The sequence below is a fragment of the Cibotium barometz genome, chromosome 46 (assembly GCF_041138505.1).
Source record: "Cibotium barometz isolate CiBa-2024 chromosome 46, ASM4113850v1, whole genome shotgun sequence".
Taxonomy (NCBI): Eukaryota; Viridiplantae; Streptophyta; class Polypodiopsida; order Cyatheales; family Cibotiaceae; genus Cibotium; species Cibotium barometz.
Window position 1 is genome coordinate 21812337 of NC_141091.1, and position 72089 is coordinate 21884425.

The 72089-nt window shown below is 44.8% G+C and overlaps 1 protein-coding gene across 1 annotated transcript; it reads right to left on the reverse strand.

Annotated features, from left to right (window-relative positions):
- Positions 1-4727: 4727 nt before the first annotated feature.
- LOC147611992 (Vps51/Vps67 family (components of vesicular transport) protein) lies at positions 4728-36693 on the reverse strand. Its single transcript, XM_086783846.1, has 6 exons — positions 33942-36693; positions 33591-33785; positions 33132-33445; positions 32870-33052; positions 5836-5995; positions 4728-5739 (listed from the first exon to the last, which is right to left on the reverse strand). Exons 1-6 carry the CDS (start codon positions 36363-36365, stop codon positions 5554-5556), a joined length of 3462 nt encoding a protein of 1153 aa, XP_086639972.1. The 5' UTR covers positions 36366-36693; the 3' UTR covers positions 4728-5553.
- Between the last annotated feature and the right edge of the window lie 35396 nt (positions 36694-72089).

The window sequence follows — 72089 nt, forward strand, 5'->3', positions numbered from 1 at the left end:
TGTGAACCTGGTTCAAGCTTGATCTCATGATCAACTTTTTGAGAAGATGGCATCCATGTGAGCTACCATACTTCTTAAGCCACACTGGTTCAAAACCTTTTGGTTCCACCTTAGATTTATTGAGTTGTACTGTATAAATAATAACCCCCTTTCAAACCCCTTTAATAAGTCAAGAGGCTTTAACCACATGGAAGGGAGATTTACCTTAGATTCCTTGACACCTTGCACTTTATTCAAGGAAAGTGATAAGTCCAAGCTTGTAATTGATGTTTCCAATATTCCTTTTGATCCAATCCATACCTAGAATTCTGTCAAAAGCACCTAGGGAAATGGCTTTTAAATCTTGTAAGGTTGCATGATTGTCAAGAGAAAAAGGAACCTCACTAGTTTTTCCAAGTTAGAAATTTCCACATGCCCACTAGTTATTTGAACCTTTAAGAGTTTACTGGTTTTCTTTGATTTAATATCAAGCATTTTGATCTTTACCTTGGATTCCCTTACCTTGCACTCTATTCAAGGAAAGTGAATGGCCAAGCATGCAATGGATATTAACATCATTCCTTTTGAACCAATCCATACCTAGAATGCCGTCACAAGTAATATCAAATCTTGTGAGGTTGGGTGACTGTTAAGAGAAAAAGGAACCTCACTGGTTTTCCAAGTTAGAAATTTCCACACGTCCACTAGTTATTTGAACCTTCAAGAGTGTACTAGTTCTCTTTGATTTAATATTAAGGATTTCTAGCTTTACCTTGGATTCCCTGACCTTTAATCAAGGAAGGTGAAAGGACAAGCTTGCAATGGATATCCACATCATTTCTTTTAAGCCAATCCATACCTACTAGAATGCCATCACCTAGGGAAATGAATTTAAAATCTTGCTAGGCTCAGTGGGACTGTCAAGAGAAAAAGTAATCTCGCTGGTTCCAACTTAGATTTCTATATGCCCACTAGTTATTTGAACATTCAGGAGTTTGTTGGTTCTCTTTAATTTAATACCAAGCATTTAGAGACACTTAAGGGAGATCAAGGAATGAGAGCTGCCTAAATCAATGAGAAGGTGGAAACCTTTACCCCTAAAAGTAATCTCATTGGTTTTCCAAGTTAGATTTCCGCAAGCTCACTAGTTATTTGAACCTTTAGGAGTTTACTGGTTCTCCTTAATTTAATACCAAGCATTTCAAAACACTTAAGAGGAGATAAAGGAATGAGAGCTACCTGAATCAAATTTTTCTCCACCATATCTAAATCCCTAACTAGAATTTTAATTATGCATTTACTATATTGGTCATCCGAAAGCTGTGTCCATCACTTCCAGAGGTGAACATGGAACATCTCTAAGATTCGTTGGGTGCATCGAAAATGACGAATGTCTTCTTATTGGTAACCCATTTATCTCATTGTAGAGATCTTCAACATAAGTGTTGCCTGGTCTCTTGGTCATAGTTACCTAGAATTGCATTAAGAGAAATTCAATCTCTCATTCCTCCATAGAGAAATCTTGGTCGTGTCAAGACTTGGCTCTGATACCACTTGTCGGCTGCTACCCACATGCCCTAGGGTCTAGGAAGGCCTCTTGGCATGCCTTGGCGAGTCTTGGAGTTTCATTTTTGAGCCTAAGAGGGTAATCGAAACTCAAAACCTTGTGGAAACCGGTTCAAAACTTTTTTTCCATTATAAAGAAACTCTAAGAGGGTAATCGAAACTCAAAAACCTTGTGGAAACCGGTTCAAAACTTTTTTTCCATTATAAAGAAACTCTAAGTTGAAAACATGGCTTATACAGATACTTCAACAACTTGAGATCAAAGCTACATGATATATTTATACATCATATCAATCAATATCAAGTTCTAATTCCAAGCTTTTAAAAACTTAGTATGATATATTTATACATCATGTCAATCAATATCAACTTCTAATTCCAAGCTTTTAAAAACTATCATATCAACAAGGAAAAGCATTCCCACCTGATGACCCGACCTAGGCCAATAGAGAGTGGTCACCTATGCTAAGTCGACTAGTTTGCTTCGACTGGTCTCACCATCCAGAGTGGTTTATACATTGGACTCCCTTCTCTTAACCCAACGGGTGAGAACAACACCACCAGGCTCATCTAGTTTTCCGATCAGATATGATTATTCATTTCATCCTAAATTGTGTTCACATCAATTCTTAATATCAATTGGGATTTAATTGATGAAATTATAACTATGAGTTATCCATTTCATTGGGTGTCAACCCTCAATTGTGTTTACATCAATTCATTTATTCCGTTCATTGGGTGTCAGTCCTCAATTGTGTTTACATCAATTCTTGATATCAATTAGGATTTAATTAAAAAACTATTACAAGATTTCAACAATATAAGATTGCAATGACATTATTTTGAAGATTAAATTGAAATTACTCACACATATGCTTTTTTTCCAAAATGGGAGGAAAATAGGCATACCGACTTTTAGTAACAATTATCCTTTCTAGATATACATTAAAACTTTACAATAAACCTTTAGCCTTATTTGTTTTAGAGAAAAAATTAACACTTAATGTATACATGCACCTTTAATTTAGGTTAATTACTAACATTATTTTACCCACACACTATTCTTTAGATGTAGAAAAGAAACTTCTATTTTTTCTACTCACAACACACCCTTCTTTGCAATATCTTTTCATGACATAACTCTCATGAGATCTCTCTGTCTCTCTTAGACACATAAATTACAAGGCAAGGAAAACATAGTCGAGACAAGGAAAAAATAGTCGAGATGAGTATGCCCAAATGTAGCTCTCTCTCTCTCACTCTCTCAGACATAAAAAGTGAATCCAAAGTCAAGTATGGAAGGATAAACTTATTTCCTAACTGTTGTTGAGAGAGAGAGACAGAGAGACAGAGACACGATGTAACTCCCAAAGTGTGTGGAAAGCACACTGAGGATAGGTATATATAGGTGAGACCTAGGGTTAAGTTAGGCTAGCTCCAACATCCCCACTCGAACAAAGGTATCTAGCTGTGGATGAAAATAACCCTTGGGGAGTAACAAGGGAAAAACCCACACCCCCAATATATACCCACCATTTTATTGTTATATTTGAAATGTTACAAAGTATAATTGTCATAAAGACCCTTCACAGCTCACAGGTGATAGTGCTATGGGAATACAAAGTACAATGGTCATAAAGACCCTTTGCAACGGATAGAGCTATGGAAAAGTAGAAAGATTACAATCAAAAAGACCCTTCACAATCGATAGAATTACAATGTATCTGCAGGTTGGCAAATGACTGATCCTTGAAGTGCATATAATAACTATCCATTCTTTGCCCGAAAGGATCCATATTATACCTCCAGCCAATGAGCATCCTTCAAGGTTGATTTCAAGGCAAAAGTGTTTACTGCCAAGTAAGCACCACGGTACCTGCCAATGAATTGTGTGATGCACATAGCACACTCTCCTCAGAAACGGTTCGTGACGCCGCTCTTGAGACAACATATACACATACAGGATGCTTGCATGCACATAGAACATAGAGATGCAAGAACATGTGTGCACATAGATAAAACAAAGCCGGCATATACAGAAGCCCAAAATAAGCACTATAAAGTAATCATAATCGCCAATAAAGTAAGACATAGGCAGGAAATAAAACTGCCCATGAGAGAAGCCAATAAAGACTGTAGCTGTCACAGAAGCTAATCAACAAAAAACCATGAGATAATACAAGATATGAACTGCTAAGAAAAGCCACTATAATTTAATACGAGTGGAAAATTAAAACAGATACATGCTACACCCAAAGCATTAAAATAAAGCACAATGAAATTTTCTGTTAATTATTACATTTTTCCTCACCTATAAGATTAAAGTCTATGGCGGATTTCTTTTCTACTCTCTCCTCCTCAGTTTGGTAGCCAAGTCATGCTTGGTATGTGTGACAACAAACACGAGGCATGCAACCAACACATACAAGCTCTTTCTCTACAAGCTTTTGTCCCTGCAAGCAGCCAACACATACAAATTCATATTTTTCTCTCTGTGCACTTTCATTGAAAAAGGCAACAAACAATTTTCTCGTCCTTTTTCTCAAACCCAATCCTTGAAAAAGGAGATAAAAAGCAAGTCATTCCAAGTACCACATAATAATGGAAGCCTATGTTCTAAAACTTTTTTTTCACTTCGTAAGAGATTAATTTTTTCCAAAAGTCTACAACAAGACTTACCGAACAAAGGTTCAGTAAATAAAACAAGAATTTTTATATAAAAAAACTGGTGCATAGATTAAGAGGGGTGCTCCTGCGAGGTTTGAATCCATGTGAGGATCTTTTCACTGGCTTGTATGTGCACATAGGATATGTGGTATATGACACATGACATAATTGTCTTGCACTGATCTAGTTATACATTATGAATGGTGGAATTCTTGTGTATTATTACAAGTCGTGTTGTGTGTATTAATGGTGGAGCATTTTGGGAGAGTGCATGGGGAGTGATGCTACTTATACACCTTCCCCAGTGCCCACAAACCATGTATGCATCTCCACCACCCTCGTGCATATCCAAGCACTATGGCTTCAAAAGAGCATAGAAGAGGCTCAAAAAGAATCAAAACTTAAGAAGAAGAAAACTAAAAAGAGCATAAAAGTATAGATTTCTTTCTATATTTGCTTCAAAAAAACAAGAGGGTACTAGCTTCCTTGGATGGATGTAAAGTATCAGTAAACGATAGCAAAAATATGTTTGCTTACATGTATATTAATCATAAAACTAAAGAGTCCTAGAATGCACCTAGTGGTTTAACATTGCTTCTCACACAAGAGACTATCAAAGTGTTTCTTGATGAACAATTGGCACTACCTTCAAAAGCAGATGCATCAGTGGTGAAGTGATGGTAAGAAATCTGCAATGTTTTTCTGAGCTCAACAAAACACATGGAATGATTAAGCATGGTATGGAGAATAATGGATTACTGTACAACCTGCGTTGAACACCACTAAGCTCAGGTTGGGAAGTGATTGCTTTGCTTTTTGATCATGGCTCTTGCTTACTACTTGGGTCTGCCTATGTACATCAACTCGCTGTTAAAGAAATGGATTTGCAACTGTAGTTTACTTGGAAAAATATGTGAGGCATTAAACATACAGCATTGCTTCATGAGCCACATTATTCGTGTGCAGTAACATCTTTGCTCTCAAGCTGTTAACCACAGACTATTCTCTGCGTCTCCTAACAGTAGTTCACTTGGAAAAATATTTGAGGCATTAGACATACAGCATTGCTTCATGAGCCGCATTATTTGTGTGCAGTAACATCTTTGCTCTCAAGCTGTTAACCACAGACCATTCTCTGCACCTCCTAGCAGCACCTTCCTTTTATTCAATCTACTTCCACCAATGACAGATTTTTGATTCCGCTCAAGACCATGATTCTCCATGGCAGCATAAATAGCATCAACATTACTTTGACCTGCCATGTAGCCAGTAGAGCCCACTGCATGTAAACTGTTCCCAGCATTTGTCTGAATGCCCCCAATCGTGATGCCAAGGAAGTGTTCAATAGTACGTTTCTGACTTGGTAGCTCCAGCAGTGAGTGATGAAAATAAACCTGCTGCCTGTGAAGGTAAAATTTCTCCAAATGTCGAGAACGCAGCAGCCGATCGATCTTTAAATCGGCTTACTTGACTGTCAGTCAGCATAGAACCCAGCTTCAAGGTTCCTTCCCCAAACCTGCTACCAACCTGAGAAAGAGCAAACCACGAATCAGAAAGTAAAGCCAAGAATAACCCTCCTTTTCACACACAGATTTGGTTCAGCCACATTAAAGCCACAGTTACCTGATTTATAAGAGATTTTAACGAAGGCCTTGCACCAACCAACGATGCAAAGCTTGAATCATCTTCCATCATCATTTTGGAAGCATGCTCACTTGAGATCATGCTTTTCAACTTTGCCCCATTCTCATCATGCGCAGTCTTCTTTGTCAAAGATGGAGTACTGCAAGGAAAGAAAACCAAAGCATTACTACACTCAATGTATTGTGGTAATGTTTTACACAACACAACCTGGATCTACATTTAACCCCACATCACCAACACAACCCATTCACTTTACTTCAAACCTTTATATAGCAGCCTGCAGGCATGCCACCAATGACCCTACCAATCAACAACGCTTACAATCTACAGCCAAAATATTCAGATCCTGCTCAACACACCCAATAATCGCTTCAAATGGAAAGAAAATTTTTATAGTATAGTTCAGGCACTACAGCATTCTCCAAGCAAGAGCTTCATATGGATATCTATGAGAAAGAGCTCTTGGCTATAATTCATGCCTCGGAGAAGCAGATGAGAATGGCAAACTTTCTTTCCATGTTTCATTTTCAGATTGTCCATACTCCGGGAAAAAAAAATGTGGTGGCAGATGCATTATCCAAGAGGCCTTATGTGGCTGCAGTTTCAGTGGCCTCTCATGGAGACTTATCTGCTATGCGAGATTTGTATCATTTGGATGCTGATTTTTGCCATATATGGACTGATTTGATGGCTGGTCACTCACATGCCTCTTATGTGATCAAAGAGGGTTATCTTATGAAGGATAACTGCTTATGTGTGGTGAAGGATATGCGTCCAAAGGTTATGGACGAATGTCACGCTCCACCTTTTTTTTTTTTCCGAGAAAAGATCCTTTCATTAGTTATGTAAAAAACGCCCGAAGGGCTACAAAAGAGATCTCTCCTGCTCCTAACAGAGAGAAGAGCAGTGAATACATCATGGCAGCCCGGGAGACTCTCCCTAGGTGCTGCAAAATACAAGCATCAGTCTAAAGGACTGAGCAGCTAAATCATACAATGGGGGGGGGAAAGAGCCAAACAGGTGGCCTGTAGTGCCAACGGGGGGATCCCGTGTGTAGGGTGTAGAACGGGCCGCAGCGCCAAGTGGTATGAAAGGCCTGGTGCCGTAAGATCGCCTCATCCGAGTCTCCCCGGATGCGGTCGTACTGTCCTCGCAGGGTGTGGATCAACTCCTGCCAAATCCCCCGAACAGTCTCTGCTGGTGGCTCTAATCTCCCCTCAAAGGCCGTAAAGCACCGGGCCCTCCAGGTGAACCAGATGGTGAGGCTGCTGAGGAGCTCCCATCGTAAATCCCTCTCCTGTGTCCAGCTGGCGGACGAGAAATCCGGTGCCGGAACCAGGCGAGGCTGGCCCCTAATAAATCTGATGGCCTGACTGCCCTGCTCCATCTCATAGCCCATAGCAGGCCCTGACGAAGTCGACCAAGCAACGGCACCCCACGTAAACATACCCTCTGGAGAGAGGGGGGCCAGAATACGCAGCATCCGCAGCCAAATCTGCTGTGCCTGAGGGCAGTCCCAAAGGCAGTGTCTCTGTGTCTCCATAGGGTGGCCGCATCGGACGCAGGCCGCCGGAAGACCGCTGTAAACAAGCCAAGTGCCAACTGCTGAGCCCCTGTGGGCGACCAGCCACTGAAAAACCGAGATCCTGCGGGCCTGTCGACTAGCCCAGAGCCGAGCCCAGAAATCCTCCAGGAACTCCTGTGATAGTCCCTGCAATCGCCAATGCCCCGCTGCCGCTGGAGAAACCGTCCTCCTCGCCGTCAAAATATGCCGTCCCAGCCGAACAGTATACTGGAAAAATGTGATCTCTGTGGCCTCAAGGGATGCATAAGGATCATGCCACTCGTACTCTCCGGGGTCCCACTGTAGCCGGGCCAAGGGGCGCGCTGCATATGCCCATATGCGCCAATCCGGGAGCACGTCAGCAGGGTCGGGGTCAATATGCCACTTCCGAGAAGCGGCAGCCACTACCCGAATCCTCTGAAAGGTGCACTCTGCAACCAAAGGCGACTCCACCTCCACTCTCTGGAGTCTGCCCTCATCCTGAATCTCATAATAGAGGCATCTGCCATCCTCAGTGCTAGCTCTGACAGCAATCAGGATCTCCAACTGCGTAAAGGCTCCCATCCACCGTGGGGCCACTGGCTCGAGAGGTGTGAACCACTCCTCTGAAAGTGCCTCCTGAATATCATCCCTCATAATCAACCCCCCTCTGAAGTGACTCAGCCTCTCCACCTGGGTCTCCTCTGGTAGACTGCAGAAAGCCTGCCAGTCTCCAAAACTATGAGCTGGGCCTGCCGCTAAAGGTCCCCAGGCTAGACGAGGCCGAGAACCCAGCATATGACCCTGCTCTGTACGAACCGCTGGGCTCCAGATGAGCGGCTGCCTGGCCCGCTCCTCAACACAAGAAGGAGGCCGCTGAGAGAGCCCCGGTCTCAGCAGCTCCCAAGCTCTCAGGATACTCAAAGCAAATCTGTCCTCCCATCCTCTACTGAGGCCTGTCCTCCTCATCTCTATGAAGATCCAGCGAATCTCTGGTGCCCAAGTACCCCCTGCAGGAGGCGCCCGGGCCTGCAGTCGCTGCAAGAGGAGCTCTTTCCAAGGCTCCGCGCCTGGAAGCAACCCCCGAACAATAAGCTTCCCCAATAAGGCTCTACTCTGATCGACTGGATCTATAATGCCCAAACCGCCCTGAGCCAGCGGAAGTGTAATAACTGCCCATGCAACCTTTGCCCGAGCTGGCTGACCGTCCCGCCCAGACCACAGAAAGTTCCTGATCAGCCTCTGTACCTGGCTGATGCAAGAGCTCGAGAAAATCCAGCAAGACGTAATGTACCACATAGTCGCTAACAGCACCTGATTTGCCACCACCACCCTCCCAGCCAAGGATAGTCGAGCTGTACTCCAATACAATAGCTTCTTCCGAATGCTCAGAAGAAGCGGGGCAATCTGCTGCTCTGGTGACAAGTCGAGGCCAATCTGGCATCCCAAATACCGCACTGCTGTGCCGGGAGGAATCCATCTAAAACCGGGGTCCGGACTCCATGCCGGAGTGGGAGCACTACTGATCCAAAAGGCCACTGTCTTGCGCCAATTGATCAATGCTCCCGAAGCTGCACTAAAAACCTGGAGCGACTGCTCAGCCCGAATAAGATTGGCCTCTTGGCCATGCAAAAATAAGCCCGTGTCGTCTGCAAACTCAGCATCAAGCAAATCCTCCCCCCGGACTGGGAGCTGAAGTCCTCTCAAACCAACCTCCTCTGCCGTCAAATACATACTCATAGCCTCCGCAAAGAAGAGAAAAAGGAAAGGGGCGAGAGGACACCCCTGACGGACTGATCTGGTCAGCTCAAAACTCGGCCCCCGACCTCCTGCAATCAGCACCTGGCTGCGAGCTGTGGAATACAAAGCTGCCACCCCTCTGATCCATCCTGGCTCAAAGCCCAGGCGTAGCATAGTGCCCTCTAAGAATCCCCAATCAACTCTATCGTATGCCTTCTCAAAATCGAGAAGCATCACGACCAAGTCCTCGCCAAGAAACCTAGCTCGGGCCGTCGCCTCCCAGAAAGTAAAGATGTTGTCAAGGATACTGCGCTCCTTGACAAATCCTGTCTGAGTAGCATGAATCAACTCCCCCAGGAAGGGCTGGATCCTCAAACTCAAGGCCTTTGCCAAGACCTTGTAGACAGTATTGAGGATCGTAATAGGCCTCCAATGCCGAATATCATCTGATACTCCCTCGCCCTTGGGGATAAGATAGATCAAGCCCTCTGAAAAGCTCTGCGGCATCACCCCAGTGTCCAAAACATGCTGAAAGCCCCTGCGGAGGCCTGGCCCCAAAAGGTCCCAATAGCGCATAAAAAAGGCCGGCGTCAGTCCGTCCTCCCCTGGGCAACTATGTCGCGGTAGGACCCTCAAGGCCTCGGCAAGCTCAATCTCTGACAGAGGCGCACCTAGAACTGTGCGCATATGGTCTGTGACCCTCCTCTGCACATGGGCCCACACAGTCTGTCTGCATACATCTCGATCCTCAGTGGCTGGCTCCGCTGAAAGCAAGTCACTATAAAAAGCAGTGGCAATGGCTCTGATCTCCCCGAGCTCAGTAGCTATCGATCCATCCGGTCTACCAAGCTGGCGAACCCCTGCTCGCGCATGACGGGGTCCAGTGATCTCAAAAAACTCCCCAGTCACTCTATCACCAAGCTGCGTCCACTGAGAGGCCTGACGACGATAGTAAAACTCATGTCTCTGCTCCTCTGCCTCTCTAACCTCCTGGCGTGCCTGGCTCAGCTGGGACGCCACCCACTCACATGCTGGCTGCTGCTCCTGAAGGCGCTGTAGCGAAGCAAGGCTGCGTCTCAGTCGTTGCTCCCGCTCGCGAATCTCTCCCAGTCGTGTCAAAGCTGCAGCGTGCAGAAAAGAGCTAAGATCAATGAGTCCCTGGGCACACTGGCCCGCTGCATCCTGGTCAGAGCACTGACTATCATGCCAGATCCTCTCAATGTCCTCAGCGAGACTGGGGTCTGCAAGTACCCGCTCTGGGATCCTCAACTGCAAGCTGGGCTCCCGTGTCCCCTCCTCCAAAGTCAATATAACTGGCGCATGATCTGAAAATGAGGTGCCAGCAAGAATGCCGACGGAGCCCCCTCGCTCCCCCAACCAATCGCCCACATAAAAGCGATCAATCCGAGATAGATTAGTCCCTCCCTGCCGGCGATCCGACCGAGAGAAACTAAGACTGTCCTGAGACCGGGAGAAAGCCCCATGCTGCCATGCATCAGTGATCCTCAGTGACATGCAAAACCGGTCCCAAGCTGCAAGCTCCGTGCCGTGCACTGTAACATGACTGCCTCCCACCCTATCTGCCGGGTCCTCAAGCATGTTGAAGTCTCCCCCAACACACCAATGTGCGGCCTCTGGCAATGCATCTGTAACCTGAGTCCAGAACTCTGCTCTGGCACTAGCATGATTGGGCGCATAGATGTTGAGCACACCCAATAGCTCATCATGCATCCTCAGAATGACATACTGTGCTCTACCAGGCACAATGATCCCTCGATCCACAATGGCCTGCCGCCATGCATCTGCAATAACCATGCATACTCCTCCCTATCCACCCAAAGGACCAAACCCTGCAGACCAGAAAGTGTCCCATCTACCAGGCATCACCGAACCATATCTCCGGATCCTGCTCTCACCCAAGTGGTGCTCCTGCATCATCAGAATGTCAATGCTGCCACCAACCAGGCATCTCTGTAGCTCCTGCCTCAAGCAGCCTCGATAGCGTATAAAGTGTGCTCCGCCAAGGCCCTGTACATTCCATGAGATGATCCTCATGGATGTCCTACTGAGGTGGATGCTGTCTCAGCCGTGCGGCGAGCCTTCGCAAGCGGCTTGGATGGAGAGTAGTCCCCATCCGAACGGCTGCGAGTCTGCCCACCCGGTGAACTGCAAGAATCCCGGATCAGGCGCCAGTGGCTGTGACCCATGGCGACTGCCTCCTGCTCTGACATAGTAACCTCGTGTATACTCACATATCCTGGGTCGCGTGCCAAATCTGCAACTATGCGCACGACCAAATGCCGAATCCCGGATGTATCCACACTCCCGGGATCCAAGAAAAAATGAGCCAACTCCCAAAGTCGGCCTATCACATCTGTAACCTCCAAATCGCTCATGTGATGCGAAAACTCAACTGCCTGAGTCTTCAACGTGCTGAGAGCGAGCTCTAGAGTCCACTCCCGGTCACAAGGTCCACATAGAGGGAACGAGAAGGCCACCGCTGAGTCTAGTGCCTCCTCCCCGCGGGCCGGAGGTATCACTACATGCACTCGGATGGGTGCTGGCTCATGAGGGCCCTCTGCTCCAAAAAGCCGTGTAAAGGTATAATCAAACGCCTCCGAGCGCTGTCGAATGCCGAGGCGACTCAGCCGACTGCGGATAGATGAAATCCGTGAGGCCCTAATCGGCATGGGTCTCCTCTGTGATGCTCGAGCGAGGTTTGTGCTCAGCGCTCTCCGGACTGCAGGTGAGCGCCAGGGAACTGCCAGGGTCTCCCGGGAAGGTGAGGCGGGCGGAGGGGGAGGAGGGGGAGGCGAGGGAGGTGGAGAGGGAGCCGCTGCCGAAACCGGAGCGGGGGCGGGCGGAGGCGAAGGTGGAAGCGAGGCGGTGGGAGGGGACGGGGGTGGGGGAGGTGAAGGAGGGGGAGCTGGCATCTCCTGGTCCTCGGTCGCTGCAGGGGTCTCCTCCTGAAGGGGAGCAAAGCTGTTCCTCACTGGAACCCAGTGAGACTGAGACTGTGGCTGCTGATGCAGCGGTCTCTGTGCGTGCTGCTGTGGCTGTCTCCCTCGGCGGCGCCCCTGTCCAGGCTGCCACTCCGAGGTCTCTGTGGCCTGAGCAGGTGTCCCTGAGGCAGCCTGCCGAGCCGAATCTGTGGGCGGGCCATCAGTAGCCTGCTGCTGTGGTGCGGGTCGAGGTCTCCTGCGAGGGCAGGCCTTGGCCAAATGACCGACCTGCCTGCAAATGAAGCACTGGTTCGGGAGCCCCGAAAACTCCACTCTCTGATCTATCCACCCCCCCCCTATCCTAGGTAGCTGAATGACCTTAGGAAGGGAGGAGATGTCAGACACCAACACTCTGACCGAAGGTAGCCCAGCTGCTCTGGCCACCACTGAAGCAGCTGAGGGGCCCGTCTCTAGTACCGAGCCCACCAATGCTCCGAGCCTGGAGAGGAGCGGAAGATACTCCCGGCGGAGACCAGGGAAACAGACTGTAATATGGAAGAGGCGCTCTCCCTGCTCCGCCGCTGCTGGGTCAAATCCATGCTGCCAAGGTCTGAAGAAAGCCCGAGCACCCCTGATGTCCAGAGGACTCATGGCAAGGACCTTGGCAACGCTCTGGGCGGCCTCGAATTCGATCTGATAATGGCCCCGGCCCAGGAGCTGTACATCTAGGATCTTGCCCACATCTGCAAGAAGGCGAGCCTGAAGAAGATCCCTGATCTCCCCTCTGCTGGGGCGAGTGCCGACTATACGGCAGATGGTGGAATGAGCCTGGAGGCGTTCCACCTCTGCGGTGAGGCTCGCTTCCTCTTCCGGCGAAAGAGAAAGCCTGATGGGGATGTCCTCGGGGGCGGGCGAGGGGGCTGCGGATGAGTCCCTCTAAGGCGAGGCGGGAGGAGTCTCCTCAGAGTCTGAAGCTCAGGCGAAGGCGAGGCGAATGCGGGAAACCTGCAAGAAACGGGCTGCACACGAAGAGGCGGGAGACCGGAAGAAAATGAAGAAAAACAAGAACCCCCTGGGGGTGAGAAACAGCACGAACGAGGAGGGAGGGGGGGGGGGGGGGAAGAAGGAGAAGCCCTGAGGGGGGGGGCGGCAATGAAAAAAGGCGAAAGGGAGGGGAGGCGAGGCGATGCTGAGGGGAGGCGGGTGCGAACAGGCGGAGAGGGGGGGAGGCGGCGAACAGGCGAAGAGGGGGCGGCTAGGAGGGGGGGACGAAATGGCGAAGAGGGGGGAGGCGAAGCAGCGAGACAGGAGGGAGGGGGGGGCGCAGCGGCGAGAAGAAGGCAGGCGGGGGATTGGAGGGGCGAATAGGCGGAGAGGAGGGAGGGCGAACAGGCGAGAGAGAGAGGGGGGACAGGCGGGCGCGTGCAGAGCAGGGTGGAGGCGGGGCTTCAGCGAGCTCGTTTTCTGTCACGCTCCACCTTATGCTGGTCATAGAGGTATCATGCCTACTACACGCATGATTGAGAGATATTTCTTTTGGCCAAGCATGCGTAAAGACATTGAGGCATATGTATGTGCTTGTATTACTTGCCAAAAAGTGAAATTTGACAGGCAAAAGCCTCCAGGTTTACTTCAGCCATTACCTATTCCCTCGCAACCATGGGAAAGTATTACTATGGATTGCTTTACCTAGTCATTGGAAGATTCACAATGCATTTCATGTGAGTCTTTTCCGGAAATATGTCGGGCCAGATCCTGACGAGCCTGTCACAAAAGATCCGCCAGAGATTGATGAGCCTTAGGAGATCCTCCAGCCAAAACAGATTGTCTTTCACAAGGACAGAAAGCTACCTGCAGGAAAGCTTTCCCGGCGATACCTCGTGAAATTCAAGAACTATTTGCCCATTGATGCAGTGGGTAAATAAGGATTATTTTGTTGAATACCCACAGCTGTTGCAGGCATATCTTGAGGCTTTTCAGTTGAGGACAACTCTTTAGAAGCCCGGGGAGATGTCACCAATTGGCTGACCATTTGGTCCATCTCCAGATTTGTGTCTCGTTCACTTGAGGCCAGGCCGGTGTCTCGGGTGAAGGGACCAGTATTTTTTTTGCATAACATGGACGAGAGCCAGACTGGTGCCACCCGTGTATGACCTGGACTGTGTTCTATCCATGGGATTGTCACGCCATCGAAGAGCCAGTATTTGTGCCGTGTCTTGTCTATGGGACTGTCACTCCATAGGGAGGCTCGTGTCTGGATCTGTCTTACCTATGGGACTGTCACTCCATAGGAAGACCGGGATTATGTTTTCTGTCGTGCCATCATTGTGCCCGACAGAAATGTTTAGTACTGGTTCCATGAACGGGAGATATGTCCATGATACTCTTTGCACATGCATTCATGTTTTGCATGTTTGGAACTGTTTTCGCATGATTTGTATTCTTGTGTTCGCTTGTTTGACGTGCCACTTACTGAGCGGGGACGCCTTCCAGTGAGTCGTGAAGTTTGCTCTGTCTTCTGACGAGTTTTATTGCGTGTGAACAAGTGGTAAGTGTATTGCATTTGTTTATTTCATAGCATTCTTTTTAACCTTTGTTTTTTATAACGTTGCAATTTCACTCATTAATGAGTGGGCACCCTTCCCAATATTTCATGGTACCTTTAGAAGGGTGGGCACCCACATTTGAGTTATGGTGGAAAAGGGAACCCCTCGTGTGTGGGGGTGGGTGCATGGCCACCTACCCACCCCCCACCTTGGAACCTTTGGAACTGGCCGCCTCCATGCAAGCCAGGTGGGCCGGCCACAGTTGGACGTGTGCCCTTTCCATCGCTCAAGGTGATCCTCCTCTTGCATATAGAGACGGCTATGCATGGCCACCTTCTGCCGGATCTGACTGCACAGGCGACCTCTCCATCACTTACATGTAGGCGACTGTTCCTACCCATAGACGGCTATGCAGGCGATCGCTTCATCCGGCTACCCATAGACGACTGTGCAGGCGACCGCTTCATCCAGCTATCCACAGACGGCTGTGCAGGCGACCTCTTCATCTTGCTCTGCAGGCAGCTGTCCTCTTGCCTTGCAGGTGACTGTGCGCAGGTCCTCTCGCTCCTCTCTGGCCAGCAAGCGGCAGACGACACCCTCTCCACCTTGCAGGCGGCTGCGCACAGATCTCACTCCTCTCTGGCCAACAAGCGGCTGCGCCCAGGAGCCACCCTCTCCACCTTGCAGGCGGCTGTGCACAAGACTCACCTCTCTTGCCAGCACGGGCTGTGCCCAGGTGTCCTTCTCTAGCCCCTATGCAGGGGCACTTACGCGCCTCTGATATTTGTTCTCCCACTAGCGAGCTACAGGCGACACTCACTTGCGGGCTAGCAGCAACAACAGTAATAGAGACTTCTCCTTTCATACGTGGGTGCCTACTACTTCTGAAGGCCAGATTTAAGCAAAGGTCTTTGATGTAAATCTTATAAGGGATACTCTCTGCTGCTAACACCCGTTCGGTGCCGGGTAGTCCAAGCTTTTGGAGAACCACGGTCCATGGGTGCCGAGATCCGACGAGCCAGGCGTTAGTACAGGAGTGCCTGTTTGTGCGTGGTCCTGGAACACCAGTGGGGCGCTCTCTGCGGATTCCAGTGAAGGCATAGGACCGTAGAGATTAGACTTCTTCAAGTGGATTACTCTCCTTCGAACGTCTACTTCAAGTCTCTTGTTTGGTAACTGTATTCATCTCAGTTGTACATGGACATCATCTGGTTCATTGAACCCATGGAGCATTGTATCTCTTAAATACTCCCAATAATATATCATATATTAAGGGGAGGTCGGCCCGTTCCGGCCCCAGTGCTGGTGTCCATTGATCAACATTTCATTTCATTTCAGTTTTCAGTTGTTATTGAGTTGTCCATTTATATTGTGAAATTTAAGTTGTGCTATTACGCGGGTGGGTGTCCAACGGAGTCTATTCCCACTTGACGGGATCGGTTTCATTTCCCATCATTTTCAGCATTTATACATCAGCATTAAGCATTTAATGTTTATGGAGCAGTCGGCCAACATCTAGTGCCAATCGACTGGCTATATAGCTAGTATAAATAGGAGGGCTTGACCCATTCCCTCATTCATCTCATAATTCAGTCAAGGAGCATTCAGGCGCATACCATTCAGCCTTGCATCCACCTCAGATCCATGCGTTTTGGAGAAGCGTAGCATCCTTCAGCAAGAGGAGCATCAACGCTTGTGCATTCAGCCCTCCTACAGCAAACGCATCAGTTCTCAGCATTGAGCCATCAATAATCCTTGCGTTTTCTGCATCCATGCAGTTTTCAGCATTCATTCATTCATCGTTTTGCTCCAGCCACTTGGTGAAGGTAAAACGCAGCATTCTCATTCATTTACAACATTCATAGACAGTCTAGAACAGTCCCAAACAGCCCCTCTCTCAACCCTAGCTTTGCATCCCTCCCTCATACCATTGGGAAGAGTGCATAGGCTCGAGATTGGACATCTTTGGTGCTTCTACAGCAATGTACAGTTCAGCCCAACACTTGGTCTTCAGAGGTCTCGCGTTTGGCTTATCGTCAGTCACACTGTCAGTCTCTTTAAAGATAATAAAGCAAATACTATCTCGGTAACGGGATAGGGGGCCTTCAGTGGGTAATTCGGCACCCCATACAGTGTACAGTTCTCATCTCTCTCTCATATCTCTCTAAAGTTTGAAGTATTAAAGTGGATTGCTAAACTTGCCAAACTCAGGATATAGAAGACGGTGTGAGCATTTGTGTGACAGGATCCTCCAATACGAAGACTTCCGCTGCATATTACAACTGGTCGACTTCTTCTATAGCTTCTACAGGGCTGGTTGACTTGTTCCAAAATAGCCACATGGCTGGTTGCTTTCTACCAAAGCTTGACAGGGCTGGTGGCCTCCTTTTTGGGCTGATATAGAGCTGACCAATTTCCTTCTGATCGTCTACAAGCTAGCCAATTGCGAAACTCAGGATACAGAAGACGGTGTGAGCATTTGTGTGGCAGGATCCTCCAATACGAAGACTTCCGCTGCATATTACAACTGGTCGACTTCTTCCATAGCTTCTACAGGGCTGGTTGACTTGTTCCAAAATAGCCACATGGCTGGTTGCTTTCTACCAGAGCTTGACAGGGCTGGTCGACTCTTTTTTGGGCTGATATAGAGCTGGCCAATTTCCTTCTGATCGTCTACAAGCTTTTTGTCCCTCTCTTTTGGCCTTGTCATCGGCAGATTTGGGGCTGTATCTGGAACTGTTTTGGAGCAATCTAGGATAGTTTGCGAGCTCATCTAGGGCAGATTTGAGGCTCTATTTTTGGGGTTGTTTTGGCACGGAGATCGAGGCTGTTTTTGGCTCCATTCCCGACTGATTTATGGACTGTTTATGAGCCGATTCATGGGACCGTTTTGAGACAATTTTCAGATGGCTTTTGGTGCTGTGTTTGTATCTTGGCACTGGATAGATATTTGGGCAAGAGATTTGCTGATGCGTTGTGGAAAATCCAGTGTTGTATGCACCCGCACCTTGTTTCATTGTAAAAGCTTCTCTCTAAATAAAGGAGTTCCTTGGGGGGAGGGGAGCGTTCCGGCTTAGTGCTGTGTTTTGATATTGTTTATGGTTATTTCCACGGGTTCCCGTCTGGTTTCAGTATGAGCAGGGAAGCCTTGCGGAAGCTCTAGGAGTCTTCTTTCAGCCCTAAACACTATCCTAGAACATGCTTGATGCAAAACGCAAACAAAAGATAGAGAAGAGATAGTTGAGTTTCAGTATATTCATATAGTACAAAAAGGGTGTACATGTCTTGGCCAGCCATAGGCTTCCATCAAAAGGTGGTAAACACCTAGTCTAAATCTAGTCTAACGACCCTACTCCCTAAAGGAGTGAGTGAGTCAAACAATGAGCCTATGATGCTTTATATAGACCTTGGGAATCCTCATGGACTGGCCAACCTGCCATCGGCCAGGTTCTGGACAAACAATGATCCTCTTGCGGCAGCCGACAAGAAAATACTCCTTCCATGCACTAGCCGATAGCCTCTTGAGTCCTCCATAAGGCTTCCCTGCTCATACAAGCTGCACCAGCTCCTATATTTGGTTCTAATCTTGTTCTTTATATGTTGCCCTTCAAGGATCAGCCCTGGGATTAGCATGTACTGGACAAACAATAATCCTCTTGTGCAGCCAACAGGAACATACTCCTTTCATGCGCTGGCCAACAGCCTCCTGAGTCCTCCACAAGGCTTCCCTACTCATACAAGCTGCACCAAGTCCTATAATTGGTTCTAATCTTGTTCTTTATATGTTGCCCTTCAAGGATTAGCCCTGGGATTAGCATGTACACATGCATGAACATGGCATCCCCCTCTGCTAAACTTGATGACGGGATTGCAACTTCTGTTCTAAGATGACTACCATCATCCCTTTGTCTCTTCCTGGAGTCCCAAACCTGTCATCCTTCCCTTCCTGGCAACCTTTTCACTGAAAACCTTGCCGGATCTCCAAATCCACTCGAAACTCTGATGAAGATCTATGCATCCGTTCCATCTTGTCCCCTATCCCTTCATGCCCTGGCCCTTAACACTTTTTGTGTATTCTGTTCCTCAGTCTTGAATCTAGCACTCTCACTCCACCCCTTGGAGGATCATGTCGGAATGAGCAATGGAAATGAGACTGAACAGAGCAGAAAACGCAGAAATGCTACACAAGACATAAGCGCTACAAACTCTGCTATATACACCTGATAACTAGTACAAAATGTGTGGGGGGAAAGTGTGGTATATATATATGATGGGGCAGCTAGTCGGCCAATAGAAACTAGGCCGACAGCCCCTGTGTAGGCCCCACAACCAACAAGACCTGGTCGACCCCGGCCCCATGGCCAACCTCCTACTATTGGTCGGCCAAGGAAGAAATACAGCCCTCCTCACAACTACAGAACCGGGAATAAAATGGACAAAACTGGAGACTCCTCACACGGGTGGACACACCCACATCACTGGCCCTCACTCTATACAGTGTAATATAGTACAGACAAGAGATGACTGCTAACACCCCCTCTTAGCTCCTGGATGTGAAACCAACCCCAGTGAGCTGGAGTGCTAAAGGAGCATCTGTTGAGATAGAGGCTTTGTGAAGAGGTCCACCGCATTGTCCTCCGTCGAACAAAAGACTATCAAGATGTCACCGGTCAAAATCTTCTCACGAACAAAGTGATATTGTATCTCTGTATGCTTGGTCCAGGCATGGAAGACCAGGTTCCAAGCAATAGCTATACAACTCTGGTTGTCGCACCGGATGACCATGGGTTCCTTATGTGGAAACCCAATCTCGCCAAGTAACCTCCACAGCCACAGCACCTCGCAAGCAACACCACAAGCAAGCCAATACTTTGCCTCAATGGAAGACAAGGCAATAGTTGGCTACCTCTCGCTGCTCTAAGAAATTGCTCCTGAGCCAAGGGTAAAGCCATATCCTGAAGTAGATCTCCTCATGTCTAGATCTCCTCCCCAATCAGAGTCACTCCAACCTCGGAGTCTGACTCGGTCCTTCGATCCCCCTCCAGTGTCATAAAAGAGTCCAAGATCCTTAGTACCCTGCAGATACCGCAAGATCCGCAATCTTGCATCCCAATGAGTCTTCAAAGGTGTCTGCAAAAATGAGCTCAACAACTCCACTGGAAAACTCAAGTCCAATCTCGTGTTCAACAACCAAATCAATGAACCAACAAGTTTCCAATACAAAGAGGCATCAACCTCCTCACAAGGATCATGTACACTAAGCCTGGTATTTGGGTCCATCAAAGATGAAATAGGCTTGCATTTCTCCATCCCAAAGGCCTCCAACAACTCATGAACATACCCCTGCTGAGAAACAAAGAACCCCCTCTGGGTCTGCAAAACTCCAATCCCAAAAAGAAACGAAGTAAGCTTAAATCCATCATCTCAAACTCCTCTGAAAAGGCAGCCTTTGTCACTGCTATGTGCTCCACATGACTGCCAATGAGGACAAGATCATCCACATAGAGGATAATCAAACTTCAAAGTGACCATACCACGTTCCCGAAAGAGATACAAGTTCGGATCTGCAACTGATCTCTGGAAACCCTTTCTCAAAAAGAAAGAATCAATCTAGCCCTAGGAGCCTGTTTAAGACCATACAAGGCCTTCTGCAACCTGTAAACCATAAACCTTTTGATCCAGGAACCTAAAAGCCTGGAGGTTGATCAACATACACCTCCTCTTGCAAGTCACCATTCAGAAATGCAGATTTCTCATCCATCTAATACACTGGCCACTGCTCAGAGGAGACAAGAGCAAGAACTGTCCGAATCGTGGTCATCCTAGCTATCGGTGCAAAAGTGTCTTCATAGTCAATGCCTGGCCGCTGAGCATAGCCCTTAGCCACAAGTCTGGCCTTGTGCTTGTCTATGGACCCATCGGACGTATAATTGGTCTTGTAGACCCACTTGACACCAATGACCGACTGCTTTGACGACCTCAGTACCAACTCCCAAGTTTCATTCTTCTCTATGGCTTTCCTCTTAGTCTCTTGGGAAAGAGCTTCTTTCAATGAAGTAGGCTCCTTGTCCCGAATGATACGAGACATCAAGGCATAATTTACCTTTAAATGCTCCTGTGGCTGACATTTGTCACGAACCCTATGGGATCTTCGAGGTCCATCCTCCATGGTCCACTCGAAGGGATACTCCGTTACACTAGACTCTCGAATGGTATCCAACAACCACTTCGGTACCCGAACAGAACGCGGAGCCTCCTGCTGCTGCTCGGAAAAATCTCCAACCTTGGGCTCAACCTCTCCAACTGACTGAGCTTGGCTAGCTTAAACAATAGCCCGAGACTCATCCTCATACTCATCTAGCTCTCCAAGAAGCAACGGCTCCTCAACAGTGGAAGCTAGAACATGCTCATCAAAGACATCGTCTCTACTGACAACAACCTCATTCCGCTTTGGGTCATATAGCATGTAGCCTTTGGAAAGAGAGTTATATTGTAATATGCGGAAGCTTCGGAGAAGGATCGGTACTTCAAAACTCAGAAATCAGCACTCTTTTCGCGACGGAATTAACGCACAAACTAAAAGGAGATGTGCAGAAAATAGAGAGAGAAGGGGGAGATGGAGAGGACACAGTATTGGGTCCCAATTACCCTCTGTAGGGCCCCCACCACGGATGGTGTATTTGCTTTATTAGAATGATGTAAATCTGAAAACAAATACAGAAACTTGACCTTTTCTTGGCTGGAAAATCCTGCCCTTGACCTTCAGAAGTCCACCCCTTTGCTTGGCAATCTCCTTGGCTTGACTGGCCCTTGATTGGCTTGAGCACTTGGTGAAAACTGAGATGAATTATGGGATTGTGGCTTCCTCTATTTATACTTCCCATCATGAGCAGTCGGCCAGCTGATAAACAGGCAGCCAGCATCATATTCCCACGACTGAGTAAATTCAGCAATAAATGCTGAATTAAATCCCCAAAAATGCTGGAAAAATCCCATAATGTCTGCGCATCTCTTCCTGGCTGGCTGGACATCAGGCGCCTGCTTCTGAAGGGCTGGACACATCTTTTGTCCACAATCCCAGGGTTGGGCAGCCTGTATGGGCTGCCCCATACATGCCCTACAGCCATATAAAGGCTGTAATCTCCTGGAGATTGCCTGATCTGTGCCCTAGGGCTGTCCTACAGCCCCTCCATGGCTGGTGGGTTCAGCCTGGGCCTTCCTGGCCCTCATGGGGGTGGTTCTACACCATTCCCGTGCCCCCACTCAGATCCGGGGTAGCCCTATGGGCTGGCCCCTTGTCCTAAACGTAATCTACTCAGTGATCTAGCATCCGGTACCAAACCAAATACACAGAACCACTGACATCATTCTAGAGGGAGACTCACAGCGCGGACTGGCACTGTTTCATGTGCAGGACAGTGCACACCTGACCTTGGACTCATGTGCAGGACAATGCACACCTGACCTCGGACGACTGAGATGGATCCCTGGCTGACTCGTCCCGGACTGGGCTCACATGGGACCAGTTCACCATCCCAGGTCCTGCACCTTCTGTACAGAAATGTCTACGTGGCATCCAAGTGCGGGATGCACGTGACATCCCCTTCTGCTTAACTTGACGGAAGCTGCATAGCCTCCAAATAATCCCTCAATATTGCCGGATAGTCTTCGAAAAATGCTTTGTCGAGCCATACCGCTTCATGAGTTCCTCGGTCCTGAAACTTCGTGAGGAATTGTCGTAGTCTTCGGCCTAAGCCATGCTTGAAACGGTGCAGAAGGATCTGTTCTGGAACCATTACTTCTGCTTCATCAATAATGTCTGGTTCCGCTTCGTCTTTGACCTCTGAAGGAGGTGGACCTGCATATGGCTTTAACCAACTGACATGAAATACATCGTGCATAGTCCAACTCGGAGGTAGCTTTAACTGCATAGACACCTCATTAATCTTTTTCCGGATGGGAAATGGTCCGAAGGTCCTGAAAGACAACTTTGGGCATCGCTTGCCCACCTGCTTCAATCTTTGCTTCATAATCCGAAGATACACCCAATCCCCTTCCGAAAACTTCATGTCCCTTCGGTCTTTATTGGCCTGTCGAGTGTAGGCCTCTTGCGCTTTAGCCAATCTGTCTTTAACGGACTCTAGGATCTCCTGGTAAGACTCCGTCACTCTGTTCGCCTCCGGTACTGAAGACGAAGTCCTGGTTAACAACGACTGGAAAGGCCTTCCAAACGCTGCCTCATATGGAGTCCTGCCAATAGCTGAAGAAAAAGAGTCATTCAAAACAGCTTGAACTAAAGGCAAAAACGATTCCCACTTACCTTGCTGATCGTGGACATAACACTTCAGCACATCAAAGGCCAACTGGTTGTATATCTCTGTCTGGCCATCTGTCTGTGGGTGGAATGCACTGGAAAAATTCAACTTAGTACCAAAATTATCAAACAATGCCCTCCAAAAATGACTGGTAAACTTGGCATCTCGGTCTGACACTATGGTCCTAGGAATCCCGCCAATCGGGTACCAATGCCGAATGAATAGCTGGGCAACATCCTCGGCGGTCACATTGGCCCTGCAAGGAATAAGCATAACAAATTTGCTGAACCTATCAACAATAGTTAAACACTGCGTATTACGCTTACTCGGACTGGGAGGCAGATTTGTGACAAAGTCCATCGAAATGTCCTGGAAAGGACCCTCGCTGTAACAACCCTATCTTCTTTCCACGAGGAGCTTTCACCTTTTGACAAATGTCACAGCGTTGTACATATGTAAACACATCACGCCTCATCTTTGGCCAATAGTATTGACGTTCTAATTTCTCCAGAGTCGAATTCATGCCCCTATGACCACCTGTAATGGCGTCATGGGCATCATGGAGAAGAGCTGCCCGGAATGATTTCATGACACATAGTCGGCCTTTGTAGAAAAGCCAACCATCGCGTATCAGAAAATGGCATGGTCCTGTGGCATCCAATGCCTGTTCCCTCTGTGTACCGAATTCCTCGGAATCCGCGTACGTGTGCTTCATGTCTTCTAGTCCTGTACCAACAAGATCAAGTCTAGTGGTCTGAATCGCAGATACTTGTCCCTTCCTGCTCAAAGCATCGGCCACTGGATTGGCCTTTCCTGGAAGGTACTCAATCATACCACCGAACTGCTGGAATATCTGACTCCAGCGGTATTGTCGATCACTCCACTGTGCACTTGGCATCGTCTGAATCCAGGGCAATGCCTGATGGTCAGTGCGAACCTCGAAGTCACGGCCATACAGGAAATGTTTCCAATGTTTCAAGGCCTGTATAACTGCTAGGAGTTCACGATCATAGACTGAGTATTTCTTTTCGGCGGGCAGTAACTTACGAGACATGTAAGCTACCGGATGACCATTCTGTTGCAATACACCTCCAATTGCGATGTTACTCGCATCGGTGATCACTTGAAATGGTTCGTTCCACGAGGCAAGGGCTAAACAAGGCGCTTCTGATAAAGCCACCTTGAGGTTCTGGAATGCCTCCTGCGCTCGTGGAGTCATTCGAATCTTTTGCCTTCTTGTTTTCACTCCCTTTAGCAGATCGGTGAGGTCTGCCGAGAGATCAGAAAACTTGTCAATGTGGGTGGAATATGCCTGGCATATACCCACAAATGATCTAATGTCATAAGCGGTCTGAGGTACTTCCCAATTAACAATCTCGGCCACTTTAGCCGGATCAAGTCGAATGCCTTCAGCACTAATTATATATCCCAAGTAATGTACCTGGAACAGATAAAATTCTGACTTCTTTTCATTGACAGCTCGTTGCTTTCCAGCAACTTAAGGACTTTCTCCACATCAATGTCATGCTGCTCAACTGTAGCTGAAAATATGAGTATGTCATCCAGAAATATGAACACACACTCTCCAATCAACTCCCGAAAAATACGCATCATCATGCGGTTAAATGTAGCTGGGGCGTTCGTCAATCCAAATGGCATAACCACAAATTCATAGTGGGCCCGTTCTGTACGGAAGGCTGTCTTGGGGATGTCCCTCTCTACAATCCGTACCTGGTGGTACCCACTCTTTAAATCCAGTTTGGAGAACACCTTAGCTCCATTCAGCCTCTCGAGAATATAGTCAATTCGAGGCATCGGGAATCTGCTCTTGATAGTCAGCTTGTTGAGTGCACGATAATCGACACACAACCGAGAAGACCCATCTTTCTTCTTGACAAACAAGATCGGTGCTGCAAATGGCGACACGCTGGGGCGGATGAAGCCAGCTTGCAACAATTCTTGGAGTTGGCGGTCCAACTCCGATTCCATTGCCTTAGAAAGGCGATACGGAAACTTGCTCGGGGGTTCCGAGCCTGGGAGGAGGTCAATCTTGTGATCCTCCGGTCTGGACGGGGGGAGCTGGGGAGGGAGACTGTCTCGAAGAAAAATCTTCTGGAACTTTTCATGGAGAACCGAGTACTTCTCGGAAGCACTGGCCATCGTCTGGGCTATCTGGATGTAAATCATCGCACACTGTGCGCCTTTCCTGACTGCTCGCTTAGCCTGCAAGTGGCTTATGAGCGGAAAGTTCGGAATACCTAGCTCACACTTAATGGTCACTGGGGTGTTTGACACATTCCGATCGATTTGGAACGTGTGCTTGTCCCACTTGACATCAGGAAGAAACTTGTGAAACCACTGGATACCCAAAATTATGTCTGCTCCTACAAGAGGGGCAACCATAAAGTCACGCACAAACTCTATGCCCTGAATCACTAACTTAGCACCTAGAGCTTCATACTTGACGCTCGTTGTCATACCTGTGCTAAAACCCTCAACTTGTTTGTCCACCGGAGTCAGCTCGAAACGGGCACGCCTAGCGGCCTGTTCCGTGATCACATCCTCCGTGCTGCCGCTGTCAAACAAGACAACGACTCTCTGGCCACCTATGTAGCCAAAGGACTTGAGCAATTCGTTGCGGTCATACTCCTGGTCATGGGCGCCCTTCTGCTTATCGGCTAATAATTGCTCCAACTGAAGCACCGGGGGTTGAAGAACTAGGGGTAGCCGCTGGGGTCTGTGTGGGAGTTGTGCTCACCACGGAAGCTGTGGAGGCGGCGGCGGCCTTTGGAGGCTTCTTCGGACAATCCCGAGAAGTATGTCCTTTTGTGTGACAAAAGAAACATCTACCCTCCTTCCTGTACTAAGAAAGCTCCTCAGCACTCAACTTGCCACCTGTCTTGCCTGCCTCCGCTTTTTGGTCTGGAGTAAGCTTAGACGCATTGTTCGAGTTCTTGGAGCCAGAGGCTCCCAGGCTCTGTCCTGGGGAAGACCCTGTCTGGTTCTGGCTTTTGCCCCCCGAGGCGTTAGCCTTGGGAGAAGCCGGCTGGGAAGCCTTGGGCTTGCCACCAGTGTGTTTCATTTCTGCACTCTGCGCAAGCGAGAGTGCGTCCTCAAAGGTGGCTGGCCTAAACATGCGCACCTCCCATTGGATTTTCGTGTCCAGGCCATACAAAAACTGCCCTTTCTTGTCCGTATCAGATAAGCCTAATTGCAGACACAAGGTCGAAATTTTATTGGCAAGCTGAAGGACTGGTTGCACGTTCTGACGCGCTCCCCTGAACTCGTCTTCGAGTCACTCAAGGTAGTGGGGGGGTAGAAACCGCTGCTTAAGGTCGCGGACGAACTCGTCCCACACATAAGCTGCCATACCTGCTCTGGTGTGGGCATGAGCCCACTGAGTCCACCAAGGAATGGCCTCACCTTCCAAGTACCAACTAGCTAAGATCACTTTGTCAGTATCTGTTTTCCTAACTGCGGCAAAGTAAGCTTCAAATTGATGTAACCATGAATAAAGAGTAGTGGGATCGAGTTTACCATTATACTTACTGAAATTCATTTTCTCGGAAAAATGATTCGAGGGCGCCGCCGGTGTCAATCTGGCGTCCAAAGCTCTGAGGTAACGCTCGTGTTCCACTCGTCGCATGGCGTCGTCTTCTCGTTGTCGAATCTCCAATGCACGCATCTGCATCTCAAGCAAGGAGCTTGGCTGCGGCTGTGACCCCGCGAGAGGGTCCCTGTGACGAGGATCTGGTATCTGGGATACGGAAGGAGAGGGAGGAGGAGATGGAAAACGCGACGCTGGAGAGCGAGAACGCTCCGCCAGAGCCAAAATCCGCGCCTTCTGCTCATCCAACTTGGTTGTCTGGTCTGCGATTGCTCGCATCATCTGCTGGAACATGTCTGTGACACTCAAGCCGGGTGCCCTAGCTGGGCTGCCTGGTACACTCTGGTCCCATGGTTCTGGTTCTCTCTCGTCGCCGAAACTCGCCATAGTGGGAAAATGCAATTCCTTTCCGGAACGCAATCTGACCATCAACTATCTGTGTGGGAGACTTCCGGAGGCTAAAAACCAACCGTCCTTCGAGGGACAGGAGTCACTCCGAAAGGGGTAGTCCACCGGCGTCTAAAAACCAACCACACGAGCGAAAAAATTTTCTGGTTTTCTTTGCTGAATCTTTGTCCTTGAAGTAGGCTCTGATACCACTGTAATATGCGGAAGCTTCGGAGAAGGATCGGTACTTCAAAACTCAGAAATCAGCACTCTTTTCGCGACGGAATTAACGCACAAACTAAAAGGAGATGTGCAGAAAATAGAGAGAGAAGGGGGAGATGGAGAGGACACAGTATTGGGTCCCAATTACCCTCTGTAGGGCCCCCACCACGGATGGTGTATTTGCTTTATTAGAATGATGTAAATCTGAAAACAAATACAGAAACTTGACCTTTTCTTGGCTGGAAAATCCTACCCTTGACCTTCAGAAGTCCACCCCTTTGCTTGGCAATCTCCTTGGCTTGACTGGCCCTTGATTGGCTTGAGCACTTGGTGAAAACTGAGATGAATTATGGGATTGTGGCTTCCTCTATTTATACTTCCCATCATGAGCAGTCGGCCAGCTGATAAACAGGCAGCCAGCATCATATTCCCACGACTGAGTAAATTCAGCAATAAATGCTGAATTAAATCCCCAAAAATGCTGGAAAAATCCCATAATGTCTGCGCATCTCTTCCTGGCTGGCTGGACATCAGGCGCCTGCTTCTGAAGGGCTGGACACATCTTTTGTCCACAATCCCAGGGTTGGGCAGCCTGTATGGGCTGCCCCATACATGCCCTACAGCCATATAAAGGCTGTAATCTCCTGGAGATTGCCTGATCTGTGCCCTAGGGCTGTCCTACAGCCCCTCCATGGCTGGTGGGTTCAGCCTGGGCCTTCCTGGCCCTCATGGGGGTGGTTCTACACCATTCCCGTGTCCACACTCAGATCCGGGGTAGCCCTATGGGCTGGCCCCTTGTCCTAAACGTAATCTACTCAGTGATCTGGCATCCGGTACCAAACCAGATACACAGAACCACTGACATCATTCTAGAGGGAGACTCACAGCGCGGACTGGCACTGTTTCATGTGCAGGACAGTGCACACCTGACATTGGACTCATGTGCAGGACAATGCACACCTGACCTCGGACGACTGAGATGGATCCCTGGCTGACTCGTCCCGGACTGGGCTCACATGGGACCAGTTCACCATCCCAGGTCCTGCACCTTCTGTACAGAAATGTCTACGTGGCATCCAAGTGCGGGATGCACATGACATATATCCCACAAAACAAGCTTCTGTGACTTAGACTGAAGCTTCCCCCTCTCCTTCTTCGGAATGTGAACATAGGCATGACTTCAAAAAAAACGAAAAACGAGACACATCTGCTTTCTTGCCAAAATAAGCCTCAAATGGTGTCACCTTAGGCACTGCACTCATCAGAGATCGGTTGAGGATCTGGACAGCCGTAGCCACAGCCTCTCCCCAAAGTGGACGAGGAAGGTCGTGATGCTCCAACATCGTCCTCACCATCTCCACCACAATCCTATTCTTTCACTCAACCACTCCATTCTCTAAAGGAGACCCTGTATTGGCCAGGTCCCTCTTGATGCCACTCTCCGCACAAAACCACACAAAAGCATTGAAAGAGAACTCCCCTCCTTTGTCAACCCGAACAGTCTTCACCTGCAATCCAAACTCCTTTTCCACCAAAGCATACCAGTCCTTGAACTAAGCAAAGGCTTGGTCCTTATGTAGCAAAAAATACACCCATGTGAACCTACTACAATCATCTACAATCAGCGTAAAATACAAGGGTCCTCCCAAGGATGGGATCTGCATAGGCCCACACAAGTCAGTGTGAACCAACTCCAGTGGTTTCAAAGCCCACCTAGTAGCTTGCTTCGAAAAAGACTCCCTATGCTGCTTCCCACGAATGCAAGAATTGCAATGTCCCTGCTTGCTGCCAACATCTGGCAAGCCATCCACCATCTGGCCCCAAAAAGCCAGTCACAGCGCGTTCACATTCAAGTGGCCAAGACGAAAATGCCACAAATCACCGAGCTGCGTACGTGTAAGAGAAGAGAGTGCTGAGAATTTGTAAATCCCATTCTCCACTCTGCCTTCCCAAACAACCTGGCCTGTTTTGCTTTGTCCCAGATAGCAACTTCCAGTCTTGCAAACCTCATGCACTAACAAAAGATGAAAACCAAGAGATGGAACATAAAGAACTAGGGAGGAATGCTTCCCCCCTCTACCATCCAGGACGATCTCCAACCTGCCCTCACTGTGAATCCTGATAGTGGACTTGTCACCAATAAAGATGTGACATGTTTGCCTCCAAAGGTCCTGTAACAACTCTTGGGAAGGAGTCATGTGCCTAGCAGCACCATTGTCCAGAATCCACTACCGAGTATCCCCAATGGTGGACCAACCGCCTCCCTACTCAAAGAAGGTGAAACTCCGGTGTCCATAATCTCCAAGTGTACAAAAGTTGGAGTCTTCGCGGCTGCAACTGAGGAATCTACACCTTTGTCGGTGCTCTGCTGAGGACATTTCCTCCAATAATAACCCTTTTGGCCACAATGGTTACAGGTCCGCTCGGCCTTCAAAGCATCATGATATGAGTCAGGCTTCTTCTCAAAAGACTTCGACTGTGAAGACTTCCCTTTGCCCTTGTTGTTGTTGTTGTTGTTGTTGCTGCCTTTCGACCACTGGCCACTCAAAGCCTCAAAACCTCCACCCTGTGGAGGGTTCAAAAACCGCTACTCCTAGTCCAAAACCATCGCACAAGCTCCTCCCAAAGTAATGGTGCTAAGCCTCCCACTCGTGATCAAAGAAGAATAGAAAGCTAGGTACTGAGGAGATAGATGAGACACCAGGGTGATAGCCATGTCCTCTGATGATATCTCCTTCCCAGCTGATATCTCCTTCCCAGCCTGAAGAACCTCCTGCTGAAGAGCCTGGAGTTTGTTGTTGTGCTCTCACATCGTCGAAGACTTTGCAAGATTCATCACTCGCATCAGCACTTCCAAGGAAATTCTCTTCATGGGTGATACCCTATTGTACAAAGAGGCCAAGTGCTACCAAATCCCTCGAGCCAACGTCATGTGTTTGATATGATTGATCACTTGGGGTGTGAGATTGAGGAAGATGAAAGAACGCACACGAGCATTGACACGATCCCACAATTGTGCCTCGGCCTCCTGCTCTTTCTTAGTGAACAATGAAAGTTCCTCCTCCTCCAGCTCTGGCCTTTGGAACTCCAACCACGATGAAATCAACCAAATCATAAGACTCCAAAACAGACTCCATCATTACCTTCCAGATGCCATAGTTGTTCCCGTCCAACTGTCGATCCACCGGGAACGTCGGGAGGGTGGAGATCTTCACATGTTTCTCTACCTTTTGCCATCTCGAGGATTCACGTGGTCTTGTGAAGGGAGAGTGGGTGGGAAAAAAATTTGAAGAAGAAGAGGCTGCACTTTGTTGCAAGGTGGCTGTCCAGCAATGACGCCGCCTTCTACCCGCTTCTCCACGTCCCGTATAGCCCAAATATTCTCCAATCAACACCAAAAAATAGCAACCCCGAAAGCTCTCACTATCTCCAAAGATTCAAGCCACCTGGGGCTCTGATACCTGTCGGAATGAGCAGAGGAAATGAGACTGAACACAGAGCAGAAAACGCAGAAGTGCTGCACAAGAGATAAAAGCTGGAAACTCTACTATGTTCACCTGATAACCAGTACAAAAGGTGTGGGGGGGAAGTGTGGTGTGTGTGTGTGTGTGTGTGTGTGTGTGTGTGTGTGTGTGTGTGTGTGTATATATATATATATATGTTCACCTGATAACCAGTACAAAAGGTGTGGGGGGGAAGTGTGGTGTATATATATATATATATATATATGATGGGGCAGCCAGTCGGCCAGTAGAAACTGGGCCGACAGCCCCTGTGTAGGCCCCACGACTAGCAAGACCTGGTAGTACCGGTCGGCCAAGGACGAAATACAGCCCTCCTCACAACTACAGAACTGGGAATAAAATGGACAAAACTAGAGAAAACTGGAGACTCCTCACACGGGCGGGCACACCCAGATCACTGGCCCTCACTCCCTACAATGTAATATGGTAGGGACAGGAGATGACCGCTAACAGATCATCCTCCCTTGGAACCGTTGCCTGGGAATGCCATTCCCCTTGTGTCTTGTGGAACACCACCAACCAACCTCCTGGGAACTTCTTCCTTGTCTTGTGTTGCTATCCTTGGACTGTGCACCTTCATCTCGGACTGAATCAGTATTTAGCCTTGCTTAGCCTAATGCTCTGATACCAATGTCACATGCAGAAGCTTTGGGAGCCTTCTTTCAGCCCTAAACACCTTCCTGGAACATGCTGATGCAAAACGCAAACAAAAGATAGAGAAGAGAGAGAGATAGCTGAGTTTCAGTGAATATAGTACAAAAAGGGTGTACATGTCTTGGCCAGCCATAGGCTGCCATCAAAAGGTGGTAAACACCTAGTCTAAATCTAGTCTAATGACCCTACTCCCTAAAGAAGTGAGTGAGTGAAACAATGAGCCCATGATGCCTTATATACGCCTTGGGAATCCTCATGGACTGGCCGACCTGCTGTCGGCCAAGCCCTGGACAAACAATAATCCTCTTGCTGCAGCTGACAGGAACATACTCCTTCCATGCACTGGCTGAAAGCCTCCTGAGTCCTCCACAACGCTTCCCTGCTCATTCAAGCTGCACCAGCTCCAATATTTGGTTCTAATCTTGTTCTTTATCAGTTGCCCTTCAAGGATCAGCCCTAGGATTAGCATGTACACGCATGCACATGACAACAGAGGAAGTACTTGCATCAGAAAATCAGAATGGTGGTGGAATCATGAGCTACTCCACTCTTGCACATGTTTACTCTGACTCTGTTTCAGGGTGATACATGCAGAAGCTTGGAGGGGTCTTCTTGGTAACTTTTGCAGATTAGAACATCTTAGCGTTACTTAACTTGAATGCAAAGGGGAGAGAGAGAAATTTGTATCGAACACAGGATTGGGTCCCGAATACCCCCAGCTTCCAGAGGTGTATTCGCTTTAACTGCTGTAAATGAATGAGTACAATATGTGAGCCAAATTCTGCCCCTCAACTGGACTGACCTAGAACTGTGTGTCTCCTCCACGTAGAGAACCCGCTTCTTGACTTGACTTTGCTGCCTGGGCGCTGCTGATTACTGTTGGAAGCCTTGAATTTACCTCCAGATGGCTTCCTTGAAAGACCCGCATGGGATGGACCTCTGATGGCCTTGCATTTTCCCTTCAAGCTGCTGCCTGTAGGCTGACGTGAGGAGAATGCTTGCTTCAACTATCAGATGGAGTAGTATCCGCCCCCCAAGTATCCCTTGTATAGGCGCTGGATTGTAACATGCATCCTGCACTTGGATGCTGTCTTGTCCAAGGGTGAGTTCCTGATGCACCGCCTAGGGATTAAAGAGTCAGTCGTGCACATTTCACACACGTGAGTCGTGCACGTCCCATTCCACACAAGATTGTAAGCCTCTTGAATGATGTAATGGCATCAGGATGCCGCATACACTTATTCGGCTAGTTGGCCAGGTGGACAGGGACATATGAGAGTCAGTGCCTAGGTTTAGATGTGTCCCAGGCATGTGTGAACCCATTCCACATGGAAACTAGCAACACCTAATTAGGGACCATGGATAGCTGAGGGGCCATGAACTATAGATCATTACGACTCTAACCAGTAATAAAACTGTCAAGCTTTGCAGTCAACATTAACACACATGCACACCTTTTAAGATTGTGTCTAGAACTACTACTTTTTACAACTACCTGTTAAACCACAACCTGAGCTAGAGGTATGGTCAAACCTGATTGGGAGATAGGTGAACCGAGGTATTGAGGCTGAGACTTTGAGAGTGCTGGATTCGGTACTGAGTGGAGGTCTCTGGGCAATATCTCTATACAAGCGTTTCAACTGAACCAAGAAACCAAAGATTACAGCACACCTTTGATAGGACTGCTGCTCATTCTCCCAAAGCGGCGGTTCATACCTACATCGAAACATGAAATGTTGCAGCTTGGGAAAACAAGACACCAAAAAGTATCAATGACAACTTGAAAAACACTTACGTGGCCCAATCTATTGGATCAAGGAGATCTGAGAGCCTCTCCTGCAAGCTGACAAGCCATCTTCTTCGTTGCTTATTTCCACTGCTCTGAAACAGTAACTCTTTTACTCTCGCCAGATTTGAACTAGATAATACAGAAGAAAGAAATGGCTCTTCTTTTATGAAAATTGTCGAGTCGGGATAAGGATGTTGACCACCAGATAGCACATCCCCCAGAAAACGCAGATCAAAAAGAAGTTGCAACAAGCCTTTCTCTGAAACTCGGCTCTCTGCACCTTTCAATCCTGTGATGAAATCCTCATAAACAAGCAACACCTACAGAATACAAAAATCAGAGTTTCAGTGTTTCTGTCTAAGCAATGTCTTCGTATATCTAATGTTGTGTAAATCCAAGTACATGTGTTGCAACAGTGTAAAGCAGTTAGAGAAAGCATGAATTTGGATCAGTTTCCATACCCACCTTTTCAAGCAATCTCGATGCAAATAATTGCAGCACAGACTTGTCAAGGGCATGGCCTCCAACACGATAGACTTCCTGGCAGCTCTTAAAGAGAAATGAAATCACATACGGTGATGGCATTGCTGGCAATGGCAGTCTCACTTCGATTTCATCACCGCCCTCATTCAATTGCCTTAAGACAGTCTCCTCCCAACCCTTCACAAAAATTACATATTGAACATCTATAATTTTTCAATCCGTGCACATATGCATGCACGTGAGCAGGAGTACATAAAGACCTGCACTTCACACACACACAAAACACACCAGACTTGAGTCCCAACAACTCGCAAGCATGGAGAGTATATATACCTTAAGAGGTGCAGATGATGCAAGATCATTATCCTTCATTAAGCTTTGTGCAAGAACAGCAGTCAGCCTTTCAACACTCCAAGACACCCAAATGCTGTGAGACACTAGACTTGCATATTTCAGGGCCAACTGCAGCTTTGTGAACTCAGATTTGCCATCCTCTTCTTTACAAGCATCCATACTTAAACCTGCTTTTGATTTGTCCTTCCCTTCTGTGGAAAACTCCTTCACATCTGACCAGAAAGTCCTGTGGTGAAAGGAAGGTAGCCACGGGAGAGAACTTTCTTTAACCGATGCATCATTCATATTCCACAACTTTGAAGGGTGTAGAATAAGTGGAAGAGCCCACGAACGTTGTGAGAATGCTATAAAAATGCGAGCTAGAAAGAGAGCCTTCTCCACTGAAGGGGAAACATCAGCAGTATCTGACTCTGTAAAATCACGGGATCTCCAGCTATTTCCTGCTTTATCTCTATTTTCCAAAGAATTTTTCAAAGAAAATAACATTTTCTCCATTCTCCCTACAGATTGACTACTACCATCTGAGAAACTCAGAACTTTTACTAGAAGCCCATTGATCATGTTTGTCATCCATGTACAGCAGTGCTTCTGCAAGTAAGGAGCAAGTTCTTCTGATCTAGCAGTATTATGTTGAGCCTGGATGAAGCTTACAGAATCCTCCAGCAGAGTTCTTAGTTTTATATTGATTCCATCTCTCAATTGAGATACTTCAGGACCCAAATAAGAACTTGAAATCCCAAAAGAGTCTTCCTCTTGTGTTCTGCCCAACAAACCTGCAACTGTCTCAGGGAGCTCGTTGAGCTTTTTAGCCTCCTGTGTGCCAGCATACCACATCAGATCTGTAGAGCCAAGACCCAGGACTTGGAAAGACAGACTGCCCCCACCTCGAGAGTCAGACGACCATGATGAGCTGATAGAAGCTAGAACATCATCCACCATGTTCTCTACTTTGATTTTGGCTAGTCCAGAGATTACAATCCCCTTTGCTCTCCCCACAAAGATGCTCTCGAACAGAATGTTCCAGAGATTCAGGGGCTCTTTCAGCAGCAATGCAGTCACATAGTCCCAGGGGGAATCTATGGACTTACCAAAAGCACTTTCTAGCCACTCCGTGCTCCCTTCTAGAGCTTTCCGACTGTCACATTCACTCCTGATAAGGCCTTCCATTCTCTCCAGATCTTTGCCGTGTTCTATAACATCTAGAAGCCTTTTACCCTCCACCATAAGATCAGACCGGCAAGTATGGATCCATGATGTACATGTCTCAGAAATAAATTTCCCTGCCAGAGAGTTCATTCGGGTCTCAAGCTTCTCCCAATGAAGTTTCCACAGTTTAACCTCATCTTCTGGATTAGGAATGCCCCCAAAAAGTTGTGAGCCCGGGGGAGAGTTGAGAATTGTGCTGAAGAAGAGCGGTGGATCCCCATTTACTTCCAGAAAAAGTTGCCCAGCTTGACACAAAGAGATCTGTATGATATTGGCCGCCTTAGACAATATCAAAGCAATCGCGTTAATGTCAGCAGGTGGTAAAACTCCTGAGTTCTCCTTCATATCTTCTATATGCTCTTCCGCACCTTGAAAACCCTTGCTTGTCTCATCATTCAAGTTTTGAGCTTTTGCAGCCCCATCCACCATCTTGTCTTTCCTCAACCTACTGCAAACAGCCATGGCTGTGCGCAGGTGACCTCTCAGCCAAGCTCTCCGAGTCTCAAAGAAGAACGAGATTATCTGGGAAGGGTTAAGCTCATCAATAACAGCCACAGCTGCTAGGGCCACAGCATACTGCCGAACATCGAGTCCTGGCTCTAGGAGACGATCTCGGCTTCTCTGAGAAATCTGGCCACGGAAAGTTTCCACGAGGGACCATTGGTGCAGGAGGAGGGGGAAATGGGACAAATTCTCACCTTTGGCTTCACTTTCAGTAAGAAGAGTCTGCACTTTGCGGGCACGAAAATATCGCTGGGCACCTTCGAGGTACATGTGCTCATCCAGGCAGCCCCAGATCTTCTCAGGGGTGTCAACGACATACTTGACCCTGCTGCCGATGCCATACAGCTTCTCGCGTTTCTTCTTTTCCATGTCCATGTGTGGAGGGGCAGCAGGCGGGTATTGGACGGCCAGGCTGTGCTTGAGTGAGGCGAACCCTAATTCCATGTGCTGGATGTTGAGGGCCACATTGTGACATGAGTTCTTCATGTCGGCAATGGAGTCTGCAGATTCGATGAGGTCGCGGTAGCTTGCCCCTACAAGCTGCCGGAGCTCCTCTTTCTTCTCTTCGATTTCCTTACGCGTGTTGGCCTCCACCTCGCGGATCTCCACCACAGTACGGCTCTCGAAGAGGGCCTCTGCATTGCGCATGCTCGCATCTTCGCTTGTCTTCTGTTGAAACCTGCCCCCCCTCATCCTACACACAGAGATCAAGGAAAGCAAGCGATCCAAGCTCACAGCAAAGAGAAGAAGCAGCTGCAGCAGCAGCACCAGAAGAGAGATGACGTTGATGATGATCTACCGTAACTGCAACAGCAATGGATCTGAGCAACACAGTGGAGACCCGGGAGAAGGAACGCATGTTGCATTGGCGATCATGTCTGCACAGAAAGATCCAAACGCAAGAAGTAGACAATCTAATGCACGTGAGAGAGAGAGGTGGAGTGGAGAGGGGGTTGAAATAAAATAGTGTATTGACATGTGTGTATGTGTGTGTAGAGAGAGAGAGGGGGAGATTGTGTGTAACAAAATAGGGTACCAAAATCTTTTTTAGAGTTCAAATTAAATGTAGAATATTCCCTCATATGCTCTCATTTTCAATGCTCTTTTCTAATGGTAGATTAAGTATCCAATCTTTGTGAATTTGTGAATCTTCTATATTTGGTATTTGTGCAGGTGGTAGGTGGTTGCTTCTGTAGCACCATCCATCTTTCTCACATGGTTGCTCTCTCGAGTGGGTTCTCTCTCTCTCTCTCTCTCTCTCTCTCTCTCTCTCTCTCTCTCTACCCTTCTCACCTTGCAAAGCTCTCATCAACCTATGGGAATGATCTTCCCTCCACCATAAAATTTATTTTCCCTCCTTTTAATTTATGAGAGAGAATATTCTAATTATGCTTATGACAAGGTATGGTTCTGTGGATAAATTTGCAAACTTTAAAAGAAGTTTTTTGGATTTGTCAAACTTCTTGATATTGAGACAACCATTGAGGATGGTCATCTCTGTGGATTAAAAAGTTGTGGCACACCCAAGGAAATTTCCTTTTGTCAACTTTATGTGAAAGAGGTGCAACAATAACTCCTTTGGATAAATCCATATGGGGAAGCTAGGGGAGTAATAATTGTGACAAAGTATTCAATAGGATTGGGGATGTTAATCCAAAGAACATCATCAAAGTAATGGAAGCATGTTGAAAACATTTAAGTAATGTCATCAAAGTAATGGAAGCAGTGTTGAAAATATTTAAGGAAAGGAAATAATGCTTGTGGTTGGATTGTTTGATGAAGAAATCATATTCTAATGCATGTAGATTTACTACACCAAAGCAGGAGAGCCTAGGTGAAGACTTGGTTAAAAAGTTGAACATGTACGGTGTCAATGAGCCATTGGTTCAAAGAAATAACCACATCACCACATCCTCCTAACAAGGTGATAGATGTGGATTAGCACCATAGCAAAAAAGACCAATTAGCTTATTAACAAAAATACTACCCAAAGCATGGTTGACATATAAATGATTTAGAAAAGTACATCCTCTCTAGACTGACTGCTTATCAACCTTAACCGACCATGAGAATCCAAAGAAAACCTTTGTAAAGAAGGCTTTTAGCCATTGTTTTGGAAGTGGCTATAGTTGTGGCATCAAAGACCCATCAGGTCAAGCTGGTCAAGCTATGGAGGTTTCTAGTGAGGTAAGGCTAGTCACCGATTTCCCTTGAGAGCTTGCATACATGTCGTTTATGCTCCCTTCAGTAGACCTTGCACGACCACGTCCATGCTTATCAACCTTAACTGACCATGAGAATCCAAAGAAAACCTTTGTAAAGAAGGCTTTTAGCCATTGTTTTGGAAGTGGCTATAGTTGTGGCATCAAAGACCCATCAGGTCAAGCTGGTCAAGCTATGGAGGTTTCTAGTGAGGTAAGGCTAGTCACCGATTTCCCTTGAGAGCTTGCATACATGTCGTTTGTGCTCCCTTCTATAGAAGGTCTAAGAGCATTTGTGGTGGCAAGGGTCACGGGCTATCCACATTGACTAGGTGGCATTACTACATTTGAAATAAAGGTGAAGACCTCCTTGCATGCCTTGGAATAGGGGAGAAGACTCCTGATTTGCAGGCTTTATTACCTCTTTAAGAAACCCATGCCCTAGAGGGCAATGAAGAATTATTATGGAGGATAATGAACCATAGAATGTTTGAATTATTTACATGAACCACCCTATTTTACCTTCTCACAAGGGCATTTCATGTAAAGTCTATGAACCTTCCATAGTTATGAGAGATAAGTAGGGCCCTTCTTTGCCCTGGGCTCGCAATATTTTTAGCTCCGTAGATTGTACCAAATTGGAAAACATGGCAATTTGGTTTAAATGTGTTCAATGAAAAAGGACAAGTGTGTGTGTGTGTGTGTGTGTGTGTGTGTGTGTGAGAGAGAGAGAGAGAGAGAGAGAGAGAGAAAATTTCTGTCGATTTTCTGCTGAAATACAATAGAGGGTAGCATGTTGATGCATTGAATGCTCTCCCATGTGTGTGTGTGTCATGAGAATATATTTTAAGTCCTCTAGAAAAATATTATTTATTCCTTCTTGAGTAATTTGGGGACACCTAGATTACTCTTGCGTCATGCCGGCTAGGTTAATATCATGGGTGATACCACTATATATATTAATACGTGCGGTATATGACGTATGTTTGAGGCCACCTATGATTATTTCAGTTAGGTTTGTATGGCAGGGTGATTCCTGGGGTACTTACGCCTGGTAGTCATGAGTTGGTGATGATTTGTGCCTGTTTAATATTTGTGGGATTAATTTAATAATTAATTGGGCTTATATTTTCAGGTGATGAAGACTATGGGAATTGAAGAGTTTACTTTGGAAGAAATGTCTTGGTGCATCACATTTCATTTTTGGCAAGCATAGTAGCTTGTAACCTTATCAAATGATTTTTCCATTTTGAACTTTAGGAAAGATACATTTATTTATGTGGAATTTATTAAAGCCTATGGCTTTACCCTAGTCCCAATTTGACACTCTATTTTTGTTAAAGAAGAGTGCCGTGCTCTCTAAAAAACACATCTTGTATATTTTGGGGGCTATGGCCTAATTTTGGTGAAAAAGAAAGCTAATAAAGAAATACTCTTGTGTGGGGAGGGGCCACGCACAAGGGGGGGGGAAGATTGCACCCAATATGGTCTATGAGCTAAGTATTTTTAATTTTGTTTAAGTGTTTAAATTCCAATTGATTTGATTTAGTTGAAGCTTACAAGCAATGGTTTTTATGATTGAATTAATTCTCTACTTTTCCACAATCAATTCCTAGAATAAGATTCCGGTTGCAGTGGTATCAGAGCTTGGGCTAGGAGATTTGTGGAGAAGGTAGGAAAGGGCTTCAACTTCTCAAAAATCAAGAAAGTGCAGGAATTTATCCAGTGGACAGAAGGGTGTTTTGTAGGTCTTTACCCAAAGGTCAAAGATTCAAAACTAGATCTACTCTCAAACCCACTCACCACCCTGCAAAACCATCCCTCTCTATCAAAAAGTGGTTTTTCCAAATACTCAGTGAAATCAAAATCTGACCGTATGGATGAAATCCTCATAGCCAAAAACCTCACGGGTATCTCTCAGAAATCAGAAAGCTTCAAGCATGAGCAAATCTATAATAGACGGAGCAGATAAATCAGTGTAAAAGCTACCAAATAAATCATCAAGGAAATTCGTGGAGAAGAGGCGCACGGCGGCAGCCTGCCGGCGCAAAACGGCTAGTGGAGTAGAAAAAAAAAAGCTTAATCCCAAAGCCTAATCTCCATAAGCTAATCTCTCTCTAATCCTTCTCTTACTTTTCCGAATTCCCATGCAAGTCACATCACTTTTTGAACCTTTACTTTTCCCTATTTTCAAATTTGAAGAGAAATTGGTTTCCAATTCTGAAAAATTTCTGGGTGCAGAAAAGTGATTTACAAGTTTTAAAAGGCTTGAAAATTGCCTAGAAAAGGCCAGAAAATTCCGAAATCACTTCTGAAAAATTTTGAAAATTTCAAAAAAATATTACAGAGTTTGGGCAAGGTTTACAGGACTGTTTCAGCAGGTTTCAAAGTGCAGAAAAATTATTTCATCAACAATTTGACTAGCCCAAGACTCTTGAATCACACGGAATCGTTCGGGATTTGTTTGAGGCGACGAGAATTCAATTCAGCCATTGAACAACGTCTTTGTTCAGCTTCAACTAAGATCAAATTGCGGGAGAAAAACAAGATAAGTACTCATTTTTTGTTTTATTTATTTACATCAAATAAAGTAAAATTTTATTTATCTACATCATTTGCACAAGCACTATGGCAGATTTTCCTATCTCGCCATCAATTCAAGAGCAACTCCTTTCTTTACAACATCAAATTGTAGAAGAAAGAGAGAAGCGTATTGAATTGGAGAGACAGCTCACGAGTCGTAGACGCAAGCGTGACTCTTCACTATCTTTTGATGACGAAGATGACACTATTCAAAGGGTTGTAAATGCTACATTGCAAGCACAAAGGTCACAAAAAGAATCCAAGATTAGTCGGAAAGCTTTCACATTTCAAAATTATGATGGAAAGAAGAATGCTAGGGTCATTTTAGCTTGGCTTAGTCAGCTAGATGACTATTTTTCTGGAGAAAAATTTTCAGAGAGTGATAAGATTAAATGTGCAGTCAATCATTTGGTAGACAGTGCAGCTTTATGGTGGAGTGTAGTAAAGCAAGGTCGTGACAAGCCAGACTCTTGGAAAAGATTTCAACGGCTGGTTAAAAATCACTTTTTACCTCACAATTCAAGTCCAAAGTTAGGCACCAATGGGACACTTTGCATCAATTGGAAAAGGAAACTATGTCACAGTATGTAGAAAAGTTCTGGAATACTTTATTACAGGTGCAGGTTGTGGATAGAGTCAGCGAGAAAGATCAAAAAAGGAAGTTCATATCGGGCCTTAGATCTACCATTAGGGCCGATGTGAATATGTTTCGACCTCATTCACTATCTTCTGCAATATCTTTGGCAACTAGTTCAAAACATAAAAATGGTTTTCCTAAAGAGATTAAAGCACATGAGGGTACTTCTTCTAAACCATTTACTAAATCTTTTTATGCTTCAAAGAAGATGTATAAACCAGGTTATGACAAAGGCAAGGACGAGGCTAAAGGCAACATGAGTACCAATAAGAAAGTCAATGGTGGCAAACCAAAGACATCTCCTATCAAATGTTTCAAGTGCCACAAAGAAGGTCACATAGCACCGAATTGTCCGGAGCGTACCAAGAATTCGACACCAGCAGCAGGCAGCTCGAGTCAATATGATTGAAGAAGACGACAATGAAGAAGAATCATTCGAGCAAGAGGGTAATTCCGATCCAGATTACTCAGAACAAGAAGGTAAACCTCATGTTCATTCTTTGCTTAAAATAAAAGGAACGATAAATAGACATGAAGTTCTTATTTTGCATGATGATGGTAGTACACATGATTTCATTTCTGAAAAGGTACTTAAAGCACTAAATCTTCATTCTTCACCTACGCACTATAAAGTCAAAGCAGCATTTACTGGAACAAAGTATAATTGCATGCAAGAGGTGAAAGATTTGGATTTATGCATCAAACCTTTAACGAAAAAGAGGGATTTCTTAGTTGCACCTTTACAAGGGGTAGATATAATTTTGGGTATGCCTTGGAGACACAAATACAATCCTATTATAGACTATGACACTCATAGCATTTCTCTAAGGAAGGACAATGAAAATATTATCCTCCAGTGTCAAGTCAAAGGAGAAATGAGTCCTTTGTTGAGTCACACCCAAGCAAAGAGAGCTCTAAGAAAAAGAGACAAGACTTATATAGTATGGGTTAACCAGCTTGATGTCGAGTTGGACACATCCAAAAGACCAAAGTTTGATCTTTTTATCTCCAAATTTAGTGATTGTTTCATGGAAGATCTGCCTCCAGGATTACCTAAGTCTAGGCCTGAGGATCATAGTATTGACTTATTGCCTGGAAATTCCCCGCCTTGTAAAGCTCCCTATAGAGTCAACAATTTAGAGCAAAAAGAAATCCAAAGCCAAATAGAAGACTTGCTAGAGAGAGGCCTTATTCGACCTAGTAGTTCACCTTTTGGAGCTCCAGTACTTCTTGTTAAGAAGAAGAACGGAACTTACCGAATGTGTGTAGACTATCGTGCATTGAATAAGATTACTGTCAAGAACAGATATCCTATTCCTAGGGTAGATGATCTTCTTGATAAGCTTAGAGGATCAAAAGTCTTTAGCAAGATTGACCTAAAGTCTGGGTATCATCAAGTTTGTACGACTCAATCTGACATTTTCAAGACAGCTTTTAGAACCCAAACTGGTCATTATGAGTTTTTGGTTATGCCATTTGGTTTGACCAATGCTCCAGCTACTTTCAGCCGTATGATGAATCGCATATTCCTTAAGTTTCAAAGTTTTGTTATAGTGTTCTTTGATGACATTCTTGTTTTCAGCAAGGATCGACAAGAGCATGAACAACACTTGGAACAAGTGTTCAACCTTTTGAGAGAAAATGAATTGTATGTCAATCCTGAAAAGAGTTCTTTCTTTCAAGAGGAGATTGAATACTTAGGTCATATAGTGTCGGCTGAAGGGATTCGTGTAGATCCTAAGACAATTGAGTGTATTGCTTCTTGGTCTACGCCTAGAAACATACATGACCTTAGATCTTTTCTTGGCTTATGTAGTTATTATAGGAAGTTCGTCAAGAATTTTGCTTGTATTGCTCATCCTTTGACTGAACTCCTTAAGAAAGCTACAAATTTCAATTGGACTGAAAAGCAAGATAAATCTTTTGCAACACTCAAGAATGCTTTAACACAAGCACCAGTTTTAACACTACCTGATTTTCAAAGACCATTCTTTACAGTAGTGACTGATGCTAGTGACAAAGGATTTGGAGCCGTTCTTATGCAAGACAACCATCCTATTGCTTATCAAAGTAGAAAGCTTAAGCCTGCAGAGCAAAATTATAGCACATATGACAAGGAATTAGCAGCAGTAGTGCATGCTTTGAAAATCTGGAAGCATTACCTAATGGGCTCTGAATTTCTTATCAAGACAGATCAACAAAGCATTAGGCATTTGCTTACGCAACCTCTTATTTCAGATAGGCATATCAAATGGGCAGCTTTCATTCAAAGTTTCCAACCTATGATTCAATATCAACCTGGAAAAGAAAATGTTGTTGCCGATGCTTTGAGTCGAAGACCAAATATCAACAACATTTCCATAATTGAAAGTGAACCATTTGTACTTATGAAAGAAACTTACGAAGTTGATCTAGATTTTTCTCAAATATGGATCAAATTGCGTGAAAACAATTGGACACCTCAAGGAAGTTATTCTCATAATGATGGCTATCTTTTCTTTGAGAAAAGATTGTGTGTTACTCAACCTTACAGACAGCTTGTCTTGGAAGAGATGCACCAATCACCATTTGTGGGACATAGAGGAGTTTCCGCAACACTTCAAGTAGTTTCTCGAGAATTCTATTGGCCTCATTTGAAGAATGATGTAGCTAAATTTGTAGCTGAATGTAACATTTGTCAAACAATTAAAAGCTACAAAGGCAAAGCTTTAGGATTGCTTATGCCTCTACCTATTCCTGATAGACCATGGGAACAAGTGTCTATGGACTTTATTACTGGCTTCCCTACTACTTCCAGTCACCATGACATGATTTGGACAATAGTGGACAGATTTAGTAAGCAAGCCTATTTCATTCCACACTAACTTCTCAGCAAGCCGCGAACATATTTGTTAAGCAAATTTTTGTTTATCATGGATTACCCAAAGTGATAGTTTCTGACAGAGATTCTAAATTTTGTAGTCACTTTTGGGTTGCTCTTTTCTCAAACTTAGGCACTAAGTTAAATTTTTCCACAGCTTTCCATCCGGAATCGAATGGACAAACCGAAGTTACAAATAGCACTATCTTATATATGCTTAGAGCCTATGTTTCCCAGCAACCTAGTGCATGGGATAAGTACATACACTTACTCCAATTTGCTTATAATAATACTCCTCATACTGCTCTACTGGTCGAGCACCATTTGAGATTATCTATGGAAGAGCATTGCCTATTCCGGCTACTAGACTCTCTCATAAGATTGAAGCTGCCGACCAATATGTTAGAGACTTTGATCGCATTCTATCTGAAGTGCATGATTGTATTGCAAGAGCTCAAGAGAAGTATACATCTCAAGCAAATAGAAAGCGCAAAGATTTTTCATTTCAAGAAGGTGAATATGTACTTTTGAGAATTGAAAAGCGTCGATTAAAGAGTGTGGAAAAATTCCCTGCAGTGAAGCTAGTGCCTAGATATTATGGGCCATTTAAAATCTTTCAAAAGATTAATGATGTGGCCTATAGACTAGAGCTTCCATCTAATCGGAATATCCACAATTCTTTTTATATCCATCTCTTGAAACCTTTTCAAGGAACACTTCCTACTCATCCAACATATGAGGAACCACCTCTTATTGAAGGAGAGGAAGAAGTACTAGTTCCTGATGCTATCATTGACCAAGAGATAACAACAACAAGGACATGTAATCAATACTTCAAGTATCTTTTGACTTTTAAGAATCATCCACAAAAAGATGCTAAATGGATGCCTGAGAAATTTTTCCAAGTTTACCCTGAAATTCTTCATTCTTTTCAAACCCAGCAAATCCGCAATTGAGGACAATTGCAAACTCAAGCAAGAGGGATGTCATGAGAATATATTTTAAGTCCTCTAGAATATATTTTAAGTCCTCTAGAAAAATATTTTAAGTCCTCTAGAAAAATATTATTTATTCCTTCTTGAGTAATTTGGGGACACCTAGATTACTCTTGCGTCATGCCGGCTAGGTTAATATCGTGGGTGATACCACTATAAATATTAATACGTGCGGTATATGACGTATGTTTGAGGCCACCTATGATTATTTCAGTTAGGTTTGTATGGCAGGGTGATTCCTGGGGTACTTACGTCTGGTAGTCATGAGTTGGTGATGATTTGTGCCTGTTTAATATTTGTGGGATTAATTTAATAATTAATTGGGCTTATATTTTCAGGTGATGAAGACTATGGGAATTGAAGAGTTTACTTTGGAAGAAATGTCTTAGTGCATCACATTTCATTTTTGGCAAGCATAGTAGCTTGTAACCTTATCAAATGATTTTTCCATTTTGAATTTTAGGAAAGATACATTTATTTATGTGGAATTTATTAAGGCCTATGGCTTTACCCTAGTCCCAATTTGACACTCTATTTTTGTTAAAGAAGAGTGTCGTGCTCTCTAAAAAGCACATCTTGTATATTTTGGGGGCTATGGCCTAATTTTGGTGAAAAAGAAAGCTAATAAAGAAATACTCTTGTGTGGGGAGGGGCCACGCACAAGGGGGGGGAAGATTGCACCCAATATGGTCTATGAGCTAAGTATTTTTAATTTTGTTTAAGTGTTTAAATTCCAATTGATTTGATTTAGTTGAAGCTTACAAGCAATGGTTTTTATGATTGAATTAATTCTCTACTTTTCCACAATCAATTCCTAGAATAAGATTCCGGTTGCAGTGTGGGACCCTCTTCGTCTCTCAATTCCAAATTTTCCTCTCGTGTGTATAAACATCTCTTAAAAAAGTATATTTTTAATTAATATTAATTATAATTAGGATTTAATTATGATTAAGAGATTAATTAAAAGTTAATCCTTCTCTCTGATTAACAGAGAAGAGAAGATGGTGAGTTGAGAGGATTGTTGAATGGAGTAGAAGGAGAGGAGAGAGGTGTGAGGAGAGAGGACCTCTCCCTCACCTGCTAGTTCAAAACGCGCACACCAGGGGGGGCTGCATTGCAGCCCGCCGGGCAAAAATTGCCCCCCTCCTCAAAAAAAAAAATTCATAAGCTTTTGAATAAAGCTTATTAAGGTTGGTTTTTTTAAAGAGGTTTTTTTTTATTTACAAAAAAGCTTCAAGAAAAAGCCTAAAAAAGGAAGAAATTTTGAAATCTGAGAAAAGAAAATTCGCTGGTGTCTTTTGGCTTTTCATCTTCTGGGAAACCTTTTGGCTTTCCGCATTCCCAAGAAACCTTTTGGCTTTCCAAATTCCGAAAAATCTTTTGACCTTTCGGATTCTGGAAACTTTTGACCTTTCACATTCTGATTTTTTTTTGTCTTTTCATTTTCCCAAAATTGTTGGCTTTCCGTATTCCAGGAAAACTGTTGGGATTTTGAAATTTTTTGACCGTTCGTATTCTAAATGCGTTCGGGGTAAATTAAAAATTTTAAAAAATTCTTAAAAATTAGTGAAAAATTAGACAAAGGTTATTTTAAATTTCAGAAAAATGTGGAGTTGGTGTTCGGCATGTGGTGTGTCCATTCGAGCGCTCGTGACCATTCAAATTCATTTTAAAATATATTTTTTGAGCCAGAAAATTAGAAAATCCATTAAAATTGGAGAGAGGCTCATAAATATTGGAGAAGTTGTCCTTAGTAGATAATTAGAGGAGTTTTCCTTATAGTAAATAATTGGAGAGTTGTCCTTAGTAGCTAATTGGAGGAGTCGTCCCTGGTAGGCTGATTGGAAAAACACGACGATTTGGTTCAAATGTGTTCAATGAAAAAGAACAAAGGCTCATAAATATTGGAGGAGTTGTCCTTAGTATATAATTGGAGGAGTTGTTCTTAGTAAATAATTGGTGGAGTTGTCCTTAATAGCTAATTGGAGTTAATTGGAGGAATTGTCCTTAGTAGCTAATTGGAGTTAATTGGAGGAATTGTCCTTAGTAGAGCTAATTGGAGGAGTTGTCCTTAGTAGCTAATTGGAGAGAAGAACAATCTTCATAGCCTCTTTGTCCTGTTCATTTAAAACAAGAAGCAAGAGGTTCTCATTCAGAGGAGCAAAGAACGACACAATACCAAAGACCAAAACCATATGGGCTCCCCTAGCATAACTTCCAGGCTAGAGAACAAATGGATTGGTGTACACCCCCCCGAACAGTGTGATGGAGAACCCACTTGGCACTACAAGCCACTGGTATGGCTCTCCCCCACCCCCCTGCCTCCCTTTCCTTTGTATAAGGTAGTCCCCTCTAAGAGCGACCAGCTAGGGAGGGGACTACCCTCACTAGTGTCTTTTCCTCCTTTGGAAATTTTGAGCATGTATTTTAACCTATTGGTTGGTTTTCCTTTTAACTAGTAGAAGGAACTATTTCCCTTTTTTTAAGGATTGTTGTACATTCGTACCTTGAGTATAGGTTAAACCTTATGGTCTACTCCCCTCTTTCGATGTGAACCATTCCTAATACCATTGGAAACATGTTAGAATACTTGAACATAATCTCATGAAAGATTTGGACAAACTAAATACTCATAAAATACTCTCTCCCATCGAAAGTCATATCCATGACTTTACCCAGGCGAGTCATCAATGTCCACCATAGCACTAGTTGAGCTTGATATCTCAACAATAGTGACACACAGCCATGCTTCTTGTAAAGCTCCCAAGGCAAGACTTTGTACACGATAGTCTTGAGAGTAACTATATAGGATTTCTTTTACAAGACGTGTGAAAGGTGCCTTGGGAATAAGTAGATCCATAGATTTTTGAAATTTTCGTATCTCTCGGAGTGCCTTGACTCCATATTTCCTCCTTCTCCTTGGTGCACATGGAGGCACATTCGGGCTCTAAGGCCTTGGAAGACGAGGAGCCTTCTTCCAGTCAGGTCCCCTTGGGCGGCCACACGACGAGGTTGTCGTGGAGGTTCTACTACTTGCTGCTATGGAGGTTCACCAGACATGCTGCCCTCACTTGTAGAGCCTCCTTGTCCTTTGCTTGCTTTTTGGACTTCCTCTTGTGTTGGAAGGGGACCAATATTAGTAGGGAGGGGTTTCACTTCAAGTCTCACTTTAGGTTGTGAAGAGAACAACCAAACCAAGAATGAATTACTCTTATATAACAATGCTTTATATATGCCCCTACTTAAATACAAATTAACATCATCATCAAATTGTACATCTCACAGCAGGTGTTATATGCACATTATGTGTGCATATACTAGGAGGCTAACCCACATTATGTGTGCATATACTAGGAGGCTAACCCACATTGGGCTTGTGAGCATGGGAGCATGGGAACAAGCTCTAGTGGAGCATGGATTAGGAGGACTAACCTTAAGGGTTAAGGTTAGGGTCAGGCATCCAAGGGTCACACATGGGAAATGGAGAGTCAAAAGTCACTTGAGGGCCCTTCTATATAATAGGGGCATGGGGCACACTCTAGGGAGGCTAAGATGATGTTAGCTTGAGGTTAGGTTATGTTATGCTCTCTTGTGTAGAGGATCATAAACTACTCACCTACCATTTTACACTATAGCTACATGCTATTAGATTGAAGTTATACCTCGTGATGGTATGGGACATTAAGGTAGAGGTATGATGTATTTCATTATATTTCATGTGTGCATCCCTTGGGCTCGGCGGTAGTCGGGTGGATGAGTTTATGCCTGATTTATGCATGTTTTTGCATAACAATTATCTAGATAGATCTTAGGGTTTTAACAGTGGTATATGAGCAATCTCTAGTTAATTGTTGTTTTTTTTCTTTCTTATTGTAATTTTTGGCATTTTTTGAAGTAAAATTTAATATTTACTAAATAAAAATGTTATTTTATTGATTTGTGTTGATGATTTGCACGTGGATCGTCGATATGGTGATTGGAATGCGTGTTACTACTATTCAATGGACGAATCTGTTGAAAAACAGGTAGAGGGAGAGGAGACATACACACACAGGAGCCATACATGGAAGTACGCCAGAGATACGGCTTACAGGTTTTAGGCCAGACATTGGACACCTCAAAGTGTTTGGATGCATAGCTTATGTACATGTGCCTGACAAGAGAAGGAGGAAGTTGGATCCTAAGGCAGAAAAGTGTGTGTTTGTTGGATATGCACAAGATCGTAAGGCATACAAATGTTACAATCCACAAACTAGGCAAGTGGTTATCTCACGAGATGTGGTGTTTGATGAACTTGCTAGTTGGTACAAAGTAAAGGATGAGGGTGTCATTGATTCTCTTGAAGCTGATGTGCATGTGAACTTGCCACAAGCAAGTTCTAGTTCTACTTCTATGTCTGGGCCAGCAGAGTCAGAGAGTAGCACTGTACGTCCATGGTCAGGATGCTTGAGACATGAGAGTGTGAGCACTGGGAGTAGTGCTGTGGATAAAGGGAAAAAGAAGGTTGAAGGAATTGGAATTACAGGTTATGAGTCGTCAAGTTCAGAGAGTTTGGATGAGGAACTTGGCATACCCGTTTTACGCACACCTGGTGCAAGGCAGGATAGATATGTGCCACCACATGCTAGAGTGACAGGTGTTCAGAGTGATCCGCATGCATTGCGGAGATCCCAAAGGGTCAGGTATCCAGTTTGACAGGTTGACATATCGTGATTTTGCTATGCATTACGCATATATGACTTCTTTGGTGAAGCATGTGGAACCTACATGCTATACAGAAGCTATTGGAAAGCATGTATGGGAGAAGGCAATGGATGTTGAGATGGACACATTGGTTTATAATGAAACATGGGATTTGGTTGCATTACCACAAGACAAAAATGTTATTGGTTGGCAAATGGGTTTACAAAGTGAAATGCAAGTCAGATGGTTCCATTGAACGTCATAAGGCGAGATTGGTAGCTAAGGGTTATGCACAAACCCAAGGCTTGGACTATGATAAAACATTTAGTCCAATGGCAAAGATGGGAAGAGTGAGAGCAGTCATCGCTATGGTTGCAGCAAATGGTTAGGAAATGCATCAAATGGATGTGAAAAATGCATCAAATGGATGTGAAAAATGCATTTCTAAATGGTGATCTACAAGAAGAAGTGTATATGGCATAGCCAGAAGGATATGTACACCCTAAGTATCCCACTCATGTATGCAGATTGAAGAAGGCATTATATGGTTTGAAGCAAGCACCTCGTGCTTGGAGTGATAAGATGAGCAGACATCTTATCTCCCTTGGATTTCAGATTTCTACAGCAGATTCTTCACTCTATGTGAAGAAAACAGATCATGGGATTGTTTTACTTGTCATCTATGTGGATGACTTGATTATCACAGGAGATCATAGTACAGATGTGATGCATGTCAAGAAAGCATTGAGTGGGCAGTTTGACATGAAAGAATTGGGTGAGTTGAGATACTTTCTTGGAATTGAAGTGATCAAAGACCATGCAGGTACATGGTTAGTGCAACGCCAATATGCATTGGATATGTTGGCAAAGTATGGGATGACAGGGTGTAAGCCAATGAGTACACCTTTGGAGCAGAATGTGAAGTTGCGGGCTGATTTTCGTGAGGAGTTGGATGATCCATCTATGTACAGAAAGATGGTTGGTAGTCTCATTTACATGACTATCACACGCCTGAATTTGAGTTATGCTGTGGGGCTAGTAAGCCAATTTATGCAGAGCCCCAGAAAACCTCATTTGGATGCAGTGAGACGCATTATGCGATATGTAAAGAGCGATATGTAAAGACCACTGCACATTATGGTCTTCTTTATGAGCATGGTAAAGAGCGATATGTAAAGACCACTGCACATTATGGTCTTCTTTATGAGCATGGTAAAGGCTTGGATATACATGGCTACATAGATGCTGATTGGGCACGTAGCTCATATGACAGGAGGTCTACTAGTGGTTATGCCTTTACACTTGGAAGTGCCGTGGTGAGTTGGAGTAGCAAGAAGCAACCTACTATTGCTTTATCCAGTACAGAAGGTTGAATACAGGGGTGCAGCCATTGCTACATGTGAAGGAATATGGTTAAAGAATCTCTTGGCTAATTTGGGTGAGCCTATTGATGGCAAAGTTGTCATTCATTGTGACAACATGAGCAGCCATTGCTACATGTGAAGGAATATGGTTAAAGAATCTCTTGGCTAATTTGGGTGAGCCTATTGATGGCAAAGTTGTCATTCATTGTGACAACATGAGCAGCATACAGTTGGCCAAGAATCCAGTGTTTCATGCGCGGACCAAACACATAGAGGTCCATTATCACTTTGTCAGAGAGAAGGTGCTGGATGGTACCGTGGATCTACAGTATGTGAAGACTGAAGAGCTGACATCTTTACAAAGCCACTTAGTAGGGAGAAGTTTGAGTACTTTTGTACTATGTTGGGAGTACGTGGGATGAGCTTGAGGGGGAGTGTTGAGAGCTTTGATATCCCAAGCTCATCTACATCTTCATCTATGGCAGTACATCATGAGCTTGAGAGGGGCTGTTGAGATTCAAGCCCGATGTCAGTGTGTGCCAGCTATGCTATGTGCTGGCATGTTAGGTAGCAGCATGTGTGAGACATAAATGACCGCATCCAGCTGGTCATAGTGTGTGGACATTAGCTAGGGTTAGATGTGTGTGGACACAACACATAGTGTGTCTTGTGTATTATGGATTATGGCTTTATGCATTGTGTGAGAAGGGAGATGGCTTCCTTCTATGATGGTTAGGGTTTGCAATATACATTAGGGTTTGCTCCTATGTGTGTGTCTCCTCTCCCTCTACCTGTTTTTTAACAGAATCCATGTTGCGAGGGAATTTCGTGAGTTTAAATGCTATTTTTTCCTATTTTTTGTGGTTAAAAATAAGCATTAATAGAAATTTTAACAAAAATACCACATATTTTATTGTGGATATTTTTGGTAGAATGGATTTCCTAAATTTCTAGAAATTTCAGAAATTTCAACCTAAATTTTTAGATTTTTTGATATTTTTATGGTTAAAAATGTATTTTTTATACATTTTTGCGGGTATGCGATCAAATTTCTGCCGATTTTATGCTGAAATACAGTAGGGGGTAGCATGTTGATGCATTGAATGCTCTCTTGTGTGTGTGGGACCCTCTTCGTCTCTCAATTCCAAATTTTCCTTCTATTTTCCTGGTGTGTATAAACACCTCTTAAAAAAGCACATTTTTAATTAATACTAATCATAATTAGGATTTAATTATGATTAAAAGATTAATTAAAATTTAATCTTTTAATTATGATTAAAAGATTAATTAAAATTTAATCCTTCTCTCTAATTTAACAGAGAAGAGAAGATGGTGACTTGAGAGGATTGTTGAACGGAGTAGAAGGAGAGGAGAGAGGACCTCTCCCTCACCTGGTTCGAAACGCGCACGCTGAGGGGGGGGTGCACTGCAGCCTGCCATGCGAAAATCGCCCCCCTCCCCAAAAAAAATTTCATAAGCTTTTGAATAAAGCTTATTAAGGTTGGTTTTTTAAAAGAGTTTTTTAATTTATAAAAAAGCTTCGAGAAAAAGCCTAAAAAAGGGAGAAATTTTGAAATCTGAGAAAAGAAAACTCTCTGCTGAAAATTTCTAAAAAAAAATTCTTGGTGCCTTTTGGCTTTTCGCATTCCCGAGAAACCTTTTGGCTTTCCGAATTCCAGAAAATCTTTTGACCTTTTGGATTTCGAAAACTTTTGACATTTCACATTCCGATTTTTTTTTTGTCTTTTCATTTTCCCGAAACTGTTGGCTTTCCGTATTCCGGAATTTTTTGATCGTTCGTATTCTAAATGCGTTCGGGGTAAATTAAAAATTTCAAAAAATTCTTGAAAATTAGTGAAAAAATAGACAGGTTATTTTAAATTTTGAAAAAATGTGGAGTTGGTGTTTGGCATGTGGTGTGTCCATTCGGGCGCTCGTGACCATTCTAATTCCTTTAAAGATATATTTTTTGACCCAAAAATTTAGAAAATCCATTAAAATTGTAAATTTTCATTGGATTTGAGAATTGTCGAGCGGAATTGGAAATTTCGTGAACGATGGGATTCTTAGGAAAAATTAGGACTTTTTTAGAAATTATTTTTAAAAATCCTATAAATTGGTATTTTTAAAAATATCAATAGTATTTTAGCAAATCTATTTGCTAAAAATTTTCTAGAAAAATATAGGTTTGGAATGCCATAAAATAGGTTTGGTGGAATTCAAAATAATAGTATTTTGAGGCCCTATAAAAGTAGAGAAAATTAGAAAAAAATCAAAATAATTCTTTTTCTCGAGAATTTAATATTTTTGAGGGTTATTTAATGTTGAAGTACGTTTTCTCATGTGCTGACATTAGTTAGATGCAGGTTATTCGCATATTATTAATACGATTATACCTCATATTAATAGTTATTTCTGCTTGGATTAATTCTAAACGATGTTTTCATGATTCTTTACCATTGTTTAGCCATTCTTTTCGGACATGTTCCATACTTCTGATGGTTATAATCTGTGTTCAAAGTGTGTCTCACCTTTGACACTTGTCCATGATAATTTATTTTACACTTATTTAAGTGTGGTTTGTGCTTAATTTCTTAAGCCTAAGACAAATTCTATCATGGGTCAGTTAATCATTTGTTTTGGTGGATTTTATTGGATGTTTTTCAAGTTTTATATAGAGACTCATCAGGTTCTGCCTAGATCACTTGTGTCTAGGGTTTTTTTATTGAGTGCTACACACTTGTGTTTCACTTGCTTACTTTGGAGTTTTGTTTGAATGACACTACGTTAATATACTCCAGATTGATGAGTTGGCCACCAATTTTAATGCTTCTTTTGGCATGATTAATGACCATTAGATGGCATGCATTGATTTTTATGATCAACTATGGTTTTTATGGATTCGAGGAGCTTTTATTCTTTTATCCATGGTTTTATAAGGATCTTTTGATCTTTTGGATAATTTCATGTGCTTCGAGGGTAGCATTTGCCTTCGCTTTTTTGCACATAATTTTGGACTATGTTCCTTGTACTTTTGTACATATTCCAACTTGGATACTTAGTTGTTTATGTATCTAGGTGAGTTATTTTTCTACCCCGACTTTATTGTGTTTATTGGGTAGTTATCATTAGAAAGGCACCAATAATTCAAATTCTTTTCTAATAATGTACTCGAAAAGAGTTATTCTTTGATGTGGTCTCAAGTATATAGAGACAAATTTTAGTATGTGAAAGTCTGGGATAAGGCCATCTTATTCCTTTTATACAGGATTTTATTCATATTTCCTAGACGGCATACTAGGGAGTTTTCAAATTGTTAAGGTATGTATGGGTGGTATCATGGTGGTATGGGACGCTAGTGATCCCTCATATATATTATTTTATGGGATAATTTGGGCTCAAGATTGTTGCTTTACTTACATGACTTATCATGTTGACCTCAACATTCAAAGACAATCTCATTTTCTGAATAGTGTGGGCATTCTCTAGATAAACTTCTTTTATCTATAGCTTGCATGTATTGATGAGTGTAATCTTGTCGGCATTTTCACTTGTTGAAATCTCTTTCTTTAGAGTTCAACGAGTTTATCTTGTTGTGTTCAGATTAAGGAAATTTGGATTTTTCCTTTGTTGGCATTTGTTTCTAGTTCTGTACTTTAGGTGATTTATACAGTCAACCTGAGGGTTTACGGATGGACATATGTGACTCATCGAGACGCTAATGTGACTGAAAAGATGTAGGGGAGAAGAGAGCTTGAGCTCTTGCAAGCACACACACACACTCACAAAACCCTAAAACAGAACACACAAGGTGAGAGGCTGAAAATCTTCTTCTACTTCACACAACCCTCAACACACCATATACAAAGATAAGAGTACACACTATGAAAAGGTACTGAACCAAATACATACTAGGGTTCTCTATAGTGTGAACCCAACTAAATGAGCTGGCGCTATAACTATGATAGTCTCTAGAATGGCTGTCACACAGCCTGCCATCCCACTGACCGCATATCACCCATGATCTCACCAACCATGCTAGTGGTGTAAGTGTGGGCCTATCCCCCAAGCGGGTCATCAATGTCCACCGCCCCACTAGATGAGCTCGATATCTCAACACTCCCCCTCGAGCTCAACTCCATCTCATGTACACCAAGCGAAGCCCTGAATTTGCGGAGCTTCTCTGTACCCAATGCTTTGGTGAAGATGTCAGCGACCTCATCCTGTGTGCTGACATAAACAAGGTCAACGTCTCCTGCCAAAACCTTCTCTCTGACAAAATGGTAGTGGACCTCTATATGCTTCGTGCGAGCATGAAAAACTGGGTTCCTGGGCCAACTGTATACTGCTAATGTTGTCACAGAAAATGACAACTTGTCTATCCCCACTGATAGACCCAAATCTGCAAGTAGCTTTCTCAACCAAGCTACCTCACATGCTGCCATAGTAGCACCCTTTTACTTGGCCTTTGTACTGGATAGAGCAACCATAGGTTGCTTCTTGCTGCTCCAAGTCACAACAGCACTCCCCAAAGAAAACATGAAGCCACTAGTAGATCTTCTATCTGAGATACTACCAGCCCAATCAGCATATGTGTACCCATGTACACATATCTATGTCCCAGTTTCATAAAATAGTCCACAATGCAAAGACCTCACATACCTCACTCAGTATGCATCTCAATGCATGCATAAACTGACTCACTAACCCAACAGCATAGCTCAAATCTGGCCTGGTGATCGTCATGTAGATCAAGCTTCCTACTATGTGCCTATACATAGTAGGATCCTCCAAAATCTCTTCTGAATCTGCACTCAACTTGCCATTCTGATCCAATGGCACTGAGATAGGCTTATAGCCTGTCATACCATACTCGGACAACATGTCCAAGCCATATTGTCTTTGCAGTAATCCAATACCATGTGGTGACCTAATCACCTCAATGCCGAAGAAATATATGAGCTCCCCCAGATCCTTCGTCTCAAACTTCTGTCTACGCAAGATCTTTACATCAAGATCTCTGCATCATGGTCCCCGTAATGATCAGGTCATCTACATAGATGAGAAAACAAGCATAACCCCTCTATCACTGTGTCTCACATATAGCGAGAAATCTGCATTGGCTACATGAAAGGCAATAGTGACAAGATATTCAGAAATCTTGTCAGACCATGCTCTTGGTGCTTGTTTTAAGCCATACAAGGCCTTCTTCAACCTGCAAAAAACAAACATGCTCAGGGTGACTCACATCCTCATAACCAGGTGGCTGTAACATATACACCTCTTCCTGTAAATCCCCATGCAAGAATGCATTCTTTACATCCATTTGATGTAAAGACCATTACTTTGACGCAGTTACTGCTATCACAACTCTCACTGTTGCCATCTTGGCAACTAGGCTGAAAGTTTCCTCATAATCAATGCCATATGTCTCCTTAATCCTTTGGCTACTACTAATCTAGCCTTGTACCTGCTTATGCTTCCATTCACTGTTATGTTTTACTTTGTACACCCACTTGCATCCAATGGCTTTCTTGCCTTCAGGCAATTGCACTAAATCCCAAGTCTCATTTCCATATAGTGCATCCATCTCATCATCCATAGCTTTCTCCCAACACACATTTCCAACAGTCTCATCAATACAAGTGGGCTCTACAACCTGTACAACTTTTGCCATGTATGCATAGTGATGTGCCACATAACCATTATCGGTAAACCTCTACACAGGATTCTTCACTCACCTAGATCTTCGTAGCTTTGCATTCATGGCTTCCATAGCCTTCTTTACACTAGGTGTTCTCATAGCTGGTATCCCAAGATCCTCATCAAGGCTCATCTCTAAGCCACTAGACTCTCCATCAACATGAGAATGCCTAGCAAAAATTTCAGGCATACTAAGGGGCTCAACCACTTTCTCTTTGCCTTTATGTAATGCCTTTATGTGATGTACTAATCACATTTACAAGACTGGTATTATGATGCAGCCTGCCACTCCATGGTCTATCAACTTAACCACTAGATGAGGACTCTCGTGGTCCACTCAAAGATTGTGATTACTGACTTGCATTTTGTGCAACCACATTTCCACTCATATCAGCCCCAACGGCTTCTTTTTCAGCAGCATACCAGCTGCTCATCTCATAAAAAACAACATCCCTGCTTACCCTCAACTCATGTGTAGCAGGTTTATAACACCTGTATCCCTTTTTCTCAAGGGAATATCCAATAAACACACATTTTTTAGCTTTTGGATCTAGCTTAGTTCTCAGCTCATCTGGCACATGCACATATGCAATGCATCCAAAGACTTTCAGATGAGACAAATCAGGTTTTCTCCAAGTAAACCTCTCCTCTGGAGTTACATCATGTATGGCTACTGTTGGAGTCCTGTTCATGATGTAAACTGCTGTAAAAACAGCCTCAGTCCAATAGCTATACGGCATATTCTTCTCTCCCATGAAGCATACCCACACTTTCCTTGTGTGGTCTCATCAATAAATGTCACATAATACTTGCAGCCTCCCATAGACATGGTCTTCGTAGGACCCCATACATTTGAATGCACATCTAGTGCATTTCTGCTCACATTTCTGTCACATGGAAATACATGCTTTGTTTGCTTTCCAAATTGGCATGCTTCACATATTTTCTGCATACCTTCAACTTTAAACTTTGGTAGTCCTGTCACAATTCCTTTAGTCTCTACATAGACTTCATTCTCTGCATATTCACATGTCCAATTCTTTTATGCCAAATGTCTGTGTTTGCAACAATTTCTGAACCATTTGCAAACATCGCAGCACTCACTTCAGGCATGTTTACATTCAATGTAAACATTCTGCCCACTCTGTTGCCTTTTGCAACCAATCTACACTTGTCTTTAAAGTCTTCAACATAACAACCATCAGGGTTAAATCGAACCTGCAAACCCTACTCAATCATGTGGCAACTGAAACCAGATTCTTTGTTATATTCGGAACATGAAGTACATCTGCAAGGTACTTCACTTTGCCATCCTGCATAGACAATGGCACATCTTCAACATGGGCAATTGGATGAGCAGTGTTATTCCTTGTTTCCACAAAAACCTGGTCTTTCAAAGTTTTTCATCTCCTTGAACCACTCCCCATGACTTGTCATGTGGTTCGAAGCACTTGAATCAACATACCATACATTATCTTTATGTGCTGCTTCAACATTTTCAGACATGGCATTAACGACATGCTGCATAACAAACAACCTTTCATTATCCTCAATGTTTCTGCCCGAGGATGCATAGTTGTTTTGCTGCAATTTTCCATTTTGCATGTCAGCCTGCTTCTTATAACAATCTGCCTGCACATGTCCTGGCTGCTTCTTATAACAATCTGCCTGCACATGTCCTGGCTTACCACAATAAAAGCATCCACGTGTATCATTATACTGCCTTTGCCAATTTCCATGACCTCTTTGACTCCGCCTGCCTCTGAATTGGCCTCTTCCACCTGCGTGTTGTTGTTGTTGTGAATTCTAGGACTGTTGTTGTTGCTGTTGCTGCTGGCCATAATTTTGATTACCTATTCGACCACCTCCTTGGCCGCGTCCACGGCCTCCTCTACCTCGTCCTCTTTCTGAACTTGTGTAGAAGGCCTGTTGCTTTGAACTGTTTTTGTTTTGTGAAGGTTGGTCTTCACCCAAGCTCTTCTCTTCTATAATCAACATAGACACCAAATCTGTGAAATTGGGAATGTTTTCCCGAGTCTGAATAGACATCTTAAACGCCTTGTATTGTGGCCCGAGACCACGTAGACAGACTTCCACCTTATCATCATTATTTACTAAAAAGATTCCACAATACCCTTGATCTTCAATGGATAGTCATTCATAGACATACTCTTTTTCTCCACAGTATGAAGTTCATTCTTCAACTGTATCTTTTGTGCCTTGGTATTCGTTTCATAGAGTTTTACCAAGATGTCCCACATCTCCTTGGGAGACTTGGCATCCTGTATGTGCCCAATCATGGTGTCCTGTATACTGATAGAGAGCCAATACATAACTTTTTTGGCTCCTTGGTTCCAATTCTTGAAGTCTTTCACATCTGCAGTAGTCGGATTGATATCTGGTATCTCTGGTGCCTCTTCATGCTCACTTTCTATGTAGTCCCAGTAACCCTTTCCCATCAGGAAATTTGTCAACCTGAACCTCCAAGCATGGAAGTTGTTCTTATCAAGCTTCTCAGCAACAATCTGGTTTATGCCATCATTTCACATCTTGCCAGACACACAAATTTACCAGAAACAGCACTCTGGTTTGTCCTTCACAAACTGCTGTATTTTCTGCAGCGGTACTGTATTACACTCAAATGTCACAACCAATGACCTCAATGTGCATACATACACCCAATGGCAACTGTTGACCTCCTTGTAGCACACACAATGTTTGCACAACCAATCTATCTTCCTGCAGTTCTTAAAACAGAGTTATGCAGAGAATCGATGACTTACCCACAGTGCTCGAAATCGTCAGCTTTCCAAAAAACGGAGGTCCTAACACGCCCGAAATGCGTTTTCGGTCGGAAAATAATCATCCGATAGGTCAGTATTTATGCCCTATAGTTTACTCCCACGAAAAAAGCTCCTCAATCTCAAAGATCGTTTGCCGGTGCCTCCCGTAGAGCTCTCGACAAGGGTGTAGTCGCCAACACAAATAGGGAAGAGTAAATGAAGCTCTTACCCTCATACTGTTTCTTGTGCTTCTCTTTCTTGCAGCTCAGCCCCCTTAGCGTGAACCACGCTCTGATACCATGAAAAGATGTTAGGGAGAAGAGAGCTTGAGCTCTTGCAAGCACACACACACTCATAAAACCCTAAAAGAGAACACTCAACCAAATACATACTAGGGTTCTCTATGGTGTGAACCCAACTAAATGAGCTGGCGCTATAACTATGCCAGTCTCTAGAATGGCTGTCACACAGCCTGTCATCCCACTAGCCGTATATCACCCATGATCACACCAACCATGCTAGTGGTGTAAGTGTGGGCCTATCCCCCAGGCGGGTCATCAGTGTCCACCGCCTCACTAGATAAGCTCGATATCTCAACAATGACTCTCTATGTTGATATGGGTAACTTGGGACGTCGATTATTCCATGTGCAGATGTGGGTACGTCGGGGCGCCGATGGATCCCTGGTTTCTGTTGTTATAATGCCATGTTTTCCTACTTTATTTTCCGAATGGTTTTTACAACGAGGAAACTACTTTGAGTATGAATTCCTTTGATCATCCGCACTCTGATGGGCAAACAGAGCGTATGAATCAGATTAGAGGATGAGATTCGTGCATATATCTTTGGAAAAGCATCAAATTGGAAAAAATATATTCCAATGATGGAATTTGCCTATAACAGTTTTAAAAATATGGCTATTGGTTTTAGTCCATTCATGCTTATGTATGGGTATTAACCCAGGGCACTATTGATGTCGATCTTAAGGACATCGAGCTTGATGCATCAAGGGATTTCTTGCGTGATATGCAGGAAATGCTGACCGAAGCTCGGGATTCTATCAGGAGTGCTCAGGATAGGGCACGGTTCTATGCTGATAGAGGACACTCAACTTGGTCTTTTGAACTAGGAGTATTGGTTTATTTTAATGTTCCTAAAGATTCTCAGACTTTGTCAATGGAAAAATGCTCGAATTTATCTCCTAGCTATTGTGGTCCATTTTGATTTATACATCGGATTGGCACGATTGCGTATGAATTTAAACTGTCTCCACATGTTAGAGTTCATCCAGTCTTTCATATGAGTAGATTGAAAGGGAAACTGGGAGGTGAGGATAACACAGTTACTCCTCAAGAACTCGTTAAAGTTGAAGATTTATCCTATGTTCCACAAGAACCTGATAAGTTACTTGAATTCAGGGAAAGGAAACTTTGTAGTTGACTAATCCCTGAGGTTAAATTTAGGTGGAAAGATAGGAAAATAGAGGATTCGAGTTGGGAGTCGGTTGAGATTATTCAGCGCAGTTCTCCTTCTTTTCATTGCAAGAGTGCAATGTTTTGAGAGAGGGGAAGTATTGTGACACGAAGTTGGGGTTTGGACTTCGGTCACTTCTCAGAATCAAAACACACTTGTATGAAACCTCACAACCTCCTCACCTCCCTTTCTCTCCCTAGATTAAGATAAAGATATACACATCAAAGGTGAGATCATAATTCATGGAAGGAAAGATGAAAGGCTCCGGAGAAGCAAGAATTTCAGCCAGTCTTGCAGCTCCAAACAAGAGGGCAATTCTTTGTTAGAAGAAAACCTTCCGACTCAGGATTATGTGAACGGAAACATACGGAGAATATTGGTAAGGTTCATCCGTTCGAATTGGACGATTTGGTCGGAACATATTAAAGAAAATAAATATAGCAATCACTTACAAGAGGATAAGACACATGGGGTTTGCCTTTTGATGAGAGATTAGGAGGAATTAATCATGATTAAGAAGAAATAATGGCCAAAAGTCTATAAAAATAGAGATACACAGAGAATTGCAGTTTTAAATCCATATAGGCTGTGCAAGAGAAGATTATATAGATGCGTAGAGCTTGAAGAGAGTTTCGCGCCTATATAAAAACTTTCAAAATCAGGTAACTGAGCGAAAAGTTATGAGCATTTTACTACAAGACTATAAAACTGCCAAAATTCTATAAAAACAGAGATACACAGAGAATTACAGTTTTAAATCCATATAGGCTGTGCAAGATAAGATTATATAGATGTGTAGATCTTGAAGAGAGCTTCGCGCCCATATAAAAACTTTAAAAAATGGACAACCGAGCGAAAAGTTATGAGCATTTTACTACAAGGCTATAAAACTGCCAAAATTCGCCTAAAAATTAGCAACTTTGGGAGAAATTCTGATCATCAATGAAGTAAGGGATTAAGAAATTAGTTACATGAGTGGAAAGAGCATAGAAAGAGCTTCCTAGCCATATGATCAATTTAAGAAACCAACACCCGAGTGATGAGTAATTACCGGTTGAAATTTGGGTATTGGACCACAAAAACTGCACTTCTCTCTCTTTGCATGAAACCTCAATTTTCACATAGCCTCTTGCCTTTCATCTCCTTCATGATTCAAGCTAGAGGGTAAGGGTTAACATTGCTCAGCGGACAATCGTAAAGATTTACCTATGGTCCCCAAAGTCTTTCCACATGCTCATTACCGTTAAAACCATTGGTACCTCCAAAGGAGGGCGGCAATAAGGCAAGGGCTACCTTGAGAAGTCACAGGCCCGCCAAGATAATAATTCCTTATCCCACTTATCATGAATCATCAAAGAGGTCCAAAATTGGGTTGAGCATGAGGAGCTAATGCTAAATGAGACATTCACATGTAAAGAGAGTGTTGGAATAAGGGTTTGAAGATAAGAGAATGGCAATGACACAAAATGCTCAATTGAGGAGGCTCATTCCTTGATTTGAAAGGGAGAGGAGGGCTCCTTTTATAGGTGGAGAATCACCCTCTCTTCCATTGTTACAAATTACAACATAAAAATCTTCAACCCTTCAGTGACATAAGGGTAGATGTCACCATCAATTGTCCTCTTAGACTAAGTCTTCTATTGATTATTAAATTGAAGACTTTTTGACTTTGAGAGTGTGATAAGATAATAGCCAAGCCTAAGTGGCATGTAGGTGGAGATCCCATTTATACATGGCGGAATTCTCCTCTTCCATGTAAGCATTCTAGAAGAATCTTTCCCAATTATGCACCTACACACACTCCTCCACATGCCTTCCACACTCCCCAACTTGTAGCCTTATGGTGAATACCATATTAATAATACAATAAAAATCCATGTGAGCATGAAGGCCCACTTTTATTTTCCACATCACTAGCCCATCTACCATACCAAAGTATTTATCAAGCATACTTGTGGCATTTACAATGTGTGCACCCTAAATCAAGTAAAACCATTATATTTGAAGATAGAATGCTGTTATCGGGGTAGCCGCCAAGCCGCCACATCATCACGCCGTTATTCCATTGTGGGCGCCGCAATCTTCTTGGACAAGCTTCCACCTTATTACCATTGAGAAACCATCAAAATATGCACAAAATTGAAAATGCAAGATATCAATTTTTCATGTCATATCTTTCCCCCCCCAGCAGATCCTCCATGCTTGTCTGGGGGGTCTGCTGGCCATGGTGCTCGAGGGTAGAATATCTTCAGCCGGTACTCATTGGCACGTCCGGGAACCTCCTGGCCACTTGCATCCTCTAGAAGATAGGTGTTATTTTTGAACTTTTGCTTTATCCTGAAGGGGCCTTCCCAGCGTCGAAGAAGCTTCTTATCTAGCCGTTTCTCCACACGGCCATCATACCTCATGACTAAGCTTCCTTGCTTGAGTTCTGGCTTCTTCTTCTTCCTCATGAGAGTGTCATGCCTTGCCTTGCACCGTTGTTGTGCAGCCTCCAAATTTTGAAGTGCCTGAAGTCGCCTCTCATCCAAGATCTCCAGTTGTGCTAGGCGTTGGGCATGTGTTTCTTCTTCATTATTCAAGCGTGCAAAAGATGTGCGAAGGCTTGTGATTTCCAATTCTATTGGCAAAATAGCCTCCATTCCATAAACTAACTGAAAAGGTGTGAAACCAAGAGAGAGTTTGTGAGTTGTCCTATAGGCCCATAGGACCTCTAGCAAATGCACATCCCACTTTCTCTTCATAGTATCCACTAGCTTAGACAAAGATCCACAAAGCAGTCCATTAGTTTTTTCTACTAAACCATTACATTGGGGATAATAGGGAGTTGACATAGCATGCTTTATTTTTAATTTTTGTACCAAAGCTTCAATCAAGTCATTCCTGAAAGATCTCCCCCCATCTGTAAGGATTTCTAATGGACACCCAAATCGAGCACATATGTATTCCCTGAGAAAAGATGCCATAGCCACTGCTTTATTATTGACCATTGCCTTTGCTTCTGCCCACCTTGTTGCATAATCTGTGGCCACCAATATGTAATACTTCCCATGTGAGGAACGAGGAAGTGGGCCCACAAAATCTAATCCCCACCTTTCAAATGGACCATATGCTGGGATAGGGTTTAAGGGTCCGGGAACCAATTGCTTACGCCCATATGCCTGGCATACTTCACAGCTTCTGCACCACTCATAGATATCTTTGTTGAGTCGAGGCCAATAATACCCTGTGTTAAGGATCCTTCGAGTTGTGCTGGCTGAGGCAAAGTGACCTGAACATTCATGACATAATTCCATAATCCTTTTAGACTCCTCTAGGCTCACCACCCTCCTAAGAATCTTATCCTTACCTTGCTTGTAAAAAACATCCCCTAGACTGGTGTAAGGATGAGCTTTCCTTGTAAGCCTTTGTTTTTGTTGAGGATTCAATCCAGGAGGGAAGTATCCTGTATCTAAATAGTGTTGAACGTCTTGGAGCTCAGGCCAACCTGTATCCATTAATGCAAGAGTAGTTTCTTTGAAAGAAGCCAAGGTTTTAGTAGCCAATTCATCAGCCTTTTGATTATCCTTCCTATTAACATGCACAAATTTACAAAACTCAAAAGCTTCTTTCAACTCCATTGCCCTTTTATACAATTCTTGGAGATTAGGACTCCTTGCCTTATACTCTCCTTTCATTTGTCGGATGACCAATTGTGAATCCCCTTTAACCTCTACCTCTTCAATTCCATCTTTTATGCAATCTTCTAATCCCCAAATTAATGCATTATACTCAGCCACATTATTTGATATAGCCTTTGGAAATTCTCTACCCTTGGCCCATACCTCTTTTCCTTCTGGATCAAATAAAACTATCCCCCCAGCCCCACATTGCCTGGAAGGGCTAAAGGCTCCATCAAAATGCATAGTGAAAGTAGTTGGTGGTGTCTCCAAATCTTCATATACTTCTTCCTTTGCTCCTGTTCCTTCTTCCTCTTCCTTCCTGGTGAGCAAATCTGCAAGAGAGGCCCTAGTGGTGTTTTCTGTAATAAAAGTGAAAGAGAATTCTTGAAGCTCACAAATCCACTTTGCAAACTTCACTCCTGCAGGATTGAGCTTGCGGACCAAGAATTGTAAATAAGGTTGAGATGTGAGGAAGAAAAAAGGGCGAGGTAACAAGTATGACCTGAACTTCTTTACTGCAAAAACAAGAGACAAACCACCTTTCTCCATTTCACCATACCTCTCCTCGGCATCAGTGAGTTGTCGGCTTGCATAATACACTGGTTGCATACGCCCTTGCTCTCCCTTTTGCAAGAGAATAGCACCTACTGAATGTGACGAGACACTTGGGTTCACATAAAAGTTCTCCCCCCACCTAGGAGGCTGAACAATTGGACTTTGACTCATGCATTCCTTGAGCAAACAAAAAGATTGAATTTGATCGGGCCCCCATTGGAAAGAAACATTCTTCTTTGTTAACACATTTATAGGATACATCTTTTCAGAGAACATGTCAACAAAGCGTTGGTAATACTTTGTTTTACCCAAAATCCTCCTTACCTCCCTCACATTGGTAGGCGGTGGGAGGGCCACAATTGCCTGCACCTTCTCAGGATCCATCTCTATGCCTTCTTCTGAGATAACATGTCCCAAGAGAACCACCTTCCTTCGCGCTGATGGCACGGAAGCGGTAAAGCAGTTTACGCCCTTATAGCATGCCACACTTCCACACACGCATGCAAACACACCAGAACACCAGACCAGAGAGCATGAACAAGACTTATATTTCAGAAAGGACCTTGACCTTTATAGAGTCGGATATCCCAAAATATCCCAGACACCAGCTACACCAAGCACCCGCTCGCAAACAGCCCTCTCTAGCTCCTGGTCGCTCCAAATTCCTTCGCTCTTTGCTTCTCTGCAGTCGACCTCTCGTTCTCTGCTCTGCACCTCAGCTGAGGTCCACTCTGCTCTATACCACCAGCACACTGCCAGTTTTCAAAGCATAGAACCAGTCACCCTCTTCTCTCTCTCTCTTTCTCTTGTAGTCCCAACCTGTTAATGTCTTTCTGTTTTGCATATGACCCAGCCTCTGTAGTAGCAGCCCTGCCAGCCCACTATTCCATCATCTCTCCCTTTCTCTTTGCACCAACTACTTCCATCAGTGCCCTCCACGCTCACCAGCCCAGCAAAACCTGCACTAGGCTCTATTCTCTCCTTCACACGAACACCTAGAACCCACACTTGCCAGTCCGACTTGACTCCTTTATTTGTAGCTCCAACCCCACCAGCCCGTCAACTTCTTCAGCAGAGAGGCTCCCCGTTGGCCTCATCCAGCCACACAACAACAACAAACCCAAGCCTGTCAGCCTTCGCTCTTGAACACTTCTTTGCAGCTGCCACACTGCGCTCCTCACCTGCGCATCACCAGAAACCCCCAGAGAATCTCCCTTCAAACCCAAGCTCTGCCTGCGGCTGCAGCTAGCCCACAAAAAACACACACGGGGCCCTTCTCCCCGTCGTCTCTTACATACAAGGCCTTTTATACCCTCAGCTGCGCCCTTCTCTGAAACACCTCCTGTAGCGCCCAAGAGCCCTCCCCGAATCCAAGGTAGCAACACTTTTCCCACTCTCTGGGTCTGCGCAATCACCCGCCAGCGTACTCCACTCACCTCTACGTCTGTTGCCAGCCTCTGCGCACTCACCAGAAACCCCCATAATTCCTCTTTACTCTGCGCCTTCCACTTTTTGGCTCTCCCTTGCAGCTACGCCTATCTACTGCAGCGCCTGGCGGCACACCCCAGAGTCCTCCTCTCTCTCCTCATGTGGCGGTCCCTTCGCTCGTCTTCCCCAGCTGCGCCCCCAGCGCTTGCAGCTGCTACACAGAAACACACGTCTTCTTTACGTCTGTGGCTACAGCTAGCCACCCACACCACACGCAGGCTTCTGCTGTCCTGTCGGCTCCCAGCCCAATCCACACACTGCTCCAGCCCACTCAACGCCTTTCTCCCCTGTTGCGCTCCTCTCGCCAGGCAACTCCTCAAAGGCGGCCTTTGGCTCTGTCCTGTGGCTACACCAACGAGCCCCAGAGAGTCCTCCAACTCTCTACTCGTCCCCTGCGTAGCAACAACCCAGTGAGGTCCTCTCCAGCTCCTACAACACGGCGTCTTCCTCCTTTTTCCGCAACTCCGACTTCCACGCTATCACCTCCACAGCGAGAACCATTGTTGCGCTGGTGGCTGGCTTCCAGAAGTATGCGCTGGCAGCCATTTAAAGCTCCACGCAGTTGGCCACATTTTTCATCTTGTTTTATTTATTTCCAAGGCCTAAAGATGGCCACCCTCAGCTTTCACACTCATGTCCAAGCGACCTTGGCCACATCAAATATTTCCCATGCTTTCACACACTCAAATGCAGCTTTGAGTGCCCGTTCATTTCTTTGACGCGCCCACACATATTCAGACATCCGAGCAGCTGACATCATCTCCATCATCTGACCTCTCACCCGACAGGCCTGCAACAAGCTCAAAGCCAATACCGTCCACCTTGTACACCTGGCAACGCCCTCAAAAGTAAAACCTTCACACACGCCATGCACACGTATGCACACATTATCAGCCTCTATTTTTAGCCACACATATTTAGCAACTCCCTTTTTTCTGCTGAGACATTTATGTCCAGCAGCCGCACAATCAGAAACCACTTATCCCCCTGGATCAAACAAAAACCTCGGTGCATCTACCTTCCAATTCTTCAAACATTTTTCTCCATCAGACAACCATTGAAGCACCCTGTCATAACCTTCCATTTCCAGCAACCCCCTTGGCTCTTCATATATGGCCTCATTACCTCCCACTGTTGCACTTCCTCCTCCAGACCAGCTCACATAACCTTGTAATGGAGACAACCACTCCTCATCTCTACTCCCCTCTGACATATCTGAACCCCACTCATAATCATATACCACAATAACACACATCTCATCATCAACTCCCATCTCATGGTCGCTCAATTTACAGCCCACATTATTGGCTTCCAACCCTTCCTCTGGACTAACTGCCAGACTCAAACTATAACCAAACCGCTCATCCATATGCTGATCATCCACATGTGGTGTGTCCATCATACACTCACTTCCTTTCAGCCCATCAACATCACACACAGCAACCTCGTGCACTGTAGACTCATCATTGTCGCTTTCCTGCAGTTCCTCCAGCTTCAAGACCATTGGCGATCCTGCAAGATTCTCCACATCTTGCACAGGCATCCCTACCAAGTCTAAGCTCCCCAAACTCCCAGGCAAAGCATCTTGGTCCCCCTGACCAACAACAATAGCCTCACATGCATCCTCACCACTCACAACCAACTCATTCTCTTGGCCATGACAAGGAACACACACCTTATGTTCAGCAACCGCACTTGCGAAATCTCTCACACCATCAACCAAAGGAGCATCCAGCTCACCATCAATCATACCATCACTCCCTTCTTGCTGCACAACTGGCACGCAAGTAATCTTCTCCAAGGAAGCCAACTTCAACAGATCACCTAGTGCACTATCAAGTACACAGTCCAGCTCACCATCCACACTCTTACCACAGGCTGCAATATCCAACTCATCACCCAGATCATCCATAGATACTCCACCCATAGTATCTTCACTAGTAACACCTTGGTCATCACACTCCACCTTGGCTGGCTGAAGTACTGGCACCTGCAAGTCATTGCTCTTTTCTGAATCAAAAAGATCATCCAAGTCATATCCATACTCAAACTCATCAGGCTCCACAACACTAGCATCACTTTCACAATCCACAGCACCATCAGTACTCCCATCCTCCTCCTCCTCACCTTCTGAAAGCTTTTCAGGGCTGATTCCAGAAACCTTACCCTTCTCCATTTCCAACAGATTAATCTGTCCCATATCCTTCTCTGTAAATGTGACCTTATGAACCTCACAAACATTGGGCTGAATTGCCTCCTTCACTTGCATACTAGGGCCCATCACTTTATCACTCATTCCCAAAGACAATTGATATATGCCACCATTAGCTTTGGCTGGTCTCTCACATTGTGGACTGATATGACCCCACTCACCACAATTCCGGCATTGCACATCACTCGGATACCCTCTCCCTCTTCCAATATCTGCTGAATTTCTTTCAGAACCAGATGATGCATCAGTCTTCCTTCCCATAACACCTATGCCTCTTCCTCTTCCTGCAGACTCTATCCAATTCACACTTAAAGACTTCATGAGCTCCACTGCATCATGAACCTCCCTCTTCAAAGAATCCTCCTGTTTAGGAACAACAGCAGCTTTTCTTCCAGGATGCATACTCTCAATCTCTGGCACCTTCACAAACCTCTTCGGCTCTTCCTGCATTCCCATCTGCCTCAGACGCTTCACCTTCCACTCCTTCTCACGAGCAACTCTGACAGCCTCCTCAAAGCTATCCAGGTTCTTCAGCTCCACCTTCAGACGGATTGTTGGCTCCAGACCTGCCACAAACCGCTCCCTCTTTATCATCTGCGGGGGTACTTCAGGAATCAGAGCCTCACACCATAGACTCCACAGTCTACCAAACTCTATCAGGTACTGATCCACATCCTGACCATCCTTCTGCTGAATGTTGCACAACTCCTTCCACACTTCATTCGGACTCTTCACTTGGACAAACTGTGCCTAAAAGGCAGCTCTGACTACACGGTACTCAGGATCTTGTCGATGAACATTCCTGTGTGTAGTCACAAGCATCTGTAGCCATACTTTTGCATCACCCTCCAAGCAATAAGCCAAAATCTGAGAAAGGATCTCCGGGGTTGCCCTGTCTTTCATCAAAGCTGTAAACTCCATCCTCTCCAGAAACCTGGTTGCATTCTCCTGTGGCAATCCCCAATACTCCGGAAAATCCTGAGCCATTTCCAAATCTTGCTTCACACAGCCCCTATTCTCTTTCACAAACCAGAGGAAATTTGCTCCTCTGTGGAGGCACCAAAAAGTGATGGCACGGAAGCGGTAAAGCAGTTTACGCCCTTATAGCATGCCACACTTCCACACACGCATGCAAACACACCAGAACACCAGACCAGAGAGCATGAACAAGACTTATATTTCAGAAAGGACCTTGACCTTTACAGAGTCGGATATCCCAAAATATCCCAGACACCAGCTACACCAAGCACTCGCTCGCAAACAGCCCTCTCTAGCTCCTGGTCGCTCCAAATTCCTTCGCTCTTTGCTTCTCTGCAGTCGACCTCTCGTTCTCTGCTCTGCACCTCAGCTGAGGTCCACTCTGCTATACCACCAGCACACTGCCAGTTTTCAAAGCATAGAACCAGTCACCCTCTTCTCTCTCTCTCTTTCTCTTGTAGTCCCAACCTGTTAATGTCTTTCTGTTTTGCATATGACCCAGCCTCTGTAGCAGCCCTGCCAGCCCACTATTCCATCATCTCTCCCTTTCTCTTTGCACCAACTACTTCCATCAGTGCCCTCCACGCTCACCAGCCCAGCAAAACCTGCACTAGGCTCTATTCTCTCCTTCACACGAACACCTAGAACCCACACTTGCCAGTCCGACTTGACTCCTTTATTTGTAGCTCCAACCCCACCAGCCCGTCAACTTCTTCAGCAGAGAGGCTCCCCGTTGGCCTCATCCAGCCACACAACAACAACAAACCCAAGCCTGTCAGCCTTCGCTCTTGAACACTTCTTTGCAGCTGCCACACTGCGCTCCTCACCTGCGCATCACCAGAAACCCCCAGAGAATCTCCCTTCAAACCCAAGCTCTGCCTGCGGCTGCAGCTAGCCCACAAAAAACACACACGGGGCCCTTCTCCCCGTCGTCTCTTACATACAAGGCCTTTTATACCCTCAGCTGCGCCCTTCTCTGAAACACCTCCTGTAGCGCCCAAGAGCCCTCCCCGAATCCAAGGTAGCAACACTTTTCCCACTCTCTGGGTCTGCGCAATCACCCGCCAGCGTACTCCACTCACCTCTACGTCTGTTGCCAGCCTCTGCGCACTCACCAGAAACCCCCATAATTCCTCTTTACTCTGCGCCTTCCACTTTTTGGCTCTCCCTTGCAGCTACGCCTATCTGCTGCAGCGCCTGGCGGCACACCCCAGAGTCCTCCTCTCTCTCCTCACGTGGCGGTCCCTTCGCTCGTCTTCCCCAGCTGCGCCCCCAAGCGCTTGCAGCTGCTACACAGAAACACACGTCTTCTTTACGTCTGTGGCTACAGCTAGCCACCCACACCACACGCAGGCTTCTGCTGTCCTGTCGGCTCCCAGCCCAATCCACACACTGCTCCAGCCCACTCAACGCCTTTCTCCCCTGTTGCGCTCCTCTCGCCAGGCAACTCCTCAAAGGCGGCCTTTGGCTCTGTCCTGTGGCTACACCAACGAGCCCCAGAGAGTCCTCCAACTCTCTACTCGTCCCCTGCGTAGCAACAACCCAGTGAGGTCCTCTCCAGCTCCTACAACACGGCGTCTTCCTCCTTTTTCCGCAACTCCGACTTCCACGCTATCACCTCCACAGCGAGAACCATTGTTGCGCTGGCTGGCTTCCAGAAGTACGCGCTGGCAGCCATTTAAAGCTCCACGCAGTTGGCCACATTTTTCATCTTGTTCTATTTATTTCCAAGGCCTAAAGATGGCCACCCTCAGCTTTCACACTCATGACCAAGCGACCTTGGCCACATCAAATATTTTCCATGCTTTCACACACTCAAATGCAGCTTTGAGTGCCCGTTCATTTCTTTGACGCGCCCACACATATTCAGACATCCGAGCAGCTGACATCATCTCCATCATCTGACCTCTCACTCGACAGGCCTGCAACAAGCTCAAAGCCAATACCGTCCACCCTGTACACCTGGCAATGCCCTCAAAAGTAAAACCTTCACACACGCCATGCACACGTATGCACACATTATCAGCCTCTATTTTTAGCCACACAGCGCCAAGCGGCATTTTCCAGGATTAAGACACCCTTTTGCATCATCAATACTTTGCAAGGCCATCCTCAACTTTTCCAAGTGATCCATGCGGCTTGAATAAATGCAAAAATCATCCAGAAAGACCCTTATAAACTTCCCCAAGTAAGGTGCAAATACCTCACTCATGAAGCATTGAAAAGTTGTTGGTGCATTG

Bases quoted from the DNA above. Each gene is read 5' to 3' on its own strand.
- LOC147611992 (XM_086783846.1), bottom strand. From the start codon at position 36,365: ATGAGGGGGGGCAGGTTTCAACAGAAGACAAGCGAAGATGCGAGCATG. The intron at 33,786-33,941 runs GTATATATACTC...ATTTTTGTGAAG, and splicing joins CATCATCTGCACCTCTTAAG to GGTTGGGAGGAGACTGTCTT. The intron at 33,446-33,590 runs GTGGGTATGGAA...TGTATTCTGTAG, and splicing joins CATCGAGATTGCTTGAAAAG to GTGTTGCTTGTTTATGAGGA.